Source organism: Hippoglossus stenolepis, chromosome 7 (assembly GCF_022539355.2).
Source record: "Hippoglossus stenolepis isolate QCI-W04-F060 chromosome 7, HSTE1.2, whole genome shotgun sequence".
Taxonomy (NCBI): domain Eukaryota; kingdom Metazoa; phylum Chordata; class Actinopteri; order Pleuronectiformes; family Pleuronectidae; genus Hippoglossus; species Hippoglossus stenolepis.
Genome location: NC_061489.1, coordinates 3,133,838 through 3,198,197, shown reverse-complemented (window position 1 = coordinate 3,198,197; position 64,360 = coordinate 3,133,838). Strand labels below are relative to the sequence as shown.

The 64,360-nt window shown below is 40.0% G+C and overlaps 1 protein-coding gene, 1 long non-coding RNA gene and 1 pseudogene across 2 annotated transcripts; all 3 read left to right on the top strand.

Annotated features, from left to right (window-relative positions):
- Positions 1-16,950: 16,950 nt before the first annotated feature.
- Positions 16,951-17,309, top strand: LOC118112650. Its single transcript, XR_007032809.1, has 3 exons — positions 16,951-17,035; positions 17,107-17,198; positions 17,276-17,309. It is a non-coding gene; the product is annotated as an uncharacterized LOC118112650 (long non-coding RNA).
- A 1,925-nt stretch (positions 17,310-19,234) lies between these two features.
- LOC118112649 lies at positions 19,235-19,665 on the top strand. Its single transcript, XM_035162139.2, has 2 exons — positions 19,235-19,403; positions 19,486-19,665. Exons 1-2 carry the CDS (start codon positions 19,313-19,315, stop codon positions 19,650-19,652), a joined length of 258 nt encoding a protein of 85 aa, XP_035018030.2. The 5' UTR covers positions 19,235-19,312; the 3' UTR covers positions 19,653-19,665.
- A 5,533-nt stretch (positions 19,666-25,198) lies between these two features.
- Positions 25,199-36,199, top strand: LOC124852102 (annotated as a pseudogene).
- Positions 36,200-64,360: the final 28,161 nt, after the last annotated feature.

Here is a 64,360-nt window from a genome sequence, read left to right as displayed (position 1 = left end):
GTGAAATAACGTTCTGGATGTTAACAGATGTGTAATTCCTGTGAACAGTGAACACAGTATGTTATCACTAATTTAGTCTTTGCCCTATTTGTTTGTATATGACAAGTTTTCAATTGAAAAAAAGTAAAGAAAAGCTACTCAGGTCATTAAGCACTGCCACCTACTGGCGATAGTAAATGCGGCCGCAGCCCACATACACTGACCTCCAAACATAAGTCAGATTAGTTGTTCATAATATAATAGCATAATACCTTCAGTGGGCCTACAATGGAATATTCATGTATTTGGATCATTTCTGAACCTTCGGATCATTTTTTTTGTATCAACAGTAAAATAAAAGAGGAAGAAGCCTGTAATGCCAGCAGAATTGAATTGAAATGGACTTTACTGATGTGGGATTTTCAAAGAGGAAGGTTTTGACCTCTGGCCACTCCCGAGGCTCCAGAGCCCTTGGACTATAAAAAAGTTGAAAGATCAAAACATCAATGGAGGAGGGGGCTATATTGTAGACCTGTACTGTGTTTAGTGATGATCATTTCTGATAGCTAACCAATGTTTACACAATGCAGTTTGTGCTGCTGCTGCAATGCCAGTAATTAATATCGGGATTGAGACGGTATCACTCCCCTCAAGAGGAGGTAGCTTGGATGTTTTACTTTCCAGGGAGAGGAGGGAACACTATTGGATTCACGGACTGACAACCCTGTCACCTCATAGATTGAATATAGATTATGACTTGAAGTGTTTTCTGTAAAGTACCATGATTTATTGGATATTTAGATTAAGTTGTTAATAATGTTCATCTAGAGCTGAGGTTTGACTATTTCTGTACATCTATTAGAAATCTATTCAAAATAAAAAAATGTTAAAACATTTTCACCTTTGTTTCATTGTTGTTTGAAAAAATTATGAATCTGACGCACACACACATTTGCGTGCTTTATTCTGTATGGATAGTAAGCAAGGAGCTGGCGGTTCACAACAGTGAAACCTCATCAGGCTTTATAGGGTTACATTTTTGCTGGGTGGAGCTCTTGCTGGAGAGCCAATAGGAAGCTTCAATTTATGCCCCTCATTAGCATGTAATGCAACTTGTGCCGCTAGTAGGCATTTTCGCTGTCACTAGCTTACTAGTAAACCCTTTTAGCCTCACTAGTTCAACTAGTAAAGTCAAAAGACACTTCAACTAGTGCACATTTCAACCCCACTAGCTAACTAATAAACATTTTGCACCTCACTAGTTTGCTAGTAAGGTCAAAATAGCCGTTTACTAGTAAACTACTGGGTATTTCGACCCCACTAGTTTACTAGTACACATTTTGAGCCTTACTAGTTTACTAGTAAGGTCAAAATAGTATTTTATAGTAAACTAGTGGGTATTTTTGCCTGCACTAGCTTACTAGTGTGCATTTTGGCTCCCACTAGTTCAACTAGTGCAGAAAATTGTAGGCCACTAGTTTACTAGTGAGCTGAATCCATGTTTGACTAGCTTACATGTCAGAGCTTTTGCAGCTCACTAGTTAGCTAGTAACACTTTCAGCATTACTAGTTCGGTCCAGAGGGCCACTAGTGCGGCAAAAAGCCAACTAGTAGGGACTTTGGTGCTACTAGTGCGGCGCACAGTGTTACTAGTAAGGTTTCTGTTGTAACTAGATGAACAAAAGTGCCACTAGTTGCTGAAAAAGAGTGACTAGTAAGATTTTTGTTCAACTAGTACAGTAAGATGCTGAACTAGTGCGACCAAATGTCCAACTAGTGCTGACAAAGACCGAACTAGTGGAGGGGACTGACATTTGATATGAAGGATATGGAATAAATGCTCAAACGGCTTGCCATACAAATCAACCTCTTTCCATAATACGACTATATATCTTGTAAATTTATCTACAATTGTGTTGTGCCATAATGCATTAACCGTGATACCATAACATGGTGTGCCTTTTGGCATTCAATAAATTTGGTTATCAAAATTAAATATTAAAATTGTATTATTAATATTAAATAATAACTTTAATTGATTAAAGTTACCTCGGGGCACCACCCTTCAAAGGAAGGGAAAAGATAGCCAATTTATTGATTAAGTCTCAAAGGTTCAAACTACAAATTTGGAACTCTGATTAACAATTAAATTAATAACTATAACCAAAATTACCATATAGTTAGCTAAGTTGAAGGATATGGAGTTCTTGACAGTGTAGAGGTTGGCAAAATTCACTTATGCAACATTAATGAAAAAACATTTGTTAAAGGAAAACATTTATTATGAATATAATAAAGTATAAAAACACAAATTACTAACGGTGTACTTACTAAACAAAGACAGGCATGCGAGTCTACATGTGTGTGTGTCTGTGTGAGTCAGCGTGCTTTCAAAATGGCGGCTGGCCAAAGAGATAACACCCTTTCCCCATTGGAATCTTTATGACATGTAGCAGGGGTCAGAGCTAATTAGGTGAAGGAGTCTGTGTGTGTGCCAAATTAGACAAAGTTACTAGATTGGATGCAACGAAAGACTGAAGAGCATAACAGACTAACATTACTTTCTCAATAACTTGTAACCAAAATATCACAACCCCACAAATCAAACTTATAAACATCATACAGAATCGAATAAACAGTCTTGCTTAGCCGAGTATAATTATTAAGCCCAGTTGTGTTACCCGTCCGTGGAGAGGGGAAAAAGGAAGTTGCTGTGCAGTTCGCAGTTTTGTGTCGTCTTGCTGGTTTGTGGCTCTTGCCTTGGTGATTCTGTTGAGCTGTGTAGCTCAGTTGCTGGTTGAAGTTTTCCTGCAGGACATCGCATCGCTGCTAGGACGTTGGTAGAGCTTGGGTTACGAGGAGGTTTCCTTGGTGAGATGAGCTGGAAGCTGAACCTTTGTGCTCCTCTCGAAGAGTTGGATGGAAAGAGAAGATGTGAGCTGGAGAAGAGGCTCGACAGCCTTCCCTTCCCTCCTGTGGAAGGATTGTAGGAAGAGGACAGAAGAGACAGAAGAGGGGGAGAACAGGCCTTATATTGGCCCGGTGACCTCACAGGTCATGGGGTCCAGAGTGACCAATGGGAGTTGAAACCTGTGTCCCTGGGGGGGTTTCACACCTCTGTGTGACGTTGATGCCCCCTGGGAGACTGAGTTCCTTGCTCTGGTTTTTGATGGCCCCTGGGAGACTGGAGGAACATGCGGCTTCAGGCTTTTGACTGAACATGTGATACCGAAGTGTTGTCTCACAAAAACCAGGTCCCAACAATTGTTTCTTATTATAACCCGTGGAACGATGCCTTCTAGTAGTTACAGCTTTCTCTTAATAAACACTTAATAACGCTGCATGAGATTTTCCGGTAAAACTTGATCAATGCTATAAACATATGTCTATGATCTAGTAATACAGTAAACAGGAGACAGGCAACATTAGCAACTGGCAGATGAAAATGAATGTGCCAGTGTTGTGTGGAAGTATCATTAGCTGGTAATGGTAGCATTATGACTTCAGGTAGACAATTATTGCTACTAACTTTTACTTTTGTACTTGTGTTGTTGCTCAGCTCAGATGCTACTAATCATTAAAGAAGACATTATGCTCATATTCAGGATGATAATTTAAATTTTGGTTATAACTTGATTATAACTATGATTTAATGTTAAGAGAACAAATTACTTTCCTCATACTGTCCATTGCTGCAGCTCCTCAATTCAGACTGTCTGACACCCTTGGTTAACTTTTGTCTCTTTAACAAGTGCCAGAATTCCATAACTACTAGAGCTGTCTTAAGCGATCAATTAGGTTCTTACGTCTATAATCTCTGATGATAAAGCCCCTATTAAGAGATTAATGCATTTGTTGTGTTGTGTTAAGTTTAATTACACATTTATCAATATTCATGTCATATGTAAGCATTAATTATTGTATACTTTCACACCAGTATTTTTACATGAATAATTTAATTTAACATAACTCAAAATCAAAAATATTAAAAATATAATGGGCATTTATGTCAGCCGGGTCCAGGATGTTATAAAACACAGCCACTGGACAGCTCTGTGTGCCACCCTTCACTGGGTACGCCCTTGCCATCTGATCCAGCACGTCCACACCATACTTTGTGCTGTTGTAGTATATCACGGAGTCTGACTTTGCCACTTATGGCTAAAATTGGTAAAAAAATATATATTTTCATTTCATTTTGTGTAATTTATATAAAAACAATTTTAGATAAAATACACACTGAAAAGTCAGTCACCAGCAAGATTGTATTTTTTTATTCAACAAAGTTATAACACAAATGCATTTCAAAACGGACAAAATGACTGCCTCAGCTGTTCTAGTGTTAAGCCCCCCCTCCTGATGAGGCCCAGTCTGTTCTGATTGGCCAGTTGTCCCACTCTGTTGTGATTAGTCAACCACTTCCAGCACGTGGCAATGTAAAATAGGCATCAGTAGGGACTAGGCGTGAATAAAGCCAATGTGGGCATCGAGATGGCGGACTACTGACGAGCTGGCTCAGGAATTCAGCAGTAGTTTCTTTCTGTGGGAGTGGAGCATCCTTTACTGTGGACTTTGGGCTTTTTAACTTCGCAGATCATTTACAATACAGAGGAAACGGAAAAACGGAAAAAAAACAATCATTCGTACTAGCAATGTGTTCAGCTGTAGATGTCAAACACGTCAACAATGGTGTTGTGCATCATCCGAACCTTATTTAGTGTTGAGTTATCTTCTATCATTATAAAAAAATATATTTTATCACGTTTAATTGATAGGACAGAGTAAGCTTGTGAAAGGGGGATAGAGAGAGAGAGTAGGGGTGGACATGCATAAATGGCCGCGGGTCGGACTCAAACCCAGGCCTCATTGGGGTGGCAGCTCTACCAGGTGAGCTATATGCCGCCCCATCGTCTATCATTTTTAACTATATTGTCATCCAGACAGTTGCAGTTTTAAGAAATGTACTAGAGACTAACCTTTAACTACATTCATCATCATCTTTGACCACTTTTTCTATAAACCTATCATTATTAATGACTGCAGCCTCTTCTTTCTCTCTACCATCTTTTTGTTCTTTGTATACTGAAGCATAAATCAAAATGTCGTCACTGTAATACTCACTTTTTGATACTGTTTATCTGATTATAAAGAAAAGAATGCACCCACCATTAGCGCTTGCCGTCTGTACTGCGAACTTTGCATTCCTAACTGCGTTAGGCAGTAATGTTATCCTTCCTCCTCAGCATGATGTGTCATTAGCATGGCCATATAGCGACACAATGGGGATCTTTCCTCTGCCTGGTCTCTAAAACACAACAGCATTAATCCCACTGACTCATGAAAACACTGAAAATTCAGCCACAAAGAAACTATGGGTGGCTGTGACTGAGGGGTAGAGCGGTCGTCCTCCAACCAGAAGGTCGGCAGTTCGATCCCAGTCTTCCCTATCTGCATGCCGAAGTGTCCTTGGGCAAGATGCTGAATCCCAAAGTGAATTTTGATGACTGCTGTCCTCACACAAAAAGGAAGAGTGGTTTTACTCTTCTAAAAAATATATTTAAAAACTACTACTTTCAATGTGTAGAGACAGATAGCCATCTTCAAAAGAATACAACAAGAGACAATATACTGTACAGGGTGTCTGGATGCAGTAAAATAAAAACCTAACCAAAGATGTGACTTGGAGGACGAACATTGAACATTCTTGAACTTTTATTATGCATATCAGTGTCAGGCCTGGGACCAGGAGAATCTGTTATGCATTGGATAAAATGTCATATATCAGTTACAACACACAAAAGACAGCACACACGGACACCCAAACAGAGGGCATTCAGAAAGGTCAACTTGGAAACTAGACAGGGTTAAAACCACACAAATGGTAAATTAAACATTACAACGTAAAATCATGTAATGCAATTTCATCCAGAGTAAAAGGTTCATAAACTAATCCAAACCACATCCCTCAGATTAAACAATAGTACACAGTCTCCACAGCACCAATCTCTATTTTGCTATTAACATGACAGTGTTGTCTGATCTTTCAATACCCTCGCTGTCAGATTGGTCTGAGGATGAAAAGCTGTAGTGAGCTTTTGAGCCACACCCCAGGAGTCACATAGGTTGGCTTGTGAATTGGGGCCCGGTCGGACAACAGGTAAGTGGGCACCGCCAGCGTGTGAAGATGTCATTTTTTTAGGGTCGAGCAGACTTTTGGTGTTTTGGCATCCTTCAGGATGAAAAGCTCAACCCATCTACTGAAATAATCCACCACCATCATTAGAGGTGTGCATCCTCACTAGCCTCACGATTCGATTCACAACGATGCATCTCGATGCATTTCAATGTATCACATCCACAATTTTCTAAAATCAGTCAGAAAAACATGAACTCTGTTTCTATCTAGAAAGTGCTTTAAAAAGTATTATAGACTCTTACTGTTATGACAAATGTGCCGTAATTGACACAATAAGGTTTTAAATAAAAACAAATCTGACCACAACAGTTAGTGAATGATAGTGGTCAGTGCTCTCCACACTGATTTGACGTTCATTCAATTTAGACATGTGTGCTGCACCTAAAGCTTAAAACAATCAAACTGTCTCACCCAAGGGGCAACATCCCGGGCTGAGCGATGAGGCCAATACGGAAGTGCAAAAAGCTGCAGTTCACTGGGTGGCCACTTGAGGCTGGCTCCAAGAAGGAGTCAATTCCCATTGACTCCCATGTTAAAAAGCCCGACTTTAGAGCAGAATTAAACCTGTTTACAGCCAGGTTAAAAAAACAGTTTTAGTCTCAATCACTAAGTTCTTCCTTCATGACAACTCTGAAGGGGGTGAATTTTTTTCTAACTCCCTCGTTTAATTTATATAGAGGTTTGAAATTACACATAATTAGGGGCGTGGTCTCTTGAGTGACACCTGGGCACAGGCTACGATGCTGGCACAGTTGTCACCAACCGCTAGCTCCCCGCAAGCCACCTGCAAGCTCCTAGGTCCACTCATAGGTTCAAGTCGGCTGATTCGCGTCACTGCACTAGACTTCTTCATGGCCTCAGTTCCTTTTTCGAAATATTTTGCATGCTAACTTGGACACATAACATGGCTTGCTGTTTAGTTAATTGTACTAACAGACCGTCTAACAACTCTGTTCTCAAGTTCTTCCGGTGAGTGAAAATGTATTTTTATTTAATTTATATATTAGAACCTTAGCAATAATTAGCAGGTATGGTTGCTCACGATGCATGGCTTGTTAGCTTATGTCGAGATTAAGCTAAGTAGCTTGTGTTCGCCGTTGAGAAGCACAGCCCGATGCGGTCCTGATGCTGAATTATGGAGCGTGAATGCTAGTCACAGTAAACCGGTGCGCATTCTAGACATAGTCGAGAAGTGTTTCAATGTAGAATTGGGGATTATTACGGTCAATGTTGGTGCATCATATAAAACTACTACGCACATATGTAAGCATGGTCACAGGAATAAAAGGTTAAATGTTGCTATATTATCTCTTTAGCATGAGTTTTTTATCGAGGCTAACCCTATTTGTTAATGTTAATGCTATATACATCTGGCAAGGGTAGATGATAATAATAATAATTATATATATATTTGTTTCACTTGATGTGTCATGTGTGGTTTCAGTGAATACTAAGTTTGTGTTCCATAATTGTCCTCTTTCACACTCTATTTCAAACTATTAAACTTATCTCACTTGTGTGTTAGAAACGTGAATATGGCATGAAATAGTAACTATATGAATATGAAATAACTTCAAATATAAGTGTAACAAATAGGCCCATAATAACACAAAAAGAGGCAATGCAACAGATGGATTATGTAAACTGGGATATCTAAAAAGACTGAAGTTATTGACATTTTATTGTTTGCATATAAATAAGTATGAAGATGGTAACCTGACAGATATATTTTTGGTTTGTGTAGTTTTCCTCTAGGTGATCCTGAGAGGCTAGACCTGTGGATGCTCAACATGAAGAGACAGAATTCTCGTCTCTGCAGTCAACATTTTGACAGACAACACTTGAGCATTGACACAAGGGTACACAGAAATGTTTTAATAACTTCTTAGAAAACAAGCAACTTGATGGTTTAAATTGTTTAATCTTTGAAAGTATTTACATAGCAACTACAATTTTAGCATGAACTGTGTACTGTACATTTCTACTCTATTTGCACTGAATTTTAAACCACATTGGCATACGGATTTGTTTACTACACACAAGCCTTTTGTATCAATAACACTCACATTTTTTTAGGGAAGGGCATGCCTGAAGAACACCGCTGTGCCTACCATTTTCTCACACTCCAAGGGCAAAGAGGACAACCCAGAGGGAGAGGTAAGTATAATGGAGGTAAGTGACATTCCTGTTTGAAAAATCACTGAGGAGTTTGCAGATGTAGACAATGGCAGTAGTGGCAAAATTCTTACTGACGATCAGGGCAATGTTGTTATGATGGCAGACACACCTGAACAGGCTGTTGTTCCTCAAGATGCAATGGACGATGACAGTTCTCTGACAGTTAATGTTTGTGACGATGTTGTGGGTACCAGCATTCAGGCAGAAAATCCAACTGGAAAATGTACAGACTCAGCTTTAGATCACTCTCATACAGTTTCAACACAGCTTCCTGGCTGCTTTACGAGTGATCACAGCTACACCATTTTTCAGTCTCCAAGAGCCATTTAACGGAAAGCTTCTGCTGCAGAGGAAAAGCTGTGTGCAGCTCGCAAGAAGCTGAGGATGAATTTCCAGATGACAAGGAGACTGAAGGCAAGAGTTTCTTCCTTGAAAAATATTATAAAGGTTCTTCAAAACAAATCCTAATTTCAAGTGAATGTGCCTCTCTTCTTTATGGCTTGATGATGTTCCCAGAGAGATCTTTCAGAGACTACCAAAGAGGAAAAAAGCATTATTTTCAGAAACCTTGAAGCAATTTGCAACTACGCTGCACTTCTACTTTCCAAAGGCTTATGAATATGTCCGAGAGAAGTTTCACTTGGCTCTGCCTCATCCTCAGACCATCCGAAATTGGTACAGTAGCATCTCTGCAGAACCCGGATTTACTGCTGCTTCATTCATAGCTTTAAAAGATCATGTTGCTGAGCAGAAGAAGGACGGAAAAGACACAGTTTGTGCATTAATGATGGATGAAATGTACATTCATAAGCAAACAGAGTTTGGTGGAGACAACATTTATGTTGACATCGGTGCTGGTGAGATGGAAAATGTTGTGGCAACAAGCATTGGTTCTTATGGTTGTTGCAATCAATGAGTCCTGGAAGACTACCATTGCTTACTTCCTTATCAACAGCATGACAGGAGCAGAGAGAGCCAACGTCATCCGAGAGAGCCTTTTTAGGCTCCATGAAATAGGAGTTAGGGTTGTGTCCTTGACATGTGATGGTCCCTCTCAAAACATCACAATGATCAGAGAGCTTGGTGCCAACCTAGACATCATTGACATGAGGTCTTACTTTATCCATCCTCAGGATCACACACAAAAAATCTTTGTGCTCTTGGATCCATGTCACATGCTTCTTCAACAGTTGAGGTTCTGGTTAGAGAAGATGGCCAGCAGATAAAGTGGCAGTACATTGAGGAGCTCAACAAACTTCAGGAGAAGGAAGGCTTGCGTCTCGACAACAAATTAAAAATGGCGCACATTCAGTGGCGCAATCAAAAAATGAAAGTCCATCTTGCAGCCCAGCTCTTCAGTCGCAGTGTGGCTGATGCCCTTGACTATTGTGAGCAGGAGCTAAAATATTCAGTTCAGTGGATGTGCTGCCACCGCTCAGTTTCTGCGCACAATTGATGCAGCCTTTGATGTCCTCAACAGCCGTAACCCACTTGGAAAAGGACAGAAAGCACCCATCAAACCAGCAACTAAACACCGTGCCAAAGCCATTCTAGATGAAACTGAGTCACTTCTCCGAGGGCTGAAAGTTAAAGACAAATGCAACAGACTTGTACACTTGTATTCAACTCAGAAAAAGACACCCATCTATGGGTTCATTGCTTGTTGCAGAAGTGTCATGGGCATCTACGAAGACCTGGTAGAGCAGCCAGCTGCCCCATGCCGATACACTCTGACCTACAAACTCAGTCAGGACCACTTGGAGCTGTTCTTCTCTGCTATCAGAGCACGTGGAGGTTACAACAACAACCCCAATGTAAGACAGTTCCGAGGGGCATTTAAGCACACAGGTAACTGTCTCCTTCGTGACAATACCAACATCCTTGACTCAACACCTGCAACTGTTAATATTGCACGCAGGGTGGATGTGGAGCCCGTGGAAGTGCTTGTACCTGAGAATGATGTGTTCTCTCACCTTCCAGATGTTGACAATCTGTCTGAGTAGAAGTGAAAAAGATGAAACAGAGGGTCACCTGTATGCCTTGCTCAGAAGCACTCACCTCAGAGGATTCAGTGCATCAATTGGTGACTTTGAAGAACAGAGGTGGCTTACAGAAACCTTCACCAGGCGTAACTGCAGTTTGTCAAGCTATGGAAAGATGCTTCCAGTGGCTTCTGAAAAACAATGAGGGCAAGGCTCCACGGGGAAAAGGAACAACAGCTTCTATTGTTACCCAGGTTCTTTCTGATTGTTCTGAAAATAATCTCTTCCCACAGCTGCACAGCCACATGTTTGACATGTGTGTTGAAGCTAATCATGTCCATGTTCTGGTGAAGATGGCTTCTGCGTGGTATTGCAAAATCAGATTGAACCACATAGCAAGACGAGAGACAGAGAAAATAAAAGAAGGCAAGGTAGTCCGCACAAAACTTACAAAGTTAATCCATTTTTATGGAGAATAAGTTGTTTGGTCATTTCTGAGGCTGGTGGTTTGCATCTTGATGAGTGCGGCAGAACATACAAGGGATATTCTCTATCTTGTCCTATGTTCTAAACCGGGACACCTTATGACTTTGTTGCCTCTGACAGTAGGTGTTTAGTTTAAAAAGGCACAGAGGTAATGATGTCTGATCTACTGAGCGGGCTACATGGCTTTCATAGTACTGCAATACAAGCCAGTAGCCAGTCAGATTTACCTTTAGCCTCAGTGTACCCTCAGGTTCGGCTTGTAACGCTATTGCGATTAAAAGCCTGGAACACCTGATGACACAAAGGAAGATATGTCACTAACATCCACCGGAGTCTGCATAAACGGGACCAAAAGTGATATTGATGTGGTAACTATCATATAAAATACATATGCAAGCTCCCTGTTCATTTGTATGTACATAGTTTAAAGGATTGTTTTTATAAGTCAAGGAACAGTTCACTGTATATTAAAAATTCACCCAAAAAATATATATAATGCAAAGCACTTTAAAAAAATATATTCTGAAGTTTCATGCAAACAGTTAAGTTTGCTACTTGCACAGTTCAAATCCATGGTTCCGTGGATAATGTTTTACATATATTGTGGTTATTGAAGTGCGTTATAGTCAAACAGTAAGTTAGTATTGTAGTTCAAGTTTTGGGGAAGTTCTAAATATTCTGAGTTGTAACTAGAGCTTCTGTGGCATTCAATGATACTGTGTTGTTTAATGTTGTCACCATCACCCACCCTCTCTTTTCCCCTTTGTATATGTGTTCTCCAATGTTGTGTCTTTGTATTTTCTGGTTTTTTTTTCTGTCTTTATGTCCCTGTACATACGTCTTGTAACCGTGCTTTTTAGTTTGTTGTGTGTGTTATATGTTCCCTCTCGTGGCCTGCACCTTGTCGTGGTGAGTGGGCTTTCAACCAAGACAGGCCAAAGTGAACAATATTAAGACCAACATGATGTTAACCTTAGGAAAAGAGGTTGAGGGCATCAATTGTTTCACCAGACATTGAGATTTAGGCAAATTTAAGACACTGGGGGGTAAATGGTTTTGTATTTATATAGCGCTTTTCTAGTCTTGATGACCACTCAAAGCTCTTTACAGTACCGTTTTTTACATTCACCCATTCACACACACATTCATACAGTGCATCTATTAGCAGCACTTTGTTGTTCTATGAGGGGAAATTCGGGGTCTTGCCCAAGGACACTTCGGCATGCAGATGGGGAAGACTGGGGATCGAACTGCCGACCTTCAGGTTGGAGGACGACCGCTCTACCCCTCAGCCACATCCACCTGAAGGGGTGCCAAATAGGTATCAAAAATCAAGGTTAAAAGTTTTTTTAAAGTTTAAGAGTTATTATAAATGGAAGTACTAAGATGTATGTACCTCCTGGGGGCTTCAAACATATTTAGTGTGCAAGTAATCTTTAATTTCAGTTCTTCAATCCCACCATCCACTAGGGATGAGGGAGAGCAATGGTGATAACAGCATTGTGGCAACAGATGTAATACTATTAATAATTACAGTAAAGGAAAATAAAAATTAACTTGGCTATGCCACTGAAATATGTTTAGGCTTAACAAAGTGGGTTCAAAGGCCAAATGTAAAAGCAGTAACACTGCCAACTGTGAAGAGTTACATGTCATCTTTGAGTGAAGAAGAAAACTTGTGCTGTAGGTGAATCTGGTGCAGGTTGTCCTCCATCATGTTGACCAGCCTGAAGCTGTCGATCTCCACCATGTTGCTGCTGCCACAGTGCTTCATCTAATGAAAAGAAGAAACTCACTATAAAAGGATGTTTTATGTTGTGTATGTTCCAGCAAAGACTGGTTCTTACAGTTTATTCTGTGTTCAGCAGGTGGAAGCACCACAGATTTCAGACAGAACCAATGTACTGGGCTCTGGGTTTGTACCCTCATGGTTAAATGCACATATTGTAAGTCGCTTTGGATAAAGCATCAGCTAAATGAAATGTAATGTACTGAAAGAAATAAAACATTGTACAAATAGATAAAATGTCTTTCTACCTCATCTGTAATATTCAAGGGGATAATCTCCCACAGAGCTGTTGATAACAGTCCACATCAAGTCTCTCCACTTCTCTCAGTGTGAAAACATAATTATATAATAAATATGAGAACCAACAGTGGTGTGTGGAGATTATAATCTTATCTAAACTGTCTAATTCACTGTAAATTCCATAACAGGCTAAATAAACAAGGTGGCAATAGTAATGGTGGTTATACCAGCATGTATCAGAACATTTGTGAAACATATAGTTACTATCACATGCAACTTACACATGTAGCGTATTGATATTAACTAATTAAATTAAAATCAAGTCACAACCAAACACACGACTCTGTAGTAGTGTAGTTAATTTGCTTCAATCTGTTCATTACACGTGTTAAATAAACGGTAACTTTTATAACAATGACATATTAAAAACCACTTGAGGCATGTAAGCATATGATTATGATAATAGATAAAGCAATAGGTTTTGTTGTTGTATAGTTTCAAGGTTACTTACCTCTAGTGAGTTCGTTGTAAAGATCGACCATCCTGAAGCAACAACACCGCAGCGCTAGCCGGTTTGCGACCGCAGGTAGCATGTAGCCTAGCTCCTTAGCCTGAGCTAACCAGGTAACGTTGAGCTCAGCTGTCAGTCTTCACTCGCGCTCCTCCTCTTTGCCCATTTATTGGTTAGCCAGGAACTAAGAGGAGTCAGCACCGGCAAGATGGCGCCGGGTGAACGCCTACTACAAGCCTCATTTTCACTCGGCTGCGGCTGAACACTCAAGCTTGTGTGTTCAGCCGCACCTGGACTCTCCGGTCCATTCAACACAAAGCTAGGTGATGAGCATGGACAACTTGGACGACGATGCTATATTCCTTGCTGATGAGAGAGAGCGAATGTGGTAATGTTTTAATTTTTTGGCACAGTATGGCCCACGGTAGCCTTTGTTACCTCGGTTGTGAATAAATGGTTGGTGAGACCAGTTCCGTTCTGCTCATCATTGAGGGGCGCTACAATGTAAATATCAACATAAACAAAAAATGCAGTGGTATAAAAATAACTTACAGAAACCCTGGATCAGCTCATAAAATAGTTTTACATGGTATCGTGTAGGGTAAGGGTGCAATGTAGGGCCTGTGGGGGGAAGGGCCCGAAGTAGGACATTCACTATAGGTGTTGAGTGTGTATGAAGTTTGATTTTGTTTTCTCAAATACAGGATGGTTTATGATTGAACTTAGATTTACGAATTCTTTAGATTAACAAGGGATGTATTTGTCTGTATTTTGTCTGTAGGAGACTGGGACAATCCAAAACATAGGTAGTTTTTTTCTCTTCTCATTTGTAATGAAGTGATACACTTAAGCTAAATTTACCCCTGCTTTGGATCTGTTATCCCCTAACCTCCATCCCTTCATTTTCTCTGGTCAAGACTCCCTCATCCAGGAAGTGCAAAACCTCTTGGGATGTCCTACCACAGAACTTCTCTCTTCACATTGGAAGGATAGGCAAACATCCACCTTGGAAAAGTGGACTTTGTTAAGGGCTTTTATGGTTAATCAGATGTTATTATCTGAGAAGCCTGAAGAGGGACTTTGCCAGCACTGCAGACAAAAGACTGCAGTAGTGAGGGGTCATGATTGTTTACCAAGACCACTTTACTGCTGAACCTGTGATTTTGCCATACACAGGTCTATGGTGCTCCATGGTAGAGGGGTTCTTCAGGCCACTGCCGCCATCCACATACATCAAGGAAGATGAGGGAGGAAAATTCTCCTACCATGAAAGAGGTACTTCTAAGTTACAAAACACAGGCCATTTTATTTAATATAGTAAATTTGATTAAAGCCCAAAATATGCTGGGTGAAATAAGTTATCGCACTGAAAGAATACCTCCACTGATTAAAGATGATGTTACTGTAATTTACTATATAAAATTATTTTCCCCTTGCTTCCTGGAATGTTTTTTACCAATCGTGCTTCCCTGCTGTGATTGTTCATCTGGGAAAACAACTGTTTCCACCAGAAAGCAAGTCATTTTGATTGGAATGAATGGTAATGTTTTTTTTAAATATCTTTCATACAGTAATGTAATTTTAAATTGCTTGTGCATCTAAGTAAAAACGTTTTGTCTTGGTTTTTCAGGGCGATTCAATCTGTCCCTCCCACATGGTAGCTGCTCCTGTGGAAATTCTTGTTCAGTGGACATTGCTGATCTAGTTGAAAGTGGGTACTGGCCAGCAACAGTCAATTTTGAAATGCTGTATGCAGTGGATTTGTTCTCTACATTTGAGGATCTCAAGATTGCGGCTCCGGGAATGTCACGGCAAGCTTTTGTTAGCATGCTTGAACATTGGATAAAAGTCTTAGGTCGTGGGACTATAAGTTGGTACTAATTTCCCACTGCTTGCAATGAGTTTCCCATATTTATTATTGTATAATGTTGGATTTTTATGTCTTTTGCTATCAGAGTGGAAAGATATGTGGGGATACCATGCAGAAGGCATTTCTGGATTGGACCTATGCCAAATTTGAGGTTGAGAGGCTGTCTCAGGTGCAGCATTTTCAGTGCCCTGCATGCACACCCTCTATTTTGGCTGTTGCGGTGGATGGGAACCGTAAACTATACCGCTTTAAGAGCCAACCAGGGTATGTAGAATGTTTAGAGTGCCATAAACATTTCATTTGTATGTTTGTTTTAAGACCTGATGGGTTTTTTGATGGCGTTTTCCGGCCAAGGATTCTGAGGTGTCTTCCAAGTTAAATGAATTATTGTACCCTGTGCAAAGTGTTCCTCTTATGTATAATGTTGACCCCATCAAACATCATGTTAGCAATATTTACAAGGTTCCTGCGGGGTCTTAAAAAGTCTAAAGTTTTGTAGTCATAATTTTAGGCCTAAACAAGTCTTAAAAAGTCTTACATTTGATTTTGCTAGGTCTTAAAAATGTATTGGATTAGGAAGTTACTTCGCGATAACTTGTGTTGCAGGCATGGCCTGCCCATTTTAAGGAAAGTGGCCAGTGTGTGACGTAGTGCACCTGGGTGTTGTGGGAAAAGGTGCTAAAATGTGTGGATAACAAAGTGAATGACCACCGAGAGCGTGATGGGAGTGTTGCTCCTGCTGTACAGCGAGAAAATAAAGTGGCTGCGTTAAAATCGGGGATAATCGACCTCCGGACAACGTTTGGGTCTACCAACCCTAAAAGCGGAGATGCTGTGGACGCTAATACTGTAGCTAAACACCAATTGTACAACAGCAACGATGGCATAGGTGAGCTTTTCAAAAGCATGTTCCCTGATTCCGATGTCGCGAAAACATTTGCGTGCGGTGGTGACAAAACGTTGTACGTCACAAAATTATAGTTTAGCGGAATACATCGAGAGACCTCGTCTCTAAAGTAACCGGTCTGTTCGTTCTGATGTTCGATGAAAGCATGAACCAGACGACCAAAACCAAGCAGCTGGACCTGCATGTACGTTTCTGGGACGTCTATGACCGTGAAATAGGTCTTAAATTATGTTCAAAGTGGTCTTAAAAAGTCTTAAATTTAACTTGTTGAAACCTGCAGGAACCCTGTATTTACACCTTCAATTTATGCTGTTTAGTTCTGTATGTATTTTTGTATTTTGTTTGTTTTTTAGAATCCTGTGGGCGCTGTGGTACAGGTCAGTGGGCGGCAGCACGAGAATCCGTAAACAAGTCTGCAATCAAAGTAGATGAAGAAGGCGTTGAGGTTGCTGTCTGCCGTCATGGATTTTTGCTTAAGGGACTGAATATGTTCTGTGGAGGAATATTTGCATATCCCTTATGTCTACAAAGACAGCTTGCTTCACAGAATGTGCAGTTTTTTTGCTCTGATGTGGTGTGCAAATACTGGCCGTATCTGCAAAGGGTTGTGCGTCACTGTCCAGAGCTGCGAGACTTGTTGACCATGCGTCGATTTCTCTCCGTCATGCATGCTAAAGCACATTCATGGATGTGTGAGGTAATGATCGACAATCTCATTATCATTTGCAAAACAGTGTTTCTCTTTTTCAAATGGTAACATTGACGTAAATGTGTTGCAGTTGCAATGGGGAGGACATAATCAAGAAGGAGCCGGGACAACCATTGGGGAGGAGGTTGAACAGGTCAACAGCTTCCTCTCCCGAGCAGCCATATGTTCCAAGTACATGTCAAAAGCTGGTAAGTATTTTAAATTTACATATAAATTATTAGTTTTTCGTTTCCAGACCTGATATGCATTGTGTCTTAAGTTCGCACAGATATACTTACCATTCAAGCAATTGGCTGGAACAAGCGGAAAGCAGAAAACCTTGACCGAACATTGGCCAAAAGATACATCAAGGTACCGACCAAGATACCTTTTTGTTGGGGGGGTGGGGGGGCTGTAAACATTTTCTAACTTTTTTTTTGTTTTGACAGACTATGCAAAGGATTACAGAAGCCACAAAGGACCTTGAGAATATCAACACTGAGTTGTCTCTACAGGAAGACACAGTCCAGCAATGGGTGTCAGATGTTCAACAGTGGACGACAGGTACTGTGGAAAAATAAATTATTTTATTCTTGCACAATGTCCTTTGACTCGGTTTACACAAGGTCTACTCAAAAAGTTGACTGTAACCTGATATTGCCATGAATTAATTTTTTTCTCCTCTTCAGAAAGACCAACCAGCCAAAATGACTTGCAGAAGACCATTGAAGGACTGTATCTGAGCATTAAGCAGCAGAAATTTCAGCTTTATCGTCAGTCTGGCAAGACAACAATATGCCACCATTAATACAGATTTCTTCATGTAACATGCTGTGACAAAATGTATTAATCACTATTTATAGATGGGAAAAAATAGCTAGCCCAGGACTTAAAAATAAACTACAATTACTGCACTGCGTTGTATACCTCCGCCAACCAGTGCAGTTTCTGTGAACAAATTTCCAAATCCTTTTTTTCATATAAAGATCACTAACCTTTTGACAACTGAAACACAATAACATTAGGTCATTGTGGCCTTGGCCTGTGACCTCAAGGCACCAAAATGGAATCAGTTCATGCGTGGTACCAAATTTGAGGAAATTCTGCAATGGCATTCTTGAGATTGCATTCACAGGAATAGGACTGACTGACAACCCGGCCACTAACTGTCCCTGACACGGCTGGATAACATTTTGTGTATTAGACTTGATGTTATTGGTGTTACATTGGTCACCTTGTACGGGTACACTAAATATGTTGTTTCTCATTCTAGATGGCAATAAGCGGAGACATCAACTCAGGAAAAAGATTGTTGTCGAAAAGAAAGCCTTGGAGGATGCCATCACTGAACACAATGCTGCTGTGGAGGAAGCAGACAAACTCCCTCCTCCTAACGAGCTCTTGGCTAATGACAACTATTCCTGGCAATGGGAGTGTAAGTACTTTATTGAAAGCCACAGAATACCAAATTGCTGACTCAACCCTTGCTATATATGGAATATAATTGATAACTCTTTTGATATGATTTCCAGGTCATGGTGATATGGTACAGAAAAAAAAAAAAGTTTACGACAAGGTAATGCTGCTGTCCAGACTTAAAGAGGAAGCTGTTATTGTGGTTTGTGAGGTCAAGCAGCACTGGGAGTACATGAGGAGTATGGTGGGAGTGATGGGAGAGCTTTCCTCCCAGCTTTCTGAGGCCATCGGAGGGCAAGGTACAAGACATTTTATCTCTCTCTCACACACACACACCATTTTCCTTTTTTAAAACATTCTCAGGCAGTACTGAGGCATTGGCGGAGATGGGACGTGAGGGTCTACTGAAGAGAAGATTGCATGAAGTTAAAGCTCATCAGGCTGCAGCAGGTAGAACATACCAACATATTCTTGAGCAGCAAATTTCTTTGGATGACTCCTCCTCTGAAGAGGAAAACTTGGAGAGTAACTAAAGTGTACGTGCGCATAAAAGCCTGAAATGGCGTACGCCAAAGAAAATTCCGATTTATAAAACCGTGTGCACACCTGAACGCAATGTTCGCTTTATAAATCAGTCCACCTGGAAACGTTCGTACGTGGATCTGCCTCCAAATCCGCCCTCCACACGCTGAAGCATGTAAATTAACCTGCTGATCGATGGATTTGTACGGAGAATCATGGAGGATAAAGTATTACAGAGAAAAACTAAGAAACGCAATTTTAATGACGCTGAAATCGAGGTGCTTGTGAGTGAGGTGGAGGTACGAAAAAACATTTTGTTTGGAAGCCACAGCACCGGGATCACTAACAAAAGAAAATGCACAGAGTGGCACTGTGTAACTGCTGCTTTAAATGCAGTAAGTTCCACGGACAGGACGGTGGCTGAAATAAAAAAAAAGTGGTCTGACTTGAAAGTGGAGACAAACCGGAGAATCGCTTCACACCACCTGAGTGTGACTGCTACTGGTGGGGGCCAGGGCACACCCGAGCTTTCACCGGTGGAGCTAAGGATGGCCTCGATTCTCGGGGAAACCAGTTTGAGTGGCATTGTGTCTGAAAAGGAGGGTGACACTGACATGGCTGAGATCTCAGACAACACAGGTAAAGCACAATTAGATTTTTTTTATTAAATGAGGAATTACACTTGTGTTAAAGTACGATAAATATGTTTCTGTTCCTCCAGAGTCGATGGGGGCAGTAGGTGGAGAGGATGCCCCCGGCTTGGAAGTCCCCAGGGAGGAGGCAGCTGCAGAGCGGCATCCAGTCCTCGGCAACAGTGCGTCCCGTGCGCATGGCAGCTCTGGGCACGCTGCACACAGAGAGAGACAATTAGTGCAATTAATTGTGTAACAGATGAGCTGAAAGAGATCAAAATGGTGTTGTGTGACATTTCAACTTCATTAAAAGAACTTGTAAAAAAGTGAACCTTTGCATTTGTTCATATTTTTACAAACGCTGCATCACATCCTCTCGTATCCTCGCTCCCAAGTGGTAGGCTTCCTGTTGGGGAGGGGGCAGTGGGACAGGGCCATCGTGCCACCACATTCATCAGGACCAAGTTTGAGTGACATATCATTTGAATGTTTATAGTGTGCACGTGTTTTCTGTTAACATACACATACTCGTTCTCTGATGGAGCCCTTATAGCAATATGAGTGCAGTCAATTGTGCCGATTACATTTGGGAAACCGGACAGTGCTACAAATTGCCTTTTAATGTTTGCCTGTTCTCCCACAGTGTAAGGGAACTTAATGTATTGAGCAGTTAATTCAATAATGCCATCCAAAACCGCAGACATCACAACACTCAGGGATGACTGTGATATCCCCGACCTATAGAATTTAACATAATTATATTATTCTCAAAAGGGGCTTTGGCGGAAAGGAAAATATATTATATTTTCTATCATATCAAACACATACCTGTCGGCTAATTCCCGCTGATAAGAGCCGGTTGCCAGAAACCCCAGAGTGGTTAATATGTTGGTACTGGGATGGCACGGTTACGTCGGGTCGGTCTCTCTAATGCTGGACCCAGCTCAGCACATAGATCCAAGAGCACAGCTCTCAGGAATCTAAATCAGCTGATTAGCCAGTCATCATCATGGGCCAAGAGATCTGTGTGGTCCCTAAACACACGTTCCCTCCTAAGTCGCCTGTTAGCATAGTCCTCCAATAGAGCCAGTGCATCCATCATCACGCACGACTGTGACTGCAGTATTTATAGGTTTACAACAATCTGACAAATTGATCACACCTTGCCAAGTTCGTCTGTGCGCTCCCTGCGCTCGAGAGCACAGTCATGTTTACTTCAGCGATTTTATACACAAAAAATATATAATAATAAAAATAGTAAGCTACAGTCCTACTAAACCATAAAACTATAAATTTTAAATATTCAGCAACACTAACGCTATTTTATTGTAGTACATGTGCATGCGTAATCTGCTTGAAGTTGTTTTATAATTTAAGATTAAAGGGTGCTTATGTTGCGCCAGGTTTTCAGGATTACAGTATGCAGTACCTAGTGGGTGCATGTTTTAAGATGACAAATGTGAGCTACTAAGATCACATTATGTCTCTTGAGCTCATGGAAATGACCTACACCTGCTATTGTCACCTGCACCAGCAGCTGATGTCGTATGCAGGAGATGTAGACTTGATTCATCAAGGAGACCAGAAAGTGGAACAATATACAAACGCTAACAGAGTAACATGAGTAATTGTCACCCCCAACATAAACTCATGAATTTTATTTATTAAGCTTTAATTTTAAAGTCCAGGCTCCAAAATTATAGTTTTCACTATTTTCCATCAGATGAAGCCATGTTTGTGTGACAGTTCTGTACAAAGCTGGGACTCAGATGCAAAAGGAAGCACAGGAGACACAAAATAAAGTTCAAAATAAAAAAACTTTACTTTAACAATCCAGAGGTCATACACAGGTCAGAGAAGCAAACAAGCCCATTCAGGGAAAAGGCACAAAATCCAGAGTCCAAAACCAGGCAAGCAAACACACAGAACTTAACGCTGGAGCGCATGTACACACGAAGGAGACAATGACAATCTGGCAGAGGGTGAGTGGAAACACAGGGTATATATATAGGGCAAGGTTAATTACAAACAAGGTACAGGTGTGTGGGGAAACCAACAGGAAGTAAAACTAGACACTAGACACAAGAACCCTGACAACAAAATAAAACAGGAAGTGAATACAAATAGAAACAGACTGAACAGATTATTAAAGTTTGACCTATGAGCAAATACATTTAGGCAACTTAACTGGTGTGGGTGTGTTGGTATGAATGCCAGAGTATAGTGTGTATCTGTATGCGACACAAACATTTATGTCCAGTGTACTTTTTTTTTTTAAATAAAGGCACAATAGTTAAAATAATTGAGTTATTTTATCAGTTTAGTTGTTTATGTCTTGTGCTTTTATTCCAGATTTAAGATGCCAAGAGGGTCTACAAATACAACATGTGTTGGCTGCAAAGCAGTAATTGGTGTGGTCACCAAGACATGCAAATTTTGCCAGGCAGTGCAGCCAAGAAGACAGAGACTGGCCAAAACACTTCAAACATTTGAAGCAAAGAAAGAGGGCTGTTTGGAAAACCAAAAGAAAAACAAAACCACCTCACATGTTATGGATGAGGCAACTGTTTCGTGCTTAACTTCTGTAGTTGAAGTTCACAAAATTAAGGCTTGTGATGTTTCTGTATGACATTTGGTAATGACAGAATTTTATTTTTTTGCTTGAAAAACTGCACACATTGGGGCACAGGGCCATAATATTTCACGCAAAACCAGGGAGAAAGCCGTCAACCTGGTACACGCATGTCCTGCACCCAAAATGGCAGCTGTCAGATCAGGCGGAAAAATGCCTCGACAGGATGAAGGCCCTATATGAGGTGCTAGTCCATGTTAAGTCTAATTTGTAATAATTTGAAATCTCAACAAATAGCTCAATCTACTGCAAAAACTCATAAACACCACATTTAAAGCATAGATAAAATCAATTTTGTATGCACCACAAAACATTATTCTGATAGTTGTGTTTTTGTTCAATTGAGGTTGGAGTAACCAGTATCCCTCCACCCACCAACCCTCCATCATCCCTGCTAACCAGCCACCCACCATCCACTTCTTCCCTCAACTACCCCTCCACCAGTTCTGCCAACCAACCACCCACCATCCAACCAACCACTTCTTCCCTCAACTACCCCTCCACCATTTCTGCCAACCAACCAGCCACCATGCAAGTAACCACTTCTTCCCTCAACTACCCCTCCACCAGTTCTGCCAACCAACCACCCACCTCTTCCCTCAACTACCCCTCCACCAGTTCTGACATTCAGCCTCCCAGTGGTATGTTAAATCAGTGTATGTTGTGTTGACATTTTTCACACATCCAGATTCAGATACAGAGATGTGTATGATTATTGTATTATTACTTAAGTGTTATACAAGTAAGTAATACGTAGGTCAGAGTAACTAAACTCGGAAATTGTCCTAAAGGTGAAAAGATGTTTTATGTTTTATTTTGACATTGCCGATGAACAATTAGTATGTCCATGTTACAATGTGAACTGTTCTATGTTTGACAGAAGATGGTAAGACCTTCGCCGATCAAGCTCCCATCCATCGATGATGGGGAGGTGGAGGGAGTGCGCCGTGCACTCCAGATCGCCAGTGTAAGTTATTAATACTGAATAAGTCATGATACTGAAAATATAACCGTTATCTGATGTGACTGTGGATAGATACTTGTTTAGTAGTGGTTTATTAAATTGTGATTGCGTGCAATGGCACACTGCAGTGAAAAACTGACTTCATCATAGTATTCTTAAATCCATATATACATATGTGTTTTCTATTTGTAGTATGCATGTATGGATGAAGCCCTCGGCCGGCAGGAGCTCGATGGGCTAAGCAATGAGTCGCACAGCCAGGCAATGGAGTGCCTGGTGAGGAATGTGCGGCTCAGGAGGGCTGCTCAGCAGCAAGCTGCGGCCTTCAAGGCGCAGCTTGCTGCAATGAAGAGCAGCCTGACAAATGCCCTTCAGCAGGTGGAGGTGCTGCAGGCCTGTGCGGCTTACGGCAATGATGGTAAGTGTCTTGATATGCTTTGTGTCAAGTCAAGGATAAGATTGCATTGTGTATATTATTGTGTTAATTTATTGTGTGTTTTGGTTTCACTGCAGTATAGCAGGTTTGAGTCTTTTTTAAATCCACCACACTGAACTGGTACCATTGGTTGGTTGGAGCTTCCAACTAGTTGTTAGTCTTTTAAAATGAATATTTTTTTATATTAAAGAATTTGATTTTGAAATGTCCTACATTGACTTTATTAGTACTGTAAACTGTAAACATTTAATGGTTATTTCTTTTTAAACAGATCATTACTGTGACAAAACAATTTATATAGTATCAAATATCATAATGAATGTTATCTTTTTTTTCATTTCTGCAGATGTGATGGAGGAGACAGAGGAGAAGGCGGAGAAGGAGGAAAAAATTGTAAACATTTAAAATAAATGTTAAAACTACATGTGTTTCGTTTGATTCTTGTTTTAGTACTCTGTTAAGTGTTATTTTGCTTAGATGCGTGTATTTCTCATTTTAATATTGTAAGATCTTTGTATGCAAGGGTAGAAAGATGGTCTACACTACACGTAGTCACAGAATGCGGTAGACAAATCACCATTTTGGTACGTGTTTTTATTAGTATAGTTTTCTTTTAGTTTTTTTTTTTTTATTGAGCCAAATCATCTGAAATCAACATTTTAGGACATGTGGACTTTTTTAGGAGGGAACCCCTAAATATAAAAAAACACATTTAATGTCACTATACAGAGCAGGGAATGAGAAATAATTTCTGTAACAGTTGCTCTTAATTTAAAAGAACTTAATGTATGAAATATTTGTCTTTATGAAAATGTTTTATTCCAAAGCATTTAAATTTATGGAGTCTCTCTTGTGAAAAGGCCTATCTTAAAGCATTTCAATTAATCTTTTACACTCACTTTTTTTGTCCACAAAAAGTTGATTATGAGTGAAATTCAAATTTATTGAAAGTTGGTCAGGTTGATCATGTAAGATCTGACATGCTTTTTTTGTCACTAGGTGGTAGTGTTTAATCTTCACCAAATATTTTCCCCAAAATGAAGAAATAATCAAATTCAATGTTTATTCTTCCATTCTAAAGTGTTTAAACATTCTAGTGCCTCTTTAGTATTTTTCTCTTCTGAAAGATTGATGTAAGGCGTTCACTTACAACTTCCACTTGCTGGCTTGTTTTTGTTTGTATCTTTTACCTTGATTCTACAGATTGTTGTATGTAAATTGGAGTGTACCATGGGGTATTTTGGCCGTCCAGAACAAAAACAAACACATTCATATCTGAAAATTAAAAATGTCTAAAATATTAATATAAGTGGCAATACATCATACTTTCCGATAATTTAACTAATATGTTAATGTTTTTTTCACCCATCGGTCTTTTGAATCATCTTAACACTCGCCTTTCCTATACAGCGCTTTGATCGGTTGAATTGAATTTTTTTTTAAAGGTACTACGCAGTGAGTACGCTCAGGTCTTGCTTCTGCTTTCCGATTCACCGAGACGTCTGAGGTAAATTGAGTGGTTGAGAGAGAGAGATTGACGGCGAGATACGGCCTTTCATTAACTGAACACAACCCTACATCACTTTGCCAAGGTTTTACATCCAACGAGGACTTGTTTTGGACACAGCGAGTGTATTTATATATTTATTCAGTGTTATGAGGGGCTAGCTTGTTAGCATGTGTGGCGGCAAGATGCATTTTCACTGATAGTCTTTCTGCGTTTAAATTGCATGCAAATCTAATCTGTTGGTTATACCATCTGAATATATATTCGATGGACACAACTTTGAGTTTGTATATGGTGACTACTTACCCGCAGATGTTGATGTTGTTGAGGGAGAGCTTATTGAGGCAGGTGTGCACACCAGTTTAAAATTTGCACTAGAAAAGATGTGTATGAAATATGACACATGCCTTTTGACATTAGGTGATAGTACATGTGCAATCATTGGTCAAGATGGACATTATGCAGTAGTTGATTCCCATGCACGCAGTGTGGATGGGATGGTAGATGAGAATGGGCAGAGTGTTGTTGTATACTTTGGTTGTCTTGATCATTTGTTTGATCACATGTCAATTTTCAAAAGCTATACCCAAAGGGCGGAAGCTGTTTGAGATTGCAGGTGTTTGTGTCAGTAGTAAAGGCTCAACTGAGGAGGTTCGCTTGTCCTTGGGTCCAGGACGTAATCTTGAAACCAAAGGGAATGAGTTAGCTTGTAGTTTATCTCAGAAGACTACTGTTGGCTCCAGTAGCATTAAGAAAAGGGTAAAGCGAAAGATTGCACCGAGGTTAAGTTTTGAATCAAAGAAGGTGAAAATCAGTGATGTTGATTCAGATGTTGTTTTTGTCACTGATGTCACAGGTAGAACTCTGCAGTTTAATCCCCTTTGTAGTGACGTTGCACAAGGTCTGTGTAAAAAGTTAAATGTAGATTCAGAGAAAGTTGATGTAGTATGTTTACAAGTTGGGTTAGGGGTTCCTTGTAAAAATGATAAAATTGTTGCTGATGGTAATTGCTTCTTTCGGGCAGTTAGTCAAACTGTGTGTAGTACACAGCAACATCACAAATAAATTCGTTCTTCTGTGTTCAAGCAGTTGCAGAAAAATGTTGGGGAATACGACAGTGTCATGAGAAGCGAGTATTCTTCAATGAGAGTACCTCAGCATCTCTAAAATGAAGTATGTTGGTAGTTGGGCCACAGAAATAGAGATTCAAGCAGCAGCAGATTGTTTTGGAGTAAATATTTTCACATATAATGAAGGGCGCTGGCTTGAATATAGTTGCAGGTATAATGTGTTGTCAAATCAGGGGATTTATTTGGAGAATTGTAATGGTAATCATTTTGAGACAGTTTGTGTTCGGCAGCTTGATGGGCAAAGTTGTTATGGTTACTGCAAAGTGGACATGTCTTGTCACAGAGGCTATAATTTAAGGCAGCAGGGTAAGGATAAAGGTGTTTGTTTAGATGGTGATCATTTGACTACAGTTTCACCTTCAAGTTGTGTAGTTATAGATACAGTTGATACTGTGGATGTTATAGAACAACAGGAACATACTACATTGTCTACCAGTGACAATATTGTTTTACAATTTAAGCCGTTGTCCCTAAAAGTTGCAAGAACATTGTGCAACAAGTGTAATATTGACTTTGAAAAGCAGGATGTACAAGGACCCAAAGTGTCTGGGTATTTAGGTGTTGTTTGTAAGACAGAGAGTGTTGTTAAAGATGGTAATAGTTTTTTTTAGGGTGGTAACACAAGTTATTAGTGGCTCACAGAAACGTCATTCGAAGATAAGGCGTGCTGTAATAAGGCATATGGAGAAGGATAGTGGAGAACTCATGAAGTTAGTGGGTAGAGAATATTTGTCAATGTCTGATTATATTAGCAAAGCGCAAGTGAAGTATGTTGGATATAGTGCCACGCATGTGGAAATTCAGGCTACAGCAAATGCTTTTGGAGTGAATATATATAGTTATAGTGGTGAAATTTTGTTGTAAAAGTAAAGTGTCAGACGAAGGGATATATTTGAAGCAGTGTGATGATAATCATTATGAACAAGTGGTTTGTGTACAAAATAAAGAACATGTGTAGAAGAGATATCTGTATTTCAAATAGCAGACATTATAGTAGTCAAAATGTTAAGGAAGGGAGTATAAAGAAATATGACAACGTGTCGTATAGACAGAAACTTATGGTAAAGAGCGTATGTAAATATAAGGTAAATGCGTTGCATAGGCAAAATATTAAGGAGAGGAGCATAGGAAAATATAGGGAAAATGTGATTCATCGGCAGAAAACTATGGAGCGTAGCATAATGAAATATAAAACAGATACTGTCCATAGGCAGAAGGTAAAGGAGAGAAGCATAGGGAAATATGCAGTAAATACTATCCATAGACAGAAGGTAATGGAGAGGAGCATAGGGAAATATAAGAAAAATGCATTGCATAGGTTAAAGATTAAGGCAATAAGCAAGAAGAAATATTGGTTGAATCCAGTGCATAGGCAGATTGTAAAAACCATGAATAGAATATGGTATCACGTAAATCATGAGCATAAGATGCGTGTTGCAGCAAGTAACAAACGTAAAAGGCAAGAAAAAAAAGTTAAGTCAGAAGAATTTGACTTTGTTATGGAGCAGTTTTTAGATAAAGTGAAAGACGGACCAGATTTTGTGTGTTGCGTCTGCCATAGAATGTTATTTTGTCATCAAGTTTTACATTGGAAAAGAGATGACTATAATAAGAGTGCTGCAATGGCTTCTCTTGCAGATAAATGTATCAGTGAGAAGTATTTGCACAAATGCAGTAATGTGTATTGCCATGTCGGTTGATGGATACACCTAGAGGCCAGTTGTGGATCTGTTTCATTTGCCATGGTAAGATTAACAAATGTGTATTGCCTCCTGAATGTGCAATGAATAATATGGTTGTTGATCCTATTCCGGCTGAGTTGGCATGTTTGAATAGTTTAGAGCAACATTTAATCGCTTTACATATTCCGTTCATGAAGATGTTGGCGTTACCTAAAGGTGGGCAAAATGGAGTCCATGGTCCTGTAACGTGTGTTCCAGCAAATATTGTGCAAACTAGCAATTTGTTGCCACGTTCTAGTATGGAAGGATCATTGTTGCCGGTGAAATTGAAGCGAAAGCTTACTTATAAAGGTCATTACGAGTATCAGTTTGTTGACACCATGCATATACGACAGGCATTGCAGTTTTTAAAAGAAACTAATGTGCAGTATAAAGATGTGGTGTTCAATGAGGGTTGGTTGAATGAATTTTGTAAAGAAACAAATTGTGATGTGTCAGAAAAGGACACTGGTTGCAGTGGAGATGGTGTTGAAATACCTGCTGATAATGGTGAAGATGAGCTCCTGCATGACAGACGGCAGCATTGTATGTATCAGGACACATGTCTGATGCCAGTGGACATAAGTCAGGAAGCACTGGATCAGTCTTTTGACAATATATTGAACTTGGCTCCAGCAGAAGGGAACAATCCTGTGCGACTGTTATATGATGATACAAATGTTTCCCTGTTTTGTTTCCAAAAGGATGCCCTACATATCGAGATTTTCATCAACATCGTTTGACATTGTCACGCAACTTTAATAACCGCATTTTACATGCTGATGGTCATTTTGCGCAGAATGTGGAGTATATCTTCTTTGCTCTGTATATGTCAGAGGTAGAACAAGTTGTGTCGTGTGTATCTATAGCATCGAGGAAAGGTCGAGGTGGCAAATTTCATAAAGTTAGTGGAGATGTATTGAATAATGAAGAGGGTTTGAAGAGGTTGTTGGAATATGATGGGTTTCGTTTTCTTAAACCTATTAGAGATACTTTGGCAGGGAGCACAACGTGAACGGTTGGCTTGTGTTCGTCAACTTGGTATTCCTACGTGGTTTGCCTCATTTTCCTGTGCTGATATGCGGTGGAAAAACCTTCTGACTAGTATTTTGAGACAGGAAGGTAGAACAGAAACGGTCGAAGAACTAGAATGGCCGGACAGGTGTGAACTTTTACGTCGTAATTCTGTCACTGCGGCAAAACTGTTTGATTTTCGATGGCATTGTTTTTTGAGGGAGGTTTTGATGTCTCCATATAATCCTATTGGTAAGATAACTGATTATTACTATCGTGTGGAATTCAAGCAACGTGGCTCACCACACATTCATAGTTTGTTTTGGATTGAGGATGCACCTGTCATTGATAAAAACACAGATGAGGAGGTAGTTGAATTTATTGTTAAGTATGTGACGTGTGAGTTTGTCGTTTCACTTTTCCTAGGTCGCCATCTGAAGAAACGTTTATATATCTCACAGCGTTGGTGCAGATGATGGCGAAAAACCTTGTACGTGTAAGGTAGATTGAGAAAATAGTTTGTTATCTTGCAAAAAGGCCAAGTCAGATATTATGAGAAAGGAGGATGCAGTGAAAATCGGATCGATGTGCAGCTCAGACCAGCGGGTTTTGTGACATTTGAAGAGTTTTACAGAGGAGGCCATGTAAAATTAGATGATGGATGGCTGCATTCAGTTACGTCAGTTGTTGATGTAAATAGAAAGTCATTTGAAATGGATGCAGATGTGTTGGATAACATCCAAAACACCATTGATAAGGATGTTATTGTAGAAGACACCTGGTGCAAATTGTACTCAGAGTAAGAATTGGATCGTTTAGAGCAGTGGTTCTCAAAGTGGGGGGCGCGAAACCTCTCCAGGGGGGGCGCGATGTCACCTGTCACTGGTTAGTGAAAGCTCCCTCAGTGGCGAAATGCAAAGGGCTGGACTGGCACAAACAAATCAAATACTGTTTCGTTCCTGATCCACCAATCAAAAGAGGAGTGTTATCATTTGAACGCGAGTTGCACGTACGCTTCAGAGTATAAAAGTAACCGCAGGCATGGTCAGCGCTCACCCTCACTGAGACGACACCCTGCAGAGTTTGTATGATTGCTCGTTTCCTCTATCATTCAGATATTCATTGCTTTATAAACAGTCTTTTTAAAGACTCACTCCTTCCTTAGTAATACCTTCCTGCACTTGCAGTAGGCCTATTCGTAGCCTAATCTAAGGAGTAATTCGCTCCACAGTCTTTTTAGAAAGCTCGTAGCCCCAAGAGCTAGCCTTCTAGCTAGCTAACTTCTTCCAACTGCACCTAGCCCTTTTCTCCTTAACACCTACCTTTACATCTTCAATCATCCACCGTGTTGCAACAAATAAAAAACACCAGCACTTGAATACTATTCTGTGCTGTCCCTGTCTACATTGTGTACTGTTTGTTTTGTTAGGAACCATTGCCTAGCACAGCCTTATTCATTATTTGTGTGCAAGTCCCTCACAGCCACACATACAAACACACTCACAAGACCACGAAGTTGCAATTATAACTTTATTAACTTCACACACACTGTCAGCAAACAAACACAACTATGGACAAGTTTCTGATTCGTAAAAGTCAGGCAACCGATGCGCCAGTTGCGAAGAAGCCAAAGCTTCGCAAATATGACGAGAGCTATTTGCAGTTTGGTTTCACCGTCACTGGCACGACTGAGCAACGTCCTCAGTGTGTTTTGTGTGCCGAGGTACAGGCAAATGACAGCATGAAGCCATGCAAATTAAAAATGCACCTCGACACCAAACACACCGACTTGAAAGAGAAGCCTGTGGACTTCTTTAAACGTAAACGTGATGGCCTCCAGCAACAACAAACCACCATCTCCAAGCAGTGTCTGGAGGCATCGTATGTAGTTGCTCATAGAATTGCTAAGCTTGGCAAACCCCATACAATTGCCGAAACACTGATTTTGCCGGCCGCGCAAGACGTGTAGAATAATGATAGGAGAGAGTGCAGCTGCTAAACTCAGCGCAATACCTTTGTCAAATGACACTGTGTCACGCCGAATATCAGAAATGTCTAGTGATATCAAAGAGCAACTAATACACTACATTCAAATCAGTCCTTACTATGCACTGCAGCTGGACAAATCCACTGACATCGCTGGACAGGCCCAGCTTCTCACTTACGTCAGGTATGTGCGGGAAAAGGAAATTGAGGTGGACATCCTGTTTTGCCGGCCTCTTCAGACCCGTACAACAGGGGAGGCAATCTTTAATGTACTTGACTCGTTCATCCAAGACAGTGGTTTGGGCTGGGGAAAGTGTATCGGCCTCTGCACAGATGGAGCGCGGTCGATGACAGGGTGTGAGCATGGCCTCGTAGCTCGCGTCCAGCAAGTTGCTCCACTTGTGCAATGGACACACTGCATGGTCATCGCGAGGCACTTGCTGCCAAGAAAATGCCACCGCTCTTCGAGTCAGTGCTTCACCAGGCCGTGAAAATAATTAACAATTGTCGTGGCAATTTCTGCAATCCCACCTTAACAACGAGGAACGAGACACAATGCTCTTACAGTATTGTCACACTTTAATGCTCAGAGCATGGTGCATACAACAAAGGTTAGTTTGTAATATGCACACCGATGGGAAACAGTTCTTTGTCTTTATACATTTGGCTCATCCCTCCCACTCTGGTTGGGTTTGTTACAAAGTCAAAGGTCAGGATCTTCTGATGACATCAAGGCAACAATGCTTTAGTTAAAGGAATCAGGCCAAGATTCATTCAGTTGTACAGGATACAGCATGATCAAGGTTACATTGTATGAGATTCAATCATGATCAATCAAAGGGGAAATTAACATGATCATATTGTGGTCAAATTGTTACATTTCCCTTACACCATATTAAAGCTTGTCCACTTAACTCCCGTTTGTTTGGGGTCCTCTGCCAGGAGATGGGGTCAGGGCACGAACAGCTGTTGCTGCACACTGAAGTTCGCTGGCTCTCCAGGGGGCGGGTGTTACAACGGCTGTATGAGCTGCGAGAGGAGGTAAAGTTGTTTTTGACTGAAAGTCAAACAGATCTGGCGAAGCACCTGGATGATGCCATGTGGCTTGCCTCTCTCTCCTATTTGGTGGATATTTTTGACCGGCTGAATGGACTTAACCTGTCTTTGCAAGGCCGCGAATCTAACGTTCTGCTCCTCGCTGGTAGAGTGAATGCCTTCACGCAAAAAATTGCTCTCTGGCATGGTCACATCAGTTCTGGAAACTGCGACATTTTTCCCAGCCTTGCAGACTTCATTGCGGATGCACGTGGCACTGATTTCTCCTCTCTCCTCCAATCAGCTGCTGATCACCTTTCAGCGCTGAAGAATCAGTTTGGGTCCTATTTCAAAGAGGACTACCGTTCATTCGCCTGGGTTCGGGATCCATTTCTCTGCTCAGCAGACGAGCTGTCAATAGACATGCAAGAGCAGCTTATTGAGCTTAAGAGTGACAGTAGACTAAAGCATCTGTTTACCACCTCCCGTCTTTCGTCATTCTGGGTAGCAATGATGCCGGAATACCCTCAGCTTTGCGACATAGCCTTAAAAATGATCCTCCTTTTCACATCGACTTATTTGTGCAAGGCAGGCTTTTCAAGACTGACTGCGCTCAAAACTAAATATTGCAACCGCGCACAGATCGAGGATGACCTGAGGATATGTTTGTCAAACATTGCCCCAAGATTTGAGGTCCAACTACCCCTAACCAGCTTTGGGGGGGGCCCAGCTTGCAAAGGTTTGAGAACCCCTGGAGTGTGTACAGTTACGTGGAGATGAGAATCAGGTAGTGGATGAGCATACTGATCTCATTCCAGATTTAGCAGTGACTCAGGAGCAAGTTGGCTTTTTAGAAAAGAGAGGTAATGTCATGTGTCGAAATGATGGTGTGGCTTTAATAAGATCTCTGAATGAGACACAGATGTGTATTTTTTAATCAGATTAGGCAGTGGTGCTTAGCTAAGGTAATGGGGGAGAAGCCAGACCCATTACATGTGGTGCAGGTACTGGTAAAAGCCATTTAATAAAGGCTATTCAGTATGAAGCAACGAGGTTATTGTCAACAGTGAGTCGTCAACCAGACGATACTTGTGTTTTGTTAACAGCTCCGACTGGGCTAGCTGCCCACAATTTACATGCTAGTACCATTCACAGTGCCTTAAGCATTGGGAAGGATGTACGCTACCGTACATACCTCTAGGTGAAGAGAAGGTGAACTCGTTGCGCGCTAAATATAGTAGTTTGCAGATTTTGATCATTGATGAAATTTCCACAGTGGGTCATAACCTGTTGGCTTATATCCATGGAAGATTACGTCAGATGAAACAAGGTCGTGATTTTGCTCCATTTGGTAATGTGAGTGTAGTTGCGGTTGGAGATTTTTTTCAGTTGCCTCCTGTTAGAGGAAAACCACTGTATATAAATAATGTAGGTATTGATTTGTGGTCTACTATATTTAAGGTTGTAGAGTTAAAAACGGTTGTTAGGCAACAAGATGACGCGTTTGCCCAGTTGTTGAACAGAGTTAGAACTCGTTCAAAAGGGACCCCAATGTTAGCTGGTGACATTGAGATTTTGCAACGTTGTGAAACTGGTGAAGTAAGCTCAGCTTTACACATATTTTCAACTAACAAACAGGTAAATGAGCATAATGTTGTCCAACTTGCAAAGACTTGTCCTGATTTTGTTGCGATAAAGGCTCAAGATTTTGTCAATTGTAAGACAACAGGCAAGCTGAAGTTGATGAGTGGTCATCATTCACAAGTACAGAATACGTGTTTGGATGAATCACTGGCTTTGGGTATAGATGCTCGTGTTATGCTTATTAAGAATGTAGACGTAGCAGACGGACTGGTAAATGGAGTATGTGGCATTGTAACCCATATTGTTTACCCGAGTGATACAAACAAGTTTCCTGACACTGTGTATGTCAAGTTTGATGACAATGAAGTCGGTGTTGGGCCATGGTTCTTTGTGAAACCACACTTCGGCCTACATGTTCAGTCAAGAGCCTGAAGCCGCATGTTCCTCCAAGACTCAGTCTCCCAGGGGCCATCAAAAACGAGAGCAAGAAACTCAGTCTCCCAGGGGGCATCAGAGGTGTGAAAACCCCCCCAGGGACACAGGTTTCAACTCCCATTGGTCACTCTGGACCCCATGACCTGTGAGGTCACCGGGCCAATATAAGCCAGGTTCTCCAACTCTTGCGCTCTCTTTCTACACTCCCTCCAAGGAGAGAAAGCTGCGAGCCTCTTCTCCTCGTTCTACACTCCCTCCAAGGAGAGAAGGCTGTCGAGCCAGTTCTCCCTCTTCCTACAATCCTTCTACAGGAGGGAAGGCTGTTGAGCCTCTTCTCCAGCTCACATCTTCATCTTCCCATCCAACTCTTCGAGAGGAGCACCAAGGTGCAGCTTCCAGCTCATCTCACCAAGGAGACCTCTTTGCACTCCAAGCTCTGCCAACCCTTCAAGCAGCGACTCGATGTCCTGCTGTAAGAACTTCAAACAGCAACTGAACTCAACAGAAACCAGCAAGACGACACAAAACTGCGAACTGCACAGCAACTTCCTTTTTCCCCTTTCCACGGACTGGTAACACAACTGGGCTTAATCATTATACTAGGCTAAGCAAGACTGTTTATTCGATTCTGTGTGAGGTTTATAAGTTTGGTTTGTGGTGTTGTGATATTTTGGGTACAAGTTATTGAGAACGTAATGTTAGTCTGTTATGCTCTTCACAGTCTTACGTTGCATCCAATCTAGTAACTTTCTCTAATTTGGCACACACACAGACACACGCATAACTCTTCACCTCATTATCTCTACAGGTCGTAAACATTCCAATAGGTGGGGGAAGGGTGTTATCTCTTTGGCCAGCCACCCTTTTGAAAGCACGCTGACTCACACAGACACACACACACATACCTATCTTTGTTTAGCAATTAGACCATTAGTAATTTGTGTTTTTATACTTTATTATATTCATAATAAATGTTTTTTCATTAATGTTGCATAAGTGAATTTCGCCAACCTCTACACTGTCAAGAACCCCATATCCTTCAACTTAGCTAACTATCTATATGGTAATTTGTCATAGTTATTAATTTAACTGTTAATCAGAGTTCCAAATTTGTAGTTAGAACCTTTATGAGACTTAATCAATAAATTGGCTATCTTTTCCCTTCCTTTGAAGGGTGGTGCCCTGAGGTAACTTTAATCAATTAGTTATTATTTAATATTAATAATAAAATATTAATATTTAATATTTATTTTGATAACCAAATTTATTGAATGCCGAAAGGCACACCATTTTATGGTATCACGTTTGATGCATTATGGCACAACATCGGTGCAGAGATTAGGAAAACGCTGTGCGTATTCTGTAGCAGTTGAGATGGGCTCTACTGGTATTAGACCAGAGGAGGAAAGGGTAACCAATAAAGGCGGTTTGCGCCGGAAATTTCCACTGAAACTTGCTTGGGCTTGTACTGTACATAAAGTACAGGGTTTAACTGTTGATGAGCTGGGGGATGTGGCATGAAGCCGTGTTAGAAGTTTGTCAGAGTTGGTAATACAGGATTTTGAAGACAGGGTCATATATTGCAAGGATGACATTAAAGATGCAATTAAAAACATGCCTTCCTTCTTGGTCGAAAGTATTTCAAAGCAAAGCTTTTCAAATGCAAACACACAGTTTCATTGTTTATGATGAATGTGCAAAATTTAAGCCAACATGTTACAGATTTGGTGTCATGTACAAAGCATTTGCAGCTTAACTGTATTGCTGTTACAGAAACATGGCTGCCTGAAGCTTTCTCAAGCGAATCTGTAAAGATTCAAGGTCACAGCTTTCAAAACCAGCCACGTAGTTCGTCTTATAGTAGCAGTAATCACACATTTGCAAACATACAAGAACAACATGGTGGAGTTGGCATGTATAGTTTAACATATGAAGTCATCAAAGTACCACATTTCAGTTTGGAATGTTTAGTGTACAACTACACAACATCCAGGATACTGATAGCAGTCATTTATCGGCCTCCATCTTATCCTATGTCTCAATTCAAAGACAATCTGACCAAGTTAATTGATTGGTTAGATCCGATAAGTACCACAGTTGCTGTAATAAAAGATTTCAATGATAAGAAATTTTCAAATCTTCTAATATTTCTAACTTTATGGCAGACAAAGGATATATCCAACATGTCACCCAAGCAACAACAGAGAAGGGTCCATTAATTGACCATATCTATATAAAAACTACATGTTATGACATAGAAACTGTAGTTTCGCCAACATATTTTAGTGACCACGAGGGGATTGCATGTTCTTTTACATCTAGGTCGTTGGACAGGGACATTGGATTAGAACAGCTGTAGGTGGTTGAATATAGTGGTTGTTTTAATGGGACAACTTAGTTTTATCTACTTGCATTGATATTTAGTTTTGCATGTCATTTTAATGGGTGTATTGTTGAAGGTTTTTTCCCTGTATCATAAAAGCATTTCTAAGATGTATTGACAAATAATAGTCTCATATTAAAAACTGCACTAAGTATGCAGCTACATCTATTGAAACAAATTGAGTAGGTTTGATGTAATAAACAATGTTTACACAAAAATGCTATTACGATGCAGGTTTTGCTATACCTCGATTGTGATGTCAAAAAGCTAAAGGCTCCGGATGGAATTCCCAGTTTACTGGAGACAGGGTTCGATTCCCTGCGGTGTCCTGACTTGATGACTTGACATTTACATGAAAGGCCTTTTTCAATGTTTTACTAAGTTAAGTAATTGCTGTTATTAACCAAAGTAAAGTATACATTTTACAAACTACATTGAGCAGTAAAGGTATTTAATAAGTTACAAATACAATGTCCACTGTAATATATTCAATGCATAGTAAAATGAAATGTCTTGTGCATTAAGAGCATTAGAGCATTTTTCTACTCCTATGTTCTTTGTCTGTCATCCCTTATGATGGTGGATCCTGATTGTGGCAGTGGATCTAACGATGGATTGTGGACTATGGTAGCATCTGATTGTCGTGGAGGATCCTGATCGTGGTGGCAGCTGATCTTGGACTATCATTTCAATTGTAAATGTTATTTAGGCAGTTGTGATTTATGTAGTCAGATGTACATTGCTTTTGTACTATACAAATGTCAGAATGACTTCCATCCACATTTGTGTTGTGAGTGATGTATTATGTGAATATTTTTGTCCTTTAAAAAAAACCACTGAGGCAAATGTGATTTGTGATTAGCAATAACTCAGCAAGAGAAAGCATGCAGTGGAAGTAAATGACAGTCAATTTAAGTGAAAATTGTTGTATAATTGTCTAGTTACCAGTGTTACCAAACACAAAATTTGAAGTTGCTCTGATGAATGCCCTACGACACGTTCGTCAAAGTAAAAATGTGAAAAATGGCCACTAAATGGAAAAATGTTGCGTTTTTCAAATTGCACCTCTAGACTTTTTTGTTTTTCTGGTCATGATACACCTGTGTATCGATTTTTGTGAAGATCGGTCAATGTGAACGCGTTCCAGGGGGCGCTGTTGAGCCATTTTGGCACGCCCTATCTATCCAAGAGACTTTGTTTGTTATGAAAAGACATGTCCCTAATGATTTTTTGTACATGTCCGCCACTTGTGGTGCAAGGGCTGGCCTTTAGGGGGCGCTAGTCAGTTATTTTGCCACGCCCATTCCTTAAAACCATATGAATATCTTAAGGGGGGGGCTGTTGTTACACAAATGTAGTTTGAGGGAGACTGAAGCTTGAACACAGAAGTTACAGCAATTTCGTGTTTCACGGCGAGTTGATGAACTTTAATGCCACGCCATTAATATGGCATTTGACGAAAAGTCACAGTAATCTTATGCATACATTATCAATGTCTTGAGACCCATTTGATACAGTTTGACATGGTTGCGGTCAGTGGATGAGGAGGAATACATCCAAGTGTAAGACATGCAAAAAACAAGACATTTCCTGTTTCCACCAGGAGGCGCTGTGATTTTAAGTCACGATTTCGGTGTAGATGTCATCAGGCCGGGACTCTTGTCTTACATGTCTAGTTTGGATTCGATTGGACCATGTATGTCCGAGATACAGAACGTCGTGTTTTAATGGCGTGTAATCAAACTTTGATGCCACGCCACGGTCACACCGCGTGAAGAAAAATCGATCTTTGAGTTATTTTTATCTCCATCTTGTTGTGATGACACTCATCTCAATTTGAAGTCGATCAGATGAAAGCCCTGGGACAAGTACGTCAAAGTAAAAATGTGGTATATGGCCAAAATGGCCACTAAATGGCGGGCTTCCTGTTGCGTTTTTCATAATGCACCTCTAGACTTTTTTGTTTGTCTGGTCATGATACACCTGGGCTACGATTTTTGTGAAGATCGGTCAAAGGGAAACCTTAGGTTTGGGCCCTAACCGACTCATTTACCTGCTCCGTCCTATCCGCAAAAACTAAAACCTGGGAGCCCGTCCTATGTGGACTTGTGGTGCAGATGCCAATGTTGATAGTGGGGAGTAAAAAATCCAATACCAATATATTGGCAAATATATCTATGAACATTAAAATAATTCAGACATAGCTAAACATAATTAATACTTTGTATGTAATATTTTAACGTATTTAAGACTTTAAATTCAGATTATGGAATTTTAGACTTTTCCAACCAGCAGTAATTGTGGATTCATAGTTTTATTTCACTGTCTTAAACAATGTGAGACAAAAGATTTCTATTACATTTTCACTGATTTCACAGAGAATAATAATACATTTAGGGGACTGGTGGAATCCACGATTATTAATCTAGATTTTTGCATTTTGTGATGAAATATGACTACGGAATATATTGAAAGTAAACATGCAAAAATAAAGAAATCAAGGAATAAATGGAATATTCCGGAAGAAGAGGACTGTTTGGGGCATATAGCCTATCTGGTAGAGCTGCTGCCCCAAAGAGGAAAGCCTTCAACCTGCAGACGCCGCGGGTTAGATTTCGACCCGCGGCCATTTATGCATGTCCTCCCCCACTCTCTCTCTGTCCCCCTTTCACAACTAAGCCTCTGTCCTATAAAAAATGAATAAATAAAAGGTTATAAAAAGCCCCAAAAATACATTTAAAAGAAAAGGACTGTTTAATGTTAAAGATTAAAGACATGTTCAATGTTCTATATCAAAGGCTTATGCTCTTTGATCTTGAATACCTTTTATCATTAGGTCTCTAATATATAGCAACAATAAGAGGAAGGGGATATACCATCCGTACAAAGGATAATTCAACATCGATTTCAGAAAGTGACACCCCACTGTGAGAGAGGGAAAACTTCTACTGACGCAGAAATCTGTTCAGAATAATTGTGACTTTCTATTTCAAACTAAATAGATTAAACCAGTGATGGAAGGTTTTTTTCACCAAAACGTGGGGACTAGTCAAACCCCAGGTTCGATTCAGCAGAACTCTATTTGTATGTCTCAACAAATAAGCTACCTCATAGACCTGCTGGCCAAGGAGAGGGCCAACCTTAGTACAGAGCACCACTGCAGGATCCAACTGGGCCAAGAGTTGGAGGAGCACAAACAAGAGCTGGTTCGACAGAAAAAGCTAAAGGAAATGTTCATTAACAGAGGAAAGGAAACAAAGCGAGAGCTGGAGATGTTACAAAAGTACAGCAATGCAGAAGCCCTCAGCGCCACAAAGATCGCCTCTCAGGTAAACAACACCATCAAGAGGAAGAAGAAAAAAGACCTTCAGAAAGATTACGAGGAGCTGAAGGTGGCACACATCATCAACCAGGAGAAGTTTAACAATGAGGTTCAGCTGGAGAAGGATAAAAACAAGCTTCTCCAAGAAGAGCTGGAGGACCTCATAGCTTCCTTTGATGAATTCTACCAAAGTCATACAACCAACCAGGAGAAGTTCAACACCAAGCTCCAGGAGGAGAAGAATAACGTTCTCCACGAAGAGCTGAAGAAGATCAAAGCTTCTCATCAGGAGGTATGCCCTAGTCATGCAAACAACCAGGAGAAGTAGAAGAAGATCGTTCTCCAAGAGCTGGAGAACCCCAAATCTTCTAATCACGAGGTCTGCCAGAGTCATACAACCAAACCAGAAGAAGAATGTTCTCCTAGAAAAGCTGGAGAAGCTCAGCGCTACTTATGATGAGGTCTTCCAAAGATATATACCTGATGTTTCCAGCACTGAGCTCACTGAGGACGAGTCTCTCTCCAATGTTCTCCCTGATCCCAAACCCAAGGAGACGGGGCTGCCTGAGAAGACAGAGAAACAAAAGAAGGCTTCATTCTGGAAGAGAGTCCGCCACTTTGTGGGGTTGTGAAGGAGGTGGAAGGAGTCAGCGGCGCCAACATCCCCCAGCATCTGTGCTGACTTAACCTTCTTCACCAGAATAAATAAAGATTTAAATATGATCACTTTGTGTAAATCTTTACAGGGTTAGGGTTAAACTGGTTAAAACTTGCTAATGTACTGAAACCAAAATAGATACCTTCTTGTCCATTTTGTCAAGGCCATAGGACTGAATGTGTTTCTTAAATTCACTAAAAGGTTGATCTAACCTCAGGTCCTCCAAGGCATTGTCTGGGTGAGATTCAATCACTGAAGAGACAGTAAAATATGCTGTATAATATTAATTATTTTATATTAAAAACAGTTCAAATTAGGGCTACGTTGTAGCACTAACAGGCCCGAGCACAGGCATTTTGAAGCCTGCTGCGGTTAGTGGAGAGAGCGATCAATGACCAAGCGCATGTCTCCGCGTTGCATGCGTTTTGCGTGCGGCAAGGGTAAACGCTTCACTTCCTGCGTCCGTCACGCGATGTCGATACTTGCCTGCTAATTGCTCATTACGGTCCACGCTATGAAAATTCTATGTAAATTGAATGATAGTTGTGAAACAAAGCTTACTTCCTGTTGCCAGTAGGGGGCGCCATCACTATTACATACAGACTAATAGATCTGTTCAAGTAGGGGCCCTGATGTAGCGTGAGCAATTTTGTGTCAATTGGACAATGTTACAACTTAATTATCACACTGATCAGTAGGTGGCGCTATGACCCTGCACTAATATTAATATATGGAGCTGTGCAGGTCAGGATTGTGATCATAGGGCAGCATTTGGGGGCCGGTTGGATAATGCAGAGTGGATTCACAAAGTACTTCCTGTTTCATGGCGAATCAGTAGGTGGCGCTATGACACTGAGGAAATATTGACACAGAGCTGTTCAGGCTTGGTCTCTGATCATGAGACAGAAGTTTGGTGGTGATAGGACAATGCACAGTGGAGTTATGACAACATCGTCTCCTTTGGCGAAGGATGAACCTTCGCTCAACCTCAATGTTTACACGGTTTGAGGAAATGTCACAATTCTGACAATGATCCAATGACTTGACTGAGCTTTTATGAGCTGTATATTGTAAAGCAGCCAGGAGCAGTATGTCTCTTCCTGTCACCATTAATGTATTATTATCATCATTGTTTGTAAATTATTTTTGTCATCATTACTAATTTATTTCATGTCATTTGTGCATAGTTTTGTGGTTGTATTTGAATTAATTTCAATGCCTAGATATTTTTACGAATAAAGTTTTCAATAAAGAAAAAACCAGGAAAAATCGATTCTTGGTTTCTTGCTAACAACGCCTGCTTCGCCCCCCGCGTTGTCCCCGCCACCACCACGAAGTTATCACGCGGCTTGGAGGTGGCGGTGGTTCTATGTGCGCATGCGCCGTCTCTGGAACTTTACCGCTTAATTCTCATTGTCTTCTCTTCAGCGTCGGTGGCAGGTGGAGGTAAGCTGGAGTATTTGTATTTTCTACTTTTGTGGTTGTCCTTTGTTTGATGTTGTATTTTGACATTGCTGATGAAGAATTAGTATGTCCATGTTACAATGTGAACTGTTCTATGTTTGACAGAAGATGGTAAGACCTTCGCCGATCAAGCTCCCATCCATCGATGATGGGGAGGTGGAGGGAGTGCGCCGTGCACTCCAGATCGCCAGTGTAAGTTATTAATACTGAATAAGTCATGATACTGAAAATATAAACGTTATCTGATGTGACTGTGGATAGATATTTGTTTAGTAATGGTTTATTAGATTGTGATTGCGTGCAATGGCACATTCCAGTGAAAAACTGACTTCATCAAAGTATTCTTAAATCCATATATACATATGTGTTTTCTATTTGTAGTATGCATGTATGGATGAAGCCGTCGGCAGGGAGGAGCTCTACCGGCTAAGCAATGAGTCGCACAGCCAGGCAATGGAGTGCCTGGTGAGGAATGTGCGGCTCAGGAGGGCTGCTCATCAGCAAGCTGCGGCCTTCAAGGCGCAGCTTGCTGCAATGAAGAGCAGCCTGACAAATGCCCTTCAGCAGGTGGAGGTGCTGCAGGCCTGTGCGGCTTACGGCAATGATGGTAAGTGTCTTGATATGCTTTGTGTCAAGTCAAGGATAAGATTGCATTGTGTATATTATTGTGTTAATTTATTGTGTGTGTGTGTGTGTGTGTGTTTTGGTTTCACTACAGTATAGCAGATTTGAGTCTTTTTTAAATCCACCACACTGAACTGGTACCATTGGTTGGTTGGAGTTTCCAACTAGTTTGTTAGTCTTTAAATGAATATTTTTTTGTATTAAAGATTTGATTTTGAAATTTCCTACATTGACTTTATTAGTACTGTAAACTGTAAACATTTAATGGTTATTTCTTTTTAAACAGATCATTACTGAGACAAAAAAATTAATAAAGTATCAAATATCATAATGAATGTTATCTTTTTTTTCCATTTGTGTAGATGTGATGGAGGAGACAGAGGAGAAGGCGGAGAAGGAGACAATATTAAATATTTAAAATATTCATGTGTTTCGTGTGATTCTTGTTTTAGTACTCTGTTAAGTGTTATTTTGCTTAGATGTGTGTATTTCTCATTTTAATATTGTAAGATCTTTGTATGCAAGGGTGGAAGACATGGTCTACACTACACATATAATATAGATTTCTTCTTAATGTAGTATTTTGTCCCAGAATGTGGTAGACAAATCACCATTTTGGTACATGATATGTTGTATTAGTATAGTTTTCACTTCCATCAAATTAACATTTAAGGCCATGTGGACTTTTTAGGAGGAAACCCCATACATATTCAATGTCAGTATACAGAGCAGGGATCAAGAATTAGTTTTTGTAACAGTTGCTCTTAATTTAAAAGAATGACTGTCTTTATGAAAATGTTTTATTCACATTAAAACATTTAAATTTATGCAGTCTCTCTTCTGAAAATGGCAGTTTGACATGGTTGACATTTCCTGTTTCCACCAGGGGGGGGGGCTGTGATTTTAAGTCATGATTTCTGTGTAGATGTCATCAAGCCGTGAGTCTTGTCTTACATGTCTAGTTTAGACTCGATTGGACCATGTATGTCCGAGATACAGAACCTCGTGTTTTGATGGCGTGTAATCAAACTTTGACGCCACGGTCACACAGTGTGACGAAAAGTTGAAATTCGAGGTATCTCCATCTTGTTGTGATGACACTCACCTCAATTTGAAGTTGATCTGATGAAAGCCCTACAACAAGTTTGTCAAAGTAAAAATGTGGAATATGGCCAAAATGGCCACTAAATCCACGCCCATTTCTAAATAGTGCAGAATACGTACATTTTCTGCAAACTTTGGTAAATATTTGAGCATGTTGAAGCCCTCAAAAAGCCCCTTCTTTTGTCGGGAGAATAATAATAATAATAATAATAATAATCATCATCTTTTCAATAGGGCCTCCCACCGTCGGTGCTCGGGCCCTAATAATCCTTACAATTTCAATAGGGCTCAATTAGGTAAAATGTCACTAGCCACATACTGGTATAATTAGTGCAAGATCTGCTCAATCTAAAAATCACTTTTGTAGAACCTGTCTGACAATCTGAAGTCATCGAAAGGTATCACAATGTACTAAAAGAATTCAAGAAGAGAAGTGAAACATTAAAAAAAAAAAATCAGTCTGGAAAGGGTTGCAAAGTCAATGCTAAGGCTTTGGGACTCCAGCAGTAAACCCTCCCAGGAGTGGCCATATAACACCTGCCTACGTAATAATGTAATAAACCACAAACGTTATACATTTTCCACAAACATAATAGCAGTTGCCTAGTACAATCCTAATACGTAATTCCTGCCAATGTAATAGCCATTACTAGATAGATTTATGTGCCACAAAACAATTCTGTGAACTGACGAGGAATGATAAAGCTGCGTGTGTTTGAGAGAAACTTGTTAAAAGTCTGTATTGCACTCAATGTTTCTGTAAATTAATCATTTTTAAGTTTTCAGCCGTTCAGCCAAAACCAGTGATATTTTCTAGACCTCAAAGATCTTTTATCATTTTCACATTACATTTGTTGGAAGTTATTACAGTTTTGAATGCTGAAGATTTATACCTTCCCACAACTGTAATATGTAATTTCCTGCAAATGTAAAAGCTATTACATGTAATAGCTTTTACATTACAAGCTATTACATGTAATAGCTTTTACATTACACACTATTATATGTAATAGCTTTTACATTTGTAGGAAATTACGTATTACATTAGTAGGCAACTGATTCACGTTTGTGGGATTATAACATTAAAAGCTGCAGATTTGTTACATTACATTACATTTAGCTGACGCTTTTATCCAAAGCGACTTACAATAAGTGCATTCAACCATGAGGGTACAAACCCAGAACAACAAGAATAGAAAAAGTACAATTTCTTCAAAAAAGCAAAACTACAAAGTGCTATAAGTAAGTGCCATTTAAGTGCTACTAAATTGTTAGTTTAAAAATGTTATTCAAGGCTGCAGATTTGTATTGTATTATGTTTGTAGTTTATTACGTTTGTGAGCTGTTATAATCATAAAGGGAATAATCTTTTAGCAGCTATATTTTGCAGTGATGTTGTCTTTATGTGATATTAAAATTAGTTGAATGATATGTTTAGTATACAAATTGTGGCACATTTTTATTTCTCCCATTCTGATTCTCAAATTATGGTTTAAATTTGTTTAAATGATGGCCATTAGGATTTTTAGGTTTACAAAGGTCACATCCTCAAACTTTGTAATTACTCTTGATTACTTTACAATCTCCAAATCTTTTTCAATCATAATTTGAGTCCATATTAGGTACATCTGTGAACATCTGCATGAAAACATGTTCTTGTGCATAATCATCACCAATCCCAACACTTTAAATAGGTCAAGTCACACACACAAACTACGAACATTACACCCAGACAGCGAATGACCACATTGGAGACACTTTCAGAATGACTCATCACTGAATCAGAGACAGAAAGACACAGGCAAACAGTAACTCAGCAGGGCAAACACCAATCAGTGAAAAAGCTGATAAAAAGATGTTGGCCACATACCAAGTGCTGTGCAACTCAGTGATGCAAGATTATTTGGTTGCATGTGCATAGAATCCTGGGGAAAGCAAGCACATGTTACAGCCACTATCAGAAGATGAACCTGGCTGAACTTTATAGCCACAACATAAATTAAGGACGCCAACTAAGTACTGAGTTCAAAAATAGAAAATTAAGTTTATTTAAAAAATAAACTATCATAATTTATTCAACTATGGGTGTCTGGAGGTCTGGCCAAAAATAACAAAAGATGAGAAAGTCTGGGCCAGCCCACACGGGCCGTAGGACCCAGAGCTTCCTCCCCTAAACAAATATACCCAAAGGTAAACCTAAACTAGAAATAAAGCCCGGAAACTAGACTAACAGACCTCCAGCCTCAAACAGAAAAAAACAGAAACCACATTATTAATCATGATGCTGCTGCGCCTGCTGCTGAGAGAGAGTGAGCCTCCCCTGCACCCTCCCTTAAATACAGGGGCAGTGCCACAATGATCAGACCCCTAACACCTGGTAGGATAGGAGAGCAGTAAAGGGGAGGGAACAGGAAGGTGGGAGCACATAACACAAAAAAGTGATGTTATCATGTGTCTTCACTGCTGGAACCTTTGCATTTACTATTTCAAAAAAAGGTAAATTGCTGTACGGCCAACCATCTGCTCATCTTAGACATTTATCATTAAATCTAACTATCCCAAAAATTCTAAATAAATAACCATGGTTTAGAATTTGTGTACTTATAATGAAAAATGCATACTTATAATGAGAAAACACATTTTCATGTTTATACCAAGCTGTAAGGATACATTATATGTAAAGCATAGGTGTATAATATGTACATATTCTCTGTATTTCTATCCTATCGTCTTTTTTATTGTCTTGTCGACCTCAGTCTGACTATCTGATGCTGTAACAAGTGAATTTCCCAGACCTGAGATCAATAAAGTCTTATCTTAATATTTACATATGAGATAAAACTGCATTAATAAAACAGCAGTTATTTTACTATACCACAGGATGAATATAACAAATTAAGAAATTAGTCTTTTACAACAGTAAAGGTAGCAAATGTATTCTTATCACAGATATGCCCTAGTTTTAAAATTCCTTTTTCTTTCCAACTTGCAGCAATACCATCTATTAAATTGTCTGGGACTAGAGGGTTGTTCCATGAAGTGGTGTGTTTAAACAGAACATTTTGTAGTTCCAGTAACTTAAGGCTGTCCTGCCAGCATTTAAACGCATGACACAATCTGTTTTTTGTAAGCTCGTGCAAGTTTTTTTATTCAGCCAACAATTGGGATTGATTTCAAGGAGATGGGGTCAACCATTTGTTGTTCTATAGTTACCCACTTTGGACTTGAAGCAACTTTTTGAAGACAGTACCATACATCCCGCAGTTGTGATGCCAGGTAGTACATTTTGAAGTTGGATAAATTCAACCCTCCCTTTGATAGAGGGGCTTGCAATATTGAGATCTTCACTCTGATGTTTTTTCCAGCCCATAAAAAACTTTAAATAATTTTCTTTATTATTCTAAAAATTTGAATGGCATTGACAGAAACAAATGCGTGAATTTCGGCAGGACATGGAAAGTAAAAGCACTCCAGCGTTTCACTTTATGAATCCATTCATTTGTACCAACAGGTCTTTGTTTTGTACCGGAAGATGCATGTCTTCATACCATAGTGCCCTGGTGTTTAGTTTAGTACATAAAACTTGTATTCAAGGAAATGCAGTAGATCTACCAGAAGCTCCACTGACAGTAGCGGACATGCTGCCTGTGTGAACAATAGACAACCACCACACAGCTGGTCTGTGGCACAACCACAACCAGTGAGGGGATAGGCAGTGAAGACTGTCGAGATCGACCGATAGATCGCGAATGATGACCACTGCTCCATCATTTAAAATAAAGTACGGATATGTCTGCTCCTTGTCTATGTTGAATCAAACCTGTTTGGTCACAATGGATCAATGAAGTTATTACTGATTCCAGTCTAAGGGACAGCATTTTAGAAAGTATCTTAATGGCAACGTTTAGTTGAGAAGGTGGTCTGGAAGATCCACTTAGATTTTCATCCTTTGATGACAGTTGTCCTCCTTGAAAAGCCTCATTAAGCATCTTTGAATACAGAGGAAGAAGCCTTTCTCTACAAAAATTCTAATGGGAAGCCATCGGGACCCGGAGCTTTACCTAATTGTAAATGGTCCATTGCCCACAGAATTTATTTTGTGATGTTTTCATCAAGCTTTCCTTTTAATATATTTAAAACAAGAAATATTTGCATTACAACTACATTTCTAAATCATATTTTTTAAAGGTGTTTTTTTTTTTACATTTATATAAAAAAGGGTACATTTTTTGTAAAATTGTACTGGAGTCTTATATACAAACTCCGAAAAATATTTATGAATCTTCCCATAGATATTCATTGATATTGAGAGTCATCACATTGAATAATAGTGGACCATGGAAGAAACAACTTTTAAGACCGTTCAACACTACATGGGAAACATTGCGGTACATTTTCCAGATATGAAGAAAGAGTCTGGATCTTCATTGAGGTAGATGACAAGGCTTTTCAAGATGCTCTTCCTTTTGGTGTTGATGTCATCACACTGAAACAGGGACAGAAGATCCAGAAATAATTGTTCCAAATGTGTGCATGAGAGTGGCACAAATACAACAGGTTGTCTTAAGGCCAGAGCGTAATAATTGTTTCGGAAGCAGCGAAGCTAACCCCTACACTGTAAAAAATGACCGTGAAATTGACATAAAAACTATGTAAAATCCCTACAGAAAAGTATAGTAAACCCAAAAACATATTTTTTGTTTAAATCACAGTGAATTTCTATAAACTATTAAATGGAATGTTTTGTTATATTTACAACAACATGTGATTATAATCAAATTTATTTGTTAAAACTACAAATATTGGTAACAAAAACAGAGAAATACTGTAATACTTGTAAAACAATTGTTAATTTGACATGCAAATATTGTAAAAACTATAGTTTTAGTCAGTTGTTTTGAGAAATACAAAACAAATATGTAAGTCACTTTACAAGTTTATGCTGTATCAAGTTTATGATTGATGAAACGATGCAAATTGAGGTAATTAAATGTTTTCACAAAAAAAATCATTGTGAACCTATATTCATGTATGAAAATATAGGCTACAATTAGGCTATAATAACATTTGTTTGGAAGATTTCTTGTTTCCCTCCTCACCTTACAGCCCAGAGCCACGCCCCTTTCTCTCCCCATTCATTTTCCCACTCAGTTCAATCACCTCCAATTAGCCCATGTCAATTACTCAATCACTCCCTGCCCTGCCACAGACTATTTAAGCCACACCGGTGACCACACCCCTTTCCTTTTGTTCCGAGACACTAAAGCTGAGAGCTGTGCTTTTGAACTTCTTGTGTGCGTATAACCAATGTGAGTTATGTTTGATTTGTTTGTAACTGAATTCATCATGAAATATTGTGTTGCTGCTGATGTTAGTTATGGCCATGATATGTTGTTCTGGGAATTCTTAGTTTGAATGCAGCATGGTTGTAATGATCTTTGACCTTGGCATGTGAACCGTTGGAAGACTTACCTAGCCCAAGTTCAAATTTGATAATACCACAGAAAATGAATATTTTACAGATGTTTTCCTGAGGGCATGTCTCTGCGTTTTCCAAAAAAAGGGTTCCTTGGGGTCTTAATGAAATGTCTGTAACATACTTTGGTCAAAATACCACAAGGATCATATAAAACAGCTCCTTTTTACCCTGTATAAAACAGCCCTCCACAGAGTGACCTGTTTTGAGTGCCTGTTCCTTTAAATGCTAATGAGCCAGCTCCCCCCTCCCCCCCATGATTTTAAACGATATAAATTACATATTTTATATGATATAAATTATCAAATATGCATCCCATACTTTGTATTCCCCTTGTAGTCCTGGAGTTTTCATTTTCCCAATCACATAATTAAATGTCCCCTCTGCCCATCCACTACAAGCACACAAGCAGACAGACAGAGAGAGAAAGAGAGGTGGGGGCTATGAAGACCATCATTTACCCCGAACCCCGACATTCCACGGGTACAACAACAAGCGGAGAAAGCAGAATCGCGGGCTGACCTTATATATACAAGTCTATGGGGCTGACCAGCGGAGAAATGCTCGTCCCCTGTGAACAGCCAGGCGGCTGCGTGCTGGAGAACGGCGCTGCGCTGCCTCGCAGCGGCGCTTCCACATCCAGTGTACCCGGCGTAACTACTGTAACCCGGCGTAACTACTGGTACCCGTGTACTCTACTGTACCGGCGTAACTACTGTAACCCGGCATACAGTAGAGCTGAACACTGCGGAAGTCTTCCACACAGCTGGCAGTGTGGAAGACCGCTGCGAGCAGCGCAGCGCCGTTCTCCAGCACGCAGCCGCCTGGCTGTTCACACGGGGCGAGCATTTCTCCGCGCTGGTCAGCCCCATAGACTGTATATATAAGGTCAGCCCGCGATTCTGCTTTCTCCGCTTGTTGTTTCCCGTTGAATGTCGGGGTTCGGGGTTACAGTAGCGCTGAACACTGCGGATGTCCTCCCCACTGCTGGCTGCGTGGCGCTGACACAAATTCCAGCTCACGCACGGGAGAGCGAGTCGCGCCCGAGCAGCTGCTGCAGCCTCCCAGTCCCAACGATCCAGACAAATGCCACATGTGAGTGAATCGGGGCTGACCAGCAGAGAAATGCTCGCCCGTGTGAACAGCCAGGCGGCTGCGCGGGCAGGAACGGCGCTGCGCTGCTTGCTGCCTCGGTGTAAACCCGGAAATGCGAGTGTGGGGGACGGGGGGCCAAGACCATGTAGGGAGACTTCCAGTTCCTTGTTACGACCCGAAATACAAATGTCGCTCAAGCATGGCGTTTCTGACTTAGAGGAACTATAACAAAGCGCGAGTGTTTTTCCCCAGAATTTTGGGTTGGTAGACATGCCAGATACCCACATTAACCTGTAGAAGCACTAACAAAGTGGAATTTGCATGCTATGTCCCCTTTAAAAAAAAGTAAGGTAAATACGCCAACAAATAATTAGACAAATACAACCGAACCGTGACGGGAGCACAAACCAATGTACACCGGCAAATGAGTCCTTACTGTCCCTGCCGACTGACTGGTCTAGGCCACAGACTGTAAGTGTCAATCCTCCATGATGAGAATGACACCATAATCACCGTGGGTAATTTTTTACATTGTTTCCTTGGACCCAGCCCCTGCTGGAATCCCACGGTATTACACTTTGAAGCACTTCCGCATAAGCTTCTTCTTTTGAAGCTACGTCTATGGTGCAGACACTACTCCCTTATTAAGGACAACAACAGGCATAACTGAGACATCCGTGACCTCTAAGTATGCCCTTTTGACAATGTTGGAATGTATGTGATAGGCAAGCATTAACTGGTGTTTAATCGCTAGGGAACGAGTGATATTTTTAAAGCAATTTGTATGACTATCGATCTGCCTGAAGAAGCTATGCTTAGCCTCAAATCTAATCTTCCAAAGAGCAAATCATTTGATGATAGGGCAAAACCTTCTGAGAGGTCCTGGAAAATATCAGGACGGTAACCGGTTCAACGTGAAAGGTGCTCCGTTAAAACACACTGGTTTTTGACACAATAAAAAAACAGTCGCACTCTCCTGAGCAGACAGGACATGAACAACCAACTCTGGTTCTCAGCTGGAAAGCACCCAACTTCACATCTTTAATCTGGAATTCAGACTAATCTCCTGTACAAAACCTGCATACTGACCCACTGGAGAAACCCTCCACAAATCCCATGTGCTACAAGATTGTCAGCTATTACACACTGGACAGAACCTTGAACAAACTGCCTAAGGTGAGAAACAAAGACACCATGCTGTTCTAATATGATCAAGTCTTGCAAGAGAGACACAAACACTTTTCCATAGCCATAGGCCTTCACATCATCAGATTTGCATAGAACAGCTCAATAGATCCAGGTTAGTGTTGAATGGGAACCTGGTGGCAAATTACCCAAAACACACCACAAAGTCTGTGCTTCTTACAAGGCGCCCCAAGCGGGTTAAAACTCAAAATCATCCACATATAGATAAAATGCTATTGTAAAACCTTCAGACACAAATGGATTTTGTTTGTAGTACTCCCCGTCTCTCAAGGTTCTGTACTCTTTAAAAAAAGGCAAGGACACTGTGTTTAATATGTATTGAAGTTAAAAAATAACCTTATCGATAACTGTGTTTGGAATGTGAACAATATTTTCCAACTTCAATAACATACATAATTAGCTCCCCAATGACATCAGGACAGCAGAAAGTATACACATCTTCCACCGCAGACTAAAAACACATCTCTTCCAACTATACCTTGGATAAAAAAAAAAAAAATAAAGTAGCACTTTAATGGCACCTACATATAGCACTTTGTAGTTTGGCGTTCTTGAAGAAAATTGTACTTTCTTGATTCTTGTTGTTCTGGGTTTGTACCCTCATGGTTGAAGGCACTTATTGTAAGTCGCTTTGGATAAAAGAGTCAGCTAAATAAAATGTAATGTAATACAATTTAAATGCATCACCTTTAAGAAGGGCTAGAATAATCTTTTTGAGTGCGCATTGAGCAAAGACAATAAAAGACATGAAACACCTGCGAGTCACTGGTTTGTTTAGCAGAGTTCTGCGAGTCTAATGGGTTGCAGGCCCAAGGATAGAGAGATATACGTCACCTGGCCAGGGAACACCTCCCCCAGGTGGGGCAGGAAAATGTTGCTGGGGAGAGGGACATCTGGACTGCTTGGCTTCACCTACTGTCACCACAACCCAATTCCAGATAAGCAGGGTACTCCGCCCTGGTTCTAGACTGCTCAGATTTGGGGGGTAATTACAAATTTGGGGTGGGCACCTTTTCACACAATGGACTTAGTGTTGAGCATTTTTCCAAGTTGAAACAGAAAATTCAACCAAGTCGTGGTATAATAATAACAAATATAATAGTTATTTCAATGAGAGAGATGACTATAAGAGCATAGACTAATGTAGAGTTTACAAATAGTTCAAACATGAAATATGAAAATGACCATTTGTGAAATTGTTAAGGCAGAATTTTGAGAACTCTGAGGCTTACTTCTCCATTAAATTGTTTACCTATTCCTCATGTGCAAATCATTTTGAATAATTTCAAGCACACTTCTATGTATAATGGTAATGTTTAAGAATTGACATTGTGGTAAGCCTAGTAAAATAAAACCAGTTACGATACGTATTAAACACAACAAACAACAATACCTTCTAACAAAATCAATCTTTAATTATTATTATTATTATTATTATAATAATAATCTTCCACTATCACATGTGATTAGTCTACAGATGCTCTGCATGCAGAATGACAACAGGGAACAGCAGCTTTCATACTTATACTGTCCAACTAGGGCTGGGCTCATTTGATTCGATCAAATATTGTTTCAGTTCAGGATTTTTCAATATAACAATATTTCAGGCAAACGGCTGTTTTAGTTAAATAAATGTTTATATTGATAAATAATCAATATCCACAAACTTTTTATAGAAGACAAGAAAGAAAAAATATGGCTGCTTTAGTAAATGGACAAACTGCGTAGTTGGCCTCTGTGTAGCATTTTGTTTTTTCGACAGCACCTGAAGGCAGCACTCCACCTCGCTCCAGGAGAGGAGAAGAGAGGCGACACGACTCGCTAAAATCCCAACCATATGTCCAATCAGAAATTCAGCAATCAGGAAATTCTGATGGGGAGAATGTGATTGGCAGATTCAAATGGCACAGAATACAGTTGACCGATTGGATGAGCAGAAGAGAAATTTGGGTGGGCATTGCCCACCCCTGCCCACTTCCAGATCCAAGCCCCAGGGTACTGCACTTTAAATTCATAGACTGACAGGTAGACATTGCTATTTAGAGTAATATTTTGATTCAATTACTTTAATAGTAATTTTTGCGATTACTCCTAATAATATATGTGATAGTCACGTGGGTTTATGTTTCATATGCATTATGGAGAGATCAGTAAATGACAGCAGCACTCAGGTGGAACGTTTGGCACGGGAGCAGTTGCACCCCGTACTGTCTCTTTGGGGGGTAACTTCCGCCCACATGTCAGATGCAGTCTGGATGATGAACTGAATGCTCTGTCTTTATTGCTGCTGCATTTTACAGACATACTTTGTTGCTGTGGTACCAATCCTGGGACCCGTAACATTAACATGCCAAAATTATGCAGATAGTGGTACTATACAAAAGACATGTGACCACTATACTTTCCCTCAGTGGGAGGTGACGCTAGGGCATGGTGACCAAAGATCAGGGTTCAGTCTCTATCCATGCCTTGACTGTGATTAGCATGAGGGTCCACCCCATGGAGTCTCGTCTGAATGTGATGAAAACGACAGATATAATGCACAGGATAAAAAAAATGCTGGTCTCATGTACTTTATTGTTGAGATCTGGAAGCATGGGGTCAAAGAACACAAGAGCTCAACGTGACATTGTTGTAAACAAAGCAGATTTATCCAGATCTCAGACAAGTGAGAGTTCTACATCTTAAAATATAACAACATTTTCCTTTAAGATGCAAATGCTCTGATGCTCAGGGGTGACATGTCCCTTGATGATCCAGCTGTTTCCAATGTTCCTTTTTATTGTTATATTTGGTTCCTTGGGGATACGGCAGTATGAAGTGTGATTGTTCTGTTCTATTTATATAGATACCAGGGGAACAGATGTCTCTACCATGCTAACGGGAATTCAAATAAAGGCAAGTGAAAGCAGTTCCCCCCCGTCTTCTGCTGCTGAACAGCTTCAGTGAGGAGATTAAGAGCATGGATGTTAATTGTGGAGCAAGAGAAGAGCATGATAATTCAGTTTACTCTATTCAGAGTTTTTAATGCAGAATCTCAAAGTGGTTGAAGTTTCAGTGCACATATCTAATTATTTTCCTCAGTGTAAAATGTACAGTTTAACACGTCATACAAACAGGACTTAACAGAACCAACTGAACAGATGACAACACAAAGGGAAACACAGATATACAAGGTAGGCAGGGGTAACCTCACACAGATGAAACACATTAGGAGGAAGTGCAGACTATTACAAAAGGGAGAGAAACAGGATGAAAAGAGGAAGTAAAGCACGAGAGGCAGAAGGAAAGGGGTTTCAAAATAAAACAGGAAATAAACAACAGTGCATACAAATACATGCACAAAGAGATTGAGTCGATAAATCATGTCGCAAAATATCTCTCAAAAGTTCCACAGTTCTTGGCTTGCCATGGCTATAAGTTAGGAGAATGATGCCAGTGAAAACCTGTCAAAAAGGAAAAATATCATTAAAATTGAATTACTGTCTGAACTCCAGCCTTGTGTTGATTAGTATGATCTGAAAGTGCTACTTATCTTAATTCCTCTTTCAACCTTCTAGCAATCATAGGTCCTCTGTCCTCAGATGTCATTTAATATCAAATGTAACAAATGTCCTGAACTGACGAGCATGATGGATGCTTTAATGACAATGGTTTCCTTCACTTTTTAAGAAGATAAAGTCTGTACCTAATGTCTTTTGACTTTCCTGCCAGTGAGTAGGCTATAGTTAAGTATTTAAATCTGTCAAATTAACTATGATCGTTGTAATTAACCTAAGATGTATGAAGGAACAATGAAGGCTTATCAACACTAAAGATGATAGCAGCTCTTACTTTGCAGGGCAACTAAATTATAAATACCAACTTTGTGGGAGGAAATTTTATTTCCCCTTTAAACAAATAACAATATTGGCACAGTCACTTTGACTACCAAGATTCTTTAAAGAAAACATTTGCATCATATAGCAGCGCAGTGTGGATATTAATAATATTAATAGGAATGGCCTTTTAAAAAGTAAAATACTGGAAGTTGGGCCTCTGGCCAATGTGTCTGGAGAGGAAGTTGGCAAAGATTGTCCTTGGTTTGGATTGAGCTGGTGACGGACAGCTTTGTTAGGATTTAGGTTGTGATGAGTCATGTAAATCATTTGCTTATCACGACACATAAATACAACTCAAATCCCTGTCTCAAGTGGGGTGAACTCTAATTTCCCTCTCGTTGCTGTTGTGTTTCTGCAATTAAGTTCGGAAGAAATGAATAAACTGTGATGTCCTGCTTGGGACTACATCATAAGGTCAGCGTTAAAGAAAAAGTGCTGTAAAATGTACACTGCATCAAAAAACAGCTTACCCAAAGAACTTGCTTTAGAGTTTGTTTGTTTTTAAGTTTTATACCCCATGTTTATCCAGATAAATATTGAAGGTTGCCAGTCACTCTTTGTGGATTTGATTTAGCCCCCTTGGATAAATGTGGACAGGATTTTCCCACCAGTTACCACACCAACAAACTAAATACATACTACTATTTGTGCCTTCTGGTTTTAGCTTTAATTGGTTATTTTAAATGTCCCTGTACAGAACCTTGAATCTACTTGTGTATAAGCCAATAGAGTCTCCTCACTTGATTAAAATGGTGGCAATTTTATTTAAGATAATTTATGGGAATAAAAAAATAAAAACTAGTGTCAAAAATATACACTGCCAGAATATGGCAGAGTTGTCAACAGTTATGTTGGCGCTGTTACTTGAAATTGGAAATGGCTGCATACAACCAGTTTCAGATTTTGCTGACAATCTCACAGAATTCAAATCAATCAAATTTTATTTGTATAACCAATATTCACAAACGGTTCTTTGTCTCATGGGGCTCAGCAAGGTGCTGTTAGATTAGGACCCCAAAGCAGAGACAAGCACAGGTAGGTAAAAAATAAAAGGTTTATTGGATAAAAAACAAGGAGCAGGCCATGGAAGCAGGAAGGCTTGACGAATGACCAACTGTGAGCAGAGAACAGGTTCTTAGGGATGACTCAAGAGCTGAGCACATTGAAAACTCAGACACTGAAGAAACAAAGGCGAGTCACACAGAGAAATCACCTGATCATACAGGAAAAGCACAAGTAAGAGTAAAAAAAAAAGCAAAAAAAGAAATGCTGCTAAAACTGGCAGCTGAAAAACACTGGAAAAAGTCACGAAACCCTGAAAGCCACCCTGACAGAGCACACAACTACCGAATGACAAATATCTGGCAGAATAGTGGCGTGAAGACCAGGCTTTTATTGTCAGGTTAATGAGCTGAGTGGAAACAGGTATGCCTCGTCTGCTGCTGCAGGAGAAAGCCACACACCTGAAGGAGACAAGAAACAGAAAGGGGAGGGGGAGGAAAAGAGAGCAAACACAAAACAGAATCATCCCAGTTGCGTCATCTGCCCTTAACCCACATTAAGAGGAAGGAAAAAAAATCCTAAAAACTTGTAGAACGGGGGGGGAACGTAGAAACCTCAGAGAGAGATCCCTCTCCCAGGATGGACAGAAGTGCAAAACATGCAGCGAGTAGCAAAGCACATCAATAAAATAACAATATTTGCAATATTGATGAGAAAAGACAGCGTCCAAAATAAACAAAGAGGTGTATCAATGTTTAAAGTATTTGTACATAAAAAAAATGTCCGACAGAGATGAAGGGAGCAATCTAGTTGCATTCATAATCCATGATCAGATGCCAACACGATCCACAATTTAGATCAACCACCATGATCCACGATCAGCTGCCACCATGATCACCATCCATGATCACGATCCACCATCATTCTTTCACAATTAGGCTGAACATAAATCCCAGATGCCTTTGCCATCTGGTCACTCAGCATTACTCTGAGGGTGTCAGTCGGTGTTAATTGTAAAGTAAAATAACACACAAACACCAGTAGAAGGCAACCAAACGCTGTCTTCATATACCTAAATGCAGTGCTCTCGCTCACTTTCTTCATATCTCTCTCTTAAACACGCAAACACTTAACCACATGTTCCCTTTAACCTCTGTTATTGGCCCACAGTGACCTCTAGCTTGCCTTGTTGCTGAGGTTGAGGCAGGAGTTAATTGTCTAAAAGCTGAACATGTCTGTCACCCTATTTCTGCTGAGACACTGGATTCCTCTAATACCTCAGGAACAGAGATTTCTCCAGGCACAACAATGACTCTGGGTTGTGTGTGTGCAAATGGCAGGGGAATTTGTGTCGAAGTGAAGTGTGAAAAGGAAAATGTGAGGTTAACAAGATTGCTCAATTCTGAAGGAGGGAGTCCAGGTTAGGGTTGCCATCCTAGTGGCCCCTCTGTATATATGCAAACATTAGTGAACTCAACTTAATAAGCAATAGGGAACCAGTAGAGAATAATGAACAGTGAAGTGACATTAGCTGTTTTGGACTGAAAACAGTAATGCTGCGACATTTTGGACTCTTTGGACAATTTACAGAGGTTTTATTTTAGATGTTGACAACCTTGCCAGAGGGGCATCACAGTAGTCAGGGCAAGAGATGACCAGTCCCTGTCATCAGAATTTTTGGCCTTAGCAGACATGAGCTGGATGCTTACGTTGTATTGAACTGTCTAAGAGAAACTGAGTTGAAGGTGGTGTTCCATCATTCATTTTGAGATTTGCACTAAGACAGTTGAAAGAATCCTGCAGAAAGAAGTAGAACAGATTGATATATTATCAGCAGAGCAGTGGCAAGAAACAACACACGAGGGGATAATCTGACCAAACGAGGCTGGTGTACATTGTGAAAAGAAGAAGAACAAGTACAGATCCTTGCGGTACAACGGAGAAAAGGGATGCTCAGACTCTTTACTGTGCAATACCACTTTGAACAATCATCGTGTCAGGTAGGGCTTGAAGTACCATTGTTGAATCAAGTCAATTATTTTGAGAAAGGAAAACTGAGGGTTGAGTGAAAACTGATGGGTTTTTTTAACAACAGGGTAAATTTAGGCTTGAACATTGAAGAGTTATGTACCTGAAGACCATTTATCATGAGTGTGATCGCAGGCATGATGGGTGAGATGGCTTAAAACAGCTTGGAGGGAATGGGATCCTGGGAGGAAGTACCCGAATGAGTTTTGACACATCCTTCTCAATAAGAGGAGAAAAACGGAAGGGAGAGATCTCAAAGGGAGATGAGATGGAGAGCTATTAACAAATTTGTCACGTTTCAAAAGTGACTTTTTACTTTCTTCAATGCAGAGTTGAATAGAGGTTAAACCCATTTTCAGTTTGATGGCCCAATGACTCACTACTGGGCCACTGTTTGCTTGTGTGATCACTATAATTTTATTATGAAGATAATAACTGCAAGATTAACAAAACCTTTCAGAAACAACTGCCTTCTGGAGTTTATTCAAAATATTTTGTGAAAACTGAGTATATTAACCGTGAGTTGAGGGAAACTAAGTTCAAGAGGCAGATCACTTTAACTCAATTACTGCGATAACTGCTCACTGGCAGCTTTTTTTCTACAAAGTCGGAGTTTCTCTGCGTCTGCTAGCCTCCCTGAGCCTGTGGGAGCTGTCTCACGCATCATTTCATTTCCTCATTAATACAGCCGGTATCAAAGTTCATATCAGAGCACATCAATTTGCAGAGGCTGTCGTCGAGAGAGGAAGATCCAAATCCTGGTTGGACATTAGGTCTGTCGCCCGATGCCTAGTTTTACTTATTTCTCATGTTGTGATTGCTTGTGGAACATTAATATCATAGTTATCATATAATATTGGAGATTAAAACAGTATTGATGGATGAGCTAAATGTATTTTTAATATCCCGGTAGGTTGCATACAGTATCAACTTGTTTTCACCACATTTCTGTAGCTCTTATACAGTCATTAAATACTGTAAAGCATGAAAATGTAAAGTTGATGTCTAAAAAATAACAGTCTTGATAATTTTTAAATCTGTAAATAACCTTAATCATTAGGCTAATGTGTTATAGGATTTCAGGACCCAACATGCAGACACACTAATGAAGGCAGGAAGGTGCAGTGAACATGATTAATGTTAATAAACAGGTTTACAGTAACTATGGTTGGCAGACAGGCCGTCGGTATAAGGTCATACTCTCCTGTGTGTTCCCTGTTCTCCTTTCTTTCTTGTCTGTCCTTCTAGTTCTGCCAACTCACCTGTGGTTCATCAGCTCCTCAACAACTCCTCCACCTTCTGCAGTAGTTCAGCTCCGCTCATTCACCCAGACGCCACCAGATTGTTCGGTCACAGTGTAGTAACATCACAGCCACTTTAATGCAGTTCTGATGCTTTGTCTCTTTGCCTGGGCCTCAGATTCCAGAAGAAATTCATCCAGCTGAGTTTGGTTGGATTTCCTTACCTGCTTTGCACACCTGCTGAACCAGCTGTCTAACCTTCTTGTTTCCAGAACCCCTGTGTCTGCACTGCCAAGCTGCTCTGTTCTTTAAAATCCTGTCATCTTTCTAGAACTACACTTCAGAGACTCCTTACCTTGTCTTATAGGACAATCAACAAGCTCACGAGTTACATTTAATGACAGCACAAACACACAAGGGAGGGAGGGAAAACTGGACACAGGTGAAACACATCTGAAAGGGGCAGACGATCACAGAAGGCAAGGCAGTTTTATTTGTAAAGCACATTTCATACAGAGGTAGATTCAAGGTTCTGTACATGGACATAAATAAACACAGAGACAGAGTATGAAGAAATAAATTGAAAGTCAGAAAGTACAATTCAAAACAGTTAATGTAAGGAGCAAAATAGACAAGAGATTGAAAAAGGCCGAATGGATAAATCTGTGCAATGATAATAACAATAATCGTAACAAATAAAAGTAGGAACCATAGACAAAGATAACATAACCAGCAGACACACAAGATAAATAAATGCAATAAAACAAGACATTTTTAATAATGTCCACAAAGTCAAAAAAGTTCATAAAGAGGGGCAGGTCATGACAATTACTGGGTCAGTCTACTTGTTACATTCATTAAAATAAACTCATGTCTCCCTGGTTTCTTTTCATATTCTGCTGCTACTGGTAATTGTGACAGATGAATAAATATAATTTTGTAATTGTTGCATACAGTAGGATTTCATCATCCAATGTAATGTGCTAAATCAACAAAAGATTGGATTACACTATGTGGTGTTACATTTCAGGAATGTTGTAAATACTTTAATTTTGTAAAAAATGTTTGCAACATCAAAAAACACCTGTATCCGCTTGGGAGAGGCAGTCCTCACTTTGAAATGTCTGTGGGTTATTTCCCCCTTAAAAATTAGTTTGTCTTAAATCTTGTTGAGCGTTAAATGGCTGCTGCACACTATATGATTTTCAACTTTTGACCCATTTTTAAAAAATGCTGAGGACCACAGACATAATGATAATTTAAATGGTATAATCTTCAGAACGCACATGCTGGATGATTTGGCCAGAGCGTAAATCCACACATTTCCATTTGTAGGAAATTATTTCACAGTTGCATTACCGCCACCCTTCATCAAACATATTTGATATTTACGATTTGAGTTCAGGGAGGCTCTGGCTCAATCAGTAGCATTAAGATTATTTTGTAAACCCCTCACACTTCAGGATTATTTGGGCAGATAATCGGCACAGAGTGACCTCCAGTCGGGAATGCCCCCACTATCGCGGAAGGGGCAAATCGAGTCTAAAAATGGCCTAATAATCCTCTAGTGTGCAGATTGTTAAACCCAATGAGCCAAATTGTTATTTGTGAATCAGGGCTTTACAAAGAGATTTGTCTTAGATTTTCTTCATTCCAGCTCAGGCACTTTAACTTACGCTTCAAAGATAAATGTATAGACACACATGAATATTTGTAGCTCCACTGGATTAAAATAAAGGCTGCTCTTTGACCTGTTGCTGTAGTGAATCTGAGTATTTCTGAAAATCCAGCAATTGTCTCCAACAAATTTTACTTTGCTCTGAATGGATCCAGAAACAATACATTCAGTGAGCTGCTGTTCTGCTGATGGAAGCACTTTCTTAATAAGAGGTCAGAGGAAAAAGGATAGATGTCTCTGAGTTGAAAGAAAGGCTACGGTAACTTGGATAACAACCACAGCATCTCAGAATAAACATGTCCACCAACAGATTTTGTTCTCTTTAGATCTTGCCACAGTTTGAGCCTTGATACCAGTCAATCATGCGTTTTTATTTTATGTCGCTAATACTTCCTGTCTTTAAAGTTCCTTGCCAGTTTACTATGACAACTTTCCCATCCCTGCTCTTTTCTACCAACAAACTCCTTTAAATAGTATGTGCCTTTGTTTCTGTCAGGTTGTCTTGTCAACCTTGTGCTCATGCATTCATGTTGCTTATTCTTGCTGAACTTTACTCATGTGTTTGGACTTTTGCCTGCCACTTTTATTTTTGGTTTCTTTATCTGGACTGACTTCTTGTGTGCAATTAAAAACAAAACCTTACATCATTAACACTGAGTCTGTACTCCGAGGTGATCTGCTCTACTCTCTCTACGAAGGGGTTAACAAAGGTAGTTGCAGTTGACAAACCCTGGTTGTCTGAATCGTTGTAAAACAGTATAAAAGGGTGATTAAGATGCAGTTCAGCTCAGTCAGTGTTAACTTAATCGAGTATGAGGGTATGCATGTGCACGTGCATACAAGTTTGTTCCAACCCTGATGGCAGCACATTGGCCACCCTTTATGTACAAGGTACATTACATCAATTGTTTTGACAGCTTAGTTTAAAATAATAATGTTGACATTCCTGTCCTATGTGCAGCGGGACACCCTCCATTTGTTGCAGCAACAATCATGCCCCTCATCTGACTCTAGAGAGGTAGAGGTGAGTGTGGAATTAACTTGTTGATATCTGTGGACTTATCACTACGGATATGCTTTTTCCCAGAGGACTTTGCTGAGGAAACAATGTCAGCCATGTCGGAACCACACATTCAGGTTGACCTATTTCAAACTGACCATGTGTATAAAATATATAACACAGGCTAACATGCATGGTAAATTGTCATGAGCTGATACTTAAGACACATCTATTGTTACTCTTTTGCTGCTGTGCAGACTGGACCTGGCAGTGTGCAGGCACTGTATAAAAGAATGCTTGAACCTAACTGTGAAAAAAGAGTTACACATTTCAAGAACTTGAGTTGGAAACGGGGACGTGAAAAAGTGTATTGCTTTACATTCACCATACTTTGATCAACTATGCTGTACACACACAGTTTCCTATTTTAAAAGCTGCCATCACATGTTGTGTTGCTGTAATAATTTGCAGAAGATTTGGATGTGTGTGCAAGAACGTTCATCGCAACGTTCATCAACGCTCATCAAGAAAGAAGGAACTGGCACAACAAACAAGAATCCTTGTGAAATGTTCCTTGCATTTTGTGTCAGATCTCAAGTGTGTGTGTGTGTGTGTGTGTACAGCTTATTTGTTAAATGTTGTGTGTGTGAGCGATAGAATCAGGCTAAAGAAAAACTAATCAATGCCTTTTATATACTGAATATATGGGTAGATTTATGCTCACAGGCCAACCTCGCTGTGACTTTATCTTTCTGTTTGTCTATTTCTGAATCTGAAATTGAAATGTGTGAAACGACTGAACTGAATATGCGGTTTGATGTGTATGTTGTGTGTGACCTCTGACAGCTCAGCAGGAGAAAGATATTTATATGGAAACAAATTGTACAAAATAATCAGCTTGGCATTTATGCAATTGTGCCTTGGCTGGCAAAACTGTTTTTATTTTCCCTTGATGTCCCGGGTATTCACAAATTAATTTTCCAACACCAATTTTGTGCCCATTTTGTACTATTTGTTTTGATTGAATTCCCTCATGTGAAAACCAACAGTTTCAACAACAATCCACAGCATGGAATAAACGTATAGCTTGCTTCGTGAGAAATGTGTTGTCTTTTGTTGTATCGTGACTTTACCCCTTCTCTGATGATGGGGAAAGAAGGCAAACTCCAAGCCTCAGTGCAATAAAAATGAGAACATTGAAATTGGGGTGACAACATGTTCTGGTTTACATCTGCGATTTTAAATGGAGAATCCCAGTGTCGTGAGAAATCTCTGAAATGCAATGTATCAATATGTTCTGCAAAACACACCCTTTTTAAGAGTGTGTGTCATTTCTCTTCACATAGCCAAGACAACACATGGCTCCACAAAACAGCAGAAATCTGTTTTGTCAATCACAGCTGCCACTGTGGCTCAGGATAACATAATTATTTTTGAAAGACATGTATATTTTGGTAAATTGCCCCAATTTTGGCCCACCAGGTCATTGTGATCATTTATTTTTATTTCACCTTATCAGATTATAACAGACATTCATGGGTGTTAAGGGTGCTGATCTAGCAAAAGACATCAAAACAATCCTTAATGAGAAGAAGAGGACTTTCAGAGGTGACAACAGGGAGGAGCTCAGGACTATTCAGAGGGACCTGAAAATCAAGATCAAGGAGGCAAGACAGCTACGTCCTGCCTCGTTCCTGTGCCAAAGACACTGCGTCCCAGTGGCACCAAGGACTACAGACTGGTGGCGCTGAAGTCCCACATCATGAAGACCCTGGAGGAGACTGAGGTCCTTCAACATCTGCCGGACTATGCGGAGAACGCACAAATTGGATATATTTCATATTTTATTTTTGAAATCTTTATAAGCTTATATTTCTACTCTTGCATGGAGCTATTGTAACAAACACAATTTCCCCCTGGGATCATTAAAGTATTTCTGATTCTGATCTCCATCATGGCAGCAACATTAATTGGATCACATCCTCTATAGCAATTTGTCTACAAAGGAAAAGCAAAATGTTTGTTTTGATGCTGCAATGCTTTAAACAGCTGAATTGCAAAACTTCTATTTTGGTAAAAGTTTTAAATGTTTTCTATCAAGGGCCATTTAAATTTTTGACATCCTTCGAGGGCCATACTAAATTATTGTTTATCATTATATATATATATATATATATATATTACAGCAGGGCTCCAGACTAACTTTTTACATTGGTTGCACTGGTGCACCAGCACATAATATAGGTGCACCCTGCTGCGCCTCTTACCACCTCACAAATACAGGTATTAAACCTTTTCTTGACAGTTCTCATATACATTGGTAATTTATAACCAGGGCTGGGTATCGCCAGTGATTTC

What these genes read in the sequence shown, in the direction of transcription:
- LOC118112649 (XM_035162139.2), top strand. Translation starts at nt 19,313, where the DNA reads ATGGCCTCGATTCTCGGGGAAACCAGTTTGAGTGGCATTGTGTCTGAA. An exon ending in TGAGATCTCAGACAACACAG is followed by an intron (nt 19,404 to 19,485) that starts GTAAAGCACAAT and finishes CTGTTCCTCCAG; the next exon opens with AGTCGATGGGGGCAGTAGGT.